The 72,089-nt window shown below is 36.4% G+C and overlaps 2 protein-coding genes across 4 annotated transcripts; one reads left to right on the top strand and one right to left on the bottom strand.

Annotated features, from left to right (window-relative positions):
- Positions 1 to 4,046: 4,046 nt before the first annotated feature.
- LOC121384712 (protein disulfide-isomerase A3-like) lies at positions 4,047 to 31,392 on the bottom strand. Its single transcript, XM_041515215.1, has 12 exons — positions 31,163 to 31,392; positions 30,473 to 30,560; positions 28,241 to 28,355; positions 27,687 to 27,794; positions 25,637 to 25,763; positions 25,137 to 25,250; positions 23,070 to 23,375; positions 19,603 to 19,705; positions 18,252 to 18,380; positions 7,748 to 7,827; positions 6,520 to 6,577; positions 4,047 to 5,702 (listed from the first exon to the last, which is right to left on the bottom strand). The coding sequence occupies exons 1-12, from the start codon at positions 31,294 to 31,296 to the stop codon at positions 5,586 to 5,588; spliced, it is 1,479 nt and encodes a 492-aa protein (XP_041371149.1). The 5' UTR covers positions 31,297 to 31,392; the 3' UTR covers positions 4,047 to 5,585.
- A 2,068-nt stretch (positions 31,393 to 33,460) lies between these two features.
- Positions 33,461 to 60,049, top strand: LOC121384716 (F-box/WD repeat-containing protein 5-like). 3 transcript variants are annotated; one of them, XM_041515230.1, is made up of 7 exons: positions 33,461 to 33,516; positions 40,414 to 41,403; positions 42,300 to 42,480; positions 47,412 to 47,551; positions 49,830 to 51,556; positions 55,921 to 56,133; positions 59,288 to 60,049. In XM_041515230.1, exons 2-7 carry the CDS (start codon positions 40,930 to 40,932, stop codon positions 59,478 to 59,480), a joined length of 2,928 nt encoding a protein of 975 aa, XP_041371164.1. In that variant the 5' UTR covers positions 33,461 to 33,516; positions 40,414 to 40,929; the 3' UTR covers positions 59,481 to 60,049. The 3 variants fall into 3 exon arrangements, with proteins under 3 accessions (XP_041371164.1, XP_041371173.1, XP_041371181.1); XM_041515239.1 differs by lacking the exon at positions 33,461 to 33,516 and adding an exon at positions 33,564 to 33,624; XM_041515247.1 differs by lacking the exon at positions 33,461 to 33,516 and having other exon boundaries at positions 40,414 to 40,482; positions 40,609 to 41,403.
- The last annotated feature ends 12,040 nt before the right edge of the window (positions 60,050 to 72,089 follow it).

A 72,089-nucleotide genomic window follows, 5' to 3' on the forward strand; every position in this document is an offset into this window, starting at 1 on the left:
GGTCTCCGACGGGGATCGATCCTAGACCGACCGCGCATCAGTGAGCGTTTTACCACTGGGGTATGTCCCGTAGACCTACACATAATAAAATTATAACCTATCCCGTATCTAGAATTTTCTTATTTGAATTCCTAAATGTATTACTAACAGTTTTATATAATTTTTAAGATTTAAAAATGATATACTGGTTTGTCTTAATTTATTATTATTATTATTATTATTATTATTTAGATAGGGCCTGTACCCCCTATTTTTGGTCAAACAATATATACCGTATTACAGAATACACCCCCAAAAATGCAAACTTATCCCGCCCACCTGTCAAGGACCTTCATTATCCCGCAAAAATCCGGTACTCGCTTGATGCGCGGTCGGTCTGGGATCGATTCCCGTCGGTGGGCCCATTGGGCTATTTCTCGTTCCAGCCAGTGCACTACAACTGGTATATCAAATGCCGTGGTATGTGTTATCCTATCTGTGGGATGATGCATATAAAAGATCCCTTGCTGCTAATCGAAAATAGTAGCCCATGAAGTGGCAACAGCGGGTTTTCTATCTCAGTCTCTGTGTGGTCCTTAACCATATGTCTGACGCCATATAACAGTAAAATAAAATGTGTTGAGTGCGTCGTTAAATAAAACATTTCCTTCCATTACGTTCGTTTCTTCAATTCTAAAACTAATTCCCGACGTGACGTGTTAAGTACTACGTAACCACCGGCTCCCTGGGATAGAACAAAATGGCTGCGCCCGTAAAATACAATAGCCGTCACATTTAACAGTTTTATTAATTAAATGTACCAATATACTTGTCGATATTAAGCAATATTGTGGCATTAAATATGGTGAAATATGCATACCAGTCCAAAAGTCTCTCTTAAGTAATCCTTTAATTACGATTTTGCGTTGGATACAGGGCCGTAGCTAGGATTTTTTGTTTGGGGGCGGGGTGGGGGGGGGGGGGGCAACGGAGTAGTTAAGTCTAAAACTCCTTAAACAGTCAAGAATAAAATTTTCTTTTAGTTTCTATAATGCTTGCCCCCCCCCCCCCCCCCCCCCACACACACACTTTTTTATTTTTTTTGTTAACATTTTATAGCCAATTAAGGTCCAAGCAAGCTGCCATGGGCACAGTGTCGGTTTTGGACAGTGGATTAATGGTTGTTTATGAGAGTTGTATGTAAACCCAGCTTAACCATTACACCACCAAGACCAGGGTTCGAAATACTGCTGGCCCAACTTTTTTTTCCACCTCAGGGTGGAGATTTTGGATCCTGTTGGGACAATCAGACCGGCGATTACTTTACTTTTATATTCACAAGTCAAACGTATATTCACATCAAAATATTGTATAATTTCATGTCTCCTGTTTTATTAGTCCTTACCAGTCCAACGGGAGGGGGGCTAATGGTTTCATCTCAGTGGTTATGTCTGTCCAACATAGTGTGTGTGTGTATATATATATACACACATATAATATATATACTCTTCAAAAGAAGAAACGCAAAACCACATTGTCGTAACATTTGGAGAATTGATTTAATTATTGAATGGTGAGTCCGATAATTACCAAATGTTGCAGGATTGTTCACAATTCACTCTAGTCCATTGTGAGTAAGTGATAGGACACACCACCAAGGTCAAGGTCATCTGGAGTCAATACCGGGTGTGGCCTCCGCGTGTGTTGACAACTGCCTGACACCGCCTGCCCATTGAAGCAACCAGAGTACGGATGACGTCCCGGGGGATGGTGGCCCACTCGGTCTGCAAGGCTGCTGCCAGCTCGGGCAGGGTCTGAGGCTGTGGTTGTCGCTGTCGGAGGCGTCGGTCCAACTCGTCCCATAGATGTTCAATTGGGTTCAAATCCGGTGATATCGATGGCCAAGGAAGGACATTAATGTTGTTCTGTAGGAAAGCCGTTGTGAGACGTGCTGTGTGAGGCCTGGCGTTGTCATGTTGGAACACTGCGTTGGCGTTGGCCATAACTGGAACGATGTGTGGCCGGAGGATCTGGTCAATGTAGCCCTGTGCATTCAGGTTGCCCTGCACGTGGACCAGGTCAGTTCTGCCAGTGTGTGAGATGGCTGCCCACACCATGACACTACCCCCCCGAATCTGTCCACTTCCTGCACGCAGTTTGCCGCATAACGTTCACCACGACGCCTATACACGCGACATCTTCCATCATGACGTCGGAGCAGAAATCGGGACTCGTCACTGAACCACACCTGTCTCCATCGCAGTTGAGGCCATTGTCGATGAATCTGGCACCACTGCAGTCGGAGTCGACGGTGTTGTGGTGTTAAGATGACACCTCGAACTGGACGTCTGGCACGAATTCCTACCTCACGTAGGCGGTTCCGTACGGTCTGGTCGGATATCCTGCGCAAACCTGGTATTGCTGCGGCTGTGGATGTGGCAGTAGTCAATCGTTCCCGAAGGTGGCGTACCCGGATGTAGCGGTCCTGCCCGGGGGTAGTGACCCGTGGTCGACCGGATCTAGTGAGGTCACGTGTTGATCCATGTTGCTGGTAACGGTCCCACAGTCTGGAGATGGTGCTTGGGGACACATGGAATGCCCTGGCAACGGCCGTTCTGGATTCGCCTGCGTCTAGTCGGCCGATGGCATTGTTTCTCTGCGGTTCACTGAAACGTGGCATGTCCTGGATTGTCAACTGTCGGCCAGATACAGAGGCCAGGCAAGCGAACACCCTGCACTTTTATACTGTCGGTGTTCATGTTGCATGTGCAGACAACGCACGTGCAGTGGTGACATGGTTTGCACGTGGCTGCGTTTTTGCGAATATTCACATTTTGGAACTTTATTGTACAGTAGCTGCGTTTTATCGAATGTAACCGTGGGAATGTGTTTGGGACATGCAATGACCTTATATTCACAAAGCATGAACCGGTAGGAAACATAAAATCGGAGTTATAACCCATTTGTACCCTTTTGCGTTTCTTTTTTTGAAGAGTATATATATATATATTTTTTTTTTTTTTACAATGCCTGAAGATACCGAGCTAACATTTTGTGTGTAGCTTGATCAGTTACATATTTAGTTGACTTTCATTGCAATTTACCAATTTTTTAGTTATGGCTCATAAACAGAAGATAAGAAATTTTGTTTTACTTTTTTTGTGCAATGCCTCAACATATTGAGTTGAAATTTTGTATATAGCGTTATAACGTTCCATTACAGATAAAGTTGGACTTTTACGGCAATTTACACCATTTTTTTTAAGTTATGCGATTTAGGATACGTATATGAAAATTAGTTTTTCCCATTTTTTTTCTGCACTGCCAAAAAATAATGAGATGAAATTTGGTAAATAGCTTTATCATGTACTGTTACAGACCAAATTTAAACTTATGGCGATTTACCCATTTTTCAGTTTTGACCACTGAACTTAGGTGACAAGACAATTTTTAGGGCCTGGTAGGGGACATGCATTGCTTAAGAACTACTCGGAATGCTTGTAAAAACATAGTTACATTATACTTATATTATTGGCATCATATGTTGATTTTTTTTTACTAGTATTTTATAAATATAACATAATCGTGTCTTGTCCAGCAAGTTTTGATTCGGGCTTAATTTGTAACTTGCCAGAGATCCTGCAGTAATTTCATCCAATTTCGACCCCTACTACTATTAATGAGGTTAGTAGTTCCAAAATCGATCACATCGACCCCAACTATTAATAACGAGGTTAGCAGTTCCAAAACCGATCACATCGACCCCTACTACTATTAATTAATTTAGCAGTTCCAAAATCGATCACATCGACCCCTACTACTATTAATGAATTTAGCAGTTCCAAAATTGATCACATCGACCCCTACTACTATTAACGAGGTTAGTAGTTCCAAAATTGATCACATGGGGAGACAAACAGCAGTCATTATGCCTGGTGGGTCAGCATGTATTAAATTATTTTATTTTGTAGGTGGTATAATAATAATAATAAACAAAAAAGTCTACCACCGCTCCTGTAGGATCATATCTGGAACAGCCTTTTAAAAAATGAGCACAAAAATCCAAGAAATATAATATTGTTTTATTTGAAAACAATGATGCTCATGTACACTGTATCATACTATATACCGTAACAAGTAAAATGTCTTTCATGCTTCAGTTGCACACAAACAAGAATGTTAAAGTAGGACTTCAAATCACACCAATAAACCGCATTGGAAGTAATGTTCATTGTTCATTTGTAACTAGGGTTTCTCATTCATGCAATAAAGTTATAAATAAATCTTTTATCTCTATGTATTTCTAATAAAAGAATGGACTGCAGCAAATAAAAATGCCCCCAATTAGACATAATCATGAAGTGTTTTTTTGTAATAATATTTAATAAAAAAAAAAAAAAAAAAAAACAGAAGAGAAAAGAAAAACAAAAGAAGTGTGTATATATGTGTGTGTGTATATATATATATATATATATATTATTATTTTTTTTTTTTTTTTTTAAAAGCGAACAGAACTGACATGAAAATTTAATATGTAGTTCAGGAGGTAAAATGCAGTATATTGAAAACCAATATAATCCCCAATTCTTTACTTTCATAAAAAAAAACCCACCATACATTTGAAAACACAGGATGAAATACACAATGAGCCGTCAAAAGACAAACATACCATTAAAAACATGGTATAAATAAGAATGGGTGAACGCAACATTTAATGGTCTCATAATCATTGTTTTGTGAATCTATTCTTACCCTCAATACTTGTTAAAACTCAACTGTTGTGGTATGTGTTAAACCTTCAACCAATAGAACCAATATCAATGTACTATCAAGATGTGTTTCCACCCCCAACCCCCATATAGAATGCATCTCACATGAACCAAATGTACATCATTCCTAAAAAGAACAAGTTTTTATTTATTTTTAAAAAGGGATCAGATTCAAATTTTTTCTTTGGTATTTTTAACCAATACGAGTTGTACTCTACAGCAAATTTTATTGGTTTTGTTTAAACAGACACGCACATAACAAAATATTCACCAACAACTTTTAAAACTAGCATCGATTGTTTATTGATTTGTTTCCTGGTATGTATAATATTAGTATCATGAAACAAACAAATGATAAGTACAAATTAATAAAATATACACCAGCAACATATGAAAATGATACGAAGCAAACAAGGATAAATGAATCTCTGACCACCACACCGTCAGATCTAACAAGTTACATTTGATATCACCTTGTCAAAACAGCACTCACAATTTAACTTCATCAACCGAGCACTAAATCTATAAAATAAATTAAGGCCAATGTTTGGTACGAATCTAGTATTCAAAAACAACAATTAAAATCTTATTTATTAATTAGTCTGTTGGACAAACATCTGCACTCTCTAAAATTACTAATCAGTCTTCCAACACCTACAATGAAACCAAAAATAATTAAAACTATATGTTTTGTTAAGTTCCTCTAGCAGTTGTGGAAATAAAATATTTAAACAGGTGTGCACAATGATTACGTATTCAATATTCTGTTTATCAAGAAGAGTTTTGGAAAATAAATTGTCAAAATGTTAACTTGATGTTGTAAAGATGAAATAATATCTAAAGCTCTTGTTTCTTCGTCGTCTTCTTCTTCTTTCCATTTCTGCTGAATCCCTGCAGTTCATCTGTGGCTTCTTTAGCAAGGTATTTCAAGAAATCATCAACCTCTCGGCCACCCTGCCAATACATCAAATTTAGAACAATTACATTTCAGTTAATATTACACGTGTCAACAAGACATGAAATGATATTCTTTCTATTATTTATAATGTTTTAATTCTTTACCATACCTATATTTCTCAAACTAATGCAATGCAAATGAACCAAAATTGGTGCGTAATAAATTAACTCCTTACTAATTCCCACAGGATTCAGTAATGTTTACGAACTACAAAAAAACAATCCAAAAAACACCCAACTATACACACACAAACTGAAAAGTATCAGAACTCAACTGTTGTTTAATCAACATTATACTGTCAGTATTCATCGAAACAATTTATTTTGCTTTGATCAGCCAGTTAAATGTTTGCTTATTGAAATGACATTGCATACACCAACAAAATATGTTCGCCTATGATGCTCGTGTTATGAATGTAACACTCACTGAATGAGACCACACAACCGTATAATTTATGCAGTCTACTAACTGGCTGGTATTACACAAAGACAACATCAGAAACAATTGCTCTTTTGTTAGTGTAAATTATAAAACAGCAATTGTACAGTAAACATTACATACATGTATTTGTGTACATACATTTTTAGTGACAAATATGAATGTAACCACAATACAGGTTGCTGTTCAGTGCATCAAATATTCAAGCATACATGTAGTGTTATACCATTACAATACCATTACAATATATTTGACCAAGTCTTAGCAATCAACAAACATCATTCAGTAAAGCAGTAGCTTTTCGTTCCAGTTAATAAAATGCAAGAATATTAAGCTCATCTTCAAATCTTTACTAATGTCTGCTCAAATACTCACACTATATTTTTTTGGACTTCCTTTAGAGCCTTTTGGTGAAAAATAAATTGTTGGGAATCTGAAAGTAGCAAATAAAAAATTATGCACAGGAGATTAATGAATGCAAAAATCTATGTAGCTACATGCAATATACTGTTACCTAATTAATGGGACTTCATAATGCAGGAAAAAATAAACTCATTTGTTATTGGTTTTGGCACTAGTTGTTTGATATATTAGGTGTCATCAATTTAGTACGGACGCACAATTTTCCGATTTTTTTGCACCCCCTCCCCCCCCCCCCCCACCGTACGCCAGTGCCCATACCCCCCCTTGCGTACATACGCAAAAGATCGTCAGTCAGTACCAGTAAATGTAGACAATGCCACCGTAGATGTCATCATGGTATACTATAATTAATTAATACTGCTCATTGTACAAATGTATTAAACAACGCTTGACGACGAATAAAATGTTTCTAAATGTATTATAAACCGGAACGTCTGCTCTATTTTAATTACAAAAAAATTCAAATCATGTTTAATGATTTAATCACAAAACTATAAAACTGGAACTAACTCGGAACCATAAACCTAAAAGTTGGAACTTAGTACCAGTAGGTACAACTTTTTGGGGCACATGACAACAAAATATTGATAAATAGGACTGCCTAGATCAATGAGAAAATTTGTAGTGTTATTCAAATTAACTATATATATATATTTTAATTTTACCCTAATAACACCCCCCCCCCCCCCCCCCCTGCCGTACGCAAGGGTACGCAAAATGGCTCTTAAATTTTCAACCCCCCCCACCCCCCCAAAATGCGTACGTACTAAAAGTATGCCCCCTTATCAGAAAGAAAATCACAAATTTCCAAAGCATATTTTAACCATTTTAGACATCTAACCATCTTTAAGGTGAAAGAAAGAACTAGAACTATAATATCTTTGATAAGAACTCGTTATTCACCAATTATCAGAATACTTATGTTGGTAAACCTTTGGTTACAGCTATAATAGATATTTTTAAAAATCATTCATCTTAACTCAAGCTTCAAAATAGAAGAATACATACATATTCATATGTTTGATACTGGATACGTGAAATTTAATATATAGCTTATAAAATGAATGCCATATTTAATAAATAAAAATATCTTTTAAACCATACATTGTAACACAGAAGCTTTGAAACAAAGAATGTTTATCTTTGACATTTGGTATGAAATTTTAATATATAATCTTACCCTTGAACTTCATATGGCTTTGATACATCATTTGCTGTTGCATCCATTTTAGCTATTGTTATACTGGGTTCATCTTTAAGCTGAAAATAAAATAATAAACAATCTCATTTCAGTTTTCACAGATTTGTTTTAGTTTTTCCACATATCAGATGAATTTTTCACCTTCAATATGTAAGGCCATACACGTTGACATATTGGTTTTAAATGTGAAAACATTACTGCTAATGTTTTTTAGTAAAATGTGCAATCATGAGTTAAGTATTCAACACTGGTTTTATGAATTACATCCCATATCAAAAAGAGAATCATTTGACAGCACTGACCAGTTAATACACACATCTTTGTCACAATGCTTGCAACAAAAACAACTCATATACTACTCAAAAGAATTTAAGGGTCAGACGATATTTTCGACATTATTTTCTGAATGTCAATTATATTAGCTAGACCATAATGTCACGCATGGTATTGTTCCATTTTGACGAAAGTGGGTCTAAGCAACCCATAAATGAATTAAAATCCACTGTCATTGACACTGTCGACTAGTTCTAATGGCGAAAACATGCTTACATTTGCACGTAAATTAGGGCGAAAGCGAAAGGTCTGCTAAGTGCCCATAACTTGCTTTTTCACAAAGCGCTTCATTTGCACGCTTTGCACGTGTATTCCATGTTCCCAATGCTGAATTTCCGTATAATTGGAGCTTGCGTTCGTGTACGGTGCACACTCCAAATTGGACAATGGTACGACGTCAACTGACTATCGAAGATCGAGGAAGGGCTATTGCTTGGCTTCAGGATGGCAATACGCAAAGAAATGTTGCTCTGAGACTTGGTGTCAGTCAGAGTGTCGTTGGCCGACTGTGGCAACGGTACCAAGCAACGAATTCTGTTCGAAATCGTCCACGTTCGGGAAGACCCCGAAGCACTACAAATAGAGAGGACCGCTACATCACCAATATGGCTCTACGTCAACGCACAACCACTGCACGCCGATTACGTGACAATCTGTAGACTGCGACTGGAACTCGAGTGTCTGATCAAACCATACGCAATCGTCAGAGAGCCAATAATCTACGCTGCCGTCGCCAGGCTGTTCGACCACCACTCCCTACCACGTCACAGAACGGCCATACGTCACTAGTGCACACTTCATCTGCGGTGGCAACGTGTTCAGTGGGGTCGAGTGATGTTTACTGATGAGTCCAGGTTTAGTCGCCAGTTCAACGACGGTCGGGTTCGTGTCTACAGACGTCCTGGGGAGCGCTTCGCCGACGTTAACGTTAGACAACGTCACCGGTTCGGTGGTGGCAGCGTCATGGTGTGGGGCAGCATCTCTATCCACCACAGGACCCCCCTCTATGTGGTGGATGGCAATCTGAATAGAATCCGCTATCTGAATGAGATTATCCGGCCGTTGGTTCTCCCAGGCCTTCAGCAGATTGGCGGCGGGGCAGTTCTGCAGGATGACAATGCCAGACCCCACCGTGCCAGGGTGGTAACGGACTTTCTCAGACAACAAGGTATCGCCAGGATGGATTGGCCAGCATATTCGCCTGACTTGGCCCCAATAGAGCACGCCTGGGACGAATTAGGCAGGAGAGTTCGGGATAACCATGCCCCTCCGGCCAACCTTCATGATCTGGGTCAACTTCTTATGGCAGAGTGGCAGGCCATTCCCCAAGAGTTCTTCAGACGTCTGATCAACAGCATGAGGCAACGATGTGTCGAGTGTATTCGCGCCAGGGGTGGATTCACACACTATTAAACGAATGTTCTAATGTGTAAAATCCATGTTTGACAACCTTCAACTTTGACAGCATGTCATGTGACTTTCTTGTATACAGTGACGTTTATTTGTGGGTTTTTTGTAAATATGGAACAATAAATAAAAAATTTGGTGTAGTTTACATCATCAAACTAATACACCTAAACTTATTTGGTTATAAATTTTTGACCCTTAAATTCTTTCGAGTAGTATATAACATTACTTCAACATCTCAAATCGGCTTTCCATCAAAATGATTCAGGGCACAGAAATGTGCTTTTTGATATCTGCGTTTTCAGAAGAGCAATTCTATATAAAATTTGAAATAATAAAAATTTAAATTTAAACCTTAAGTAAATACTGCACGTTATGATGTCACCATGCTGAAAAACTTGAGCATGGAATCACATATATGAAAAAAGGCATTGTGTAAATAAACTTGTGTTACTGGAAAGCAGTCCTTGGTGATCTATCCCACACATTCTATAATGTAGTTATTATTCAACATCCTAGACAATGGCATCTCCCTTTGTCAACTGTTGTATTGAGCTAAATGTGTGTGCAATCCATCAGAGCAGTATTCAACATTATTTTTATGAATTACGTCCCATACTGAATCAGATCATCATTTGAGTGCACACTAGTTACTAGACCACAGGCAATTAACAAACAACTCATTTTATACTTTATCTGGCACAGTATGAAGTGGCAGTCAGTGTTGAATAATGACAAAATATTAATTTTTCTTGTCACTACAGTGTAACCTGCCTAAATTGGATCACCCTGGCACCTCTGGTTTTGTGAGGGATCCAGTAAATCGAGGGTCTACCGTATGGTCACCACTGCATAAATACTTTGGTCAAGAATTAATAAATATATAAATCAGAAATTGGAATCAGCCGAATCATTCCAATATATCCCTAATGTTACAGCAATCAGCTATTTATGATTATTTTATTGGGATATTAATCTAGGCTAGTTGGTAAAACATCTGATTTTAAAAGCAATAAACAATTTTAATTAATAATAATTCAATAAAGCATCACAAAATGTAGTCTTAAATACATAATGTGTGATTAGACCATCAATGTGATCCATTTATTTAGACATGCACTCGTCAGTTAAGTATTCAACATTTTCTTTTTCTTCTGAATTACGTCCCATACTAAAAAGGTCATCATTCGAGAGCAGAAATTACAATACATACCACTATCCAAAAAACCCCAACCCAAAATAATAATTTGACTATTTAACTCTGAAGATGAAACACAGTAGAGTTAACGAAAGTTGTAGCATGGAGGTTAAGAGCTCAATGTGTGCAATCCATCAGAGCAGTATTCAACATTATTTTTATGAATTACGTCCCATACTGAATCAGATCATCATTTGAGTGCACACTAGGTTACTAGACCACATGCAATTAACAAATAACTCATTTTATACTTTATTCAACATAGTATAAAGTGGCAGCCAGTGTGTTGCATCATGACCAAAATATAAATTTTTCTTGTCACAACAGTGGAACCTGCCTAAATTAGATCACACGGCATCTCAACAGTATCTGGTTTTGTAAGGGATCCAGTAAATCAAACATCTACTTTTCGTCACCATTTTATAAATATTTTGTTGTCAGAGAAAAAAGAAAAATCAGTACAATCCCCTATTAGAACACAATTGATAATTATTCAATAAAGCATTATAAAATGTCGTCTGAAATACTCTGGTAATGTAATGTGTGATTAGACCATCAATGTGACGTGTTTATTTAGCTGTAGTAAGAAATGTTTATCCTTTAAATATGCCCTCATCAGTCAAGTATTCAACATTGTTTTTTTTATGAATTACGTCCCATACTGAAAAGATCATCATTCAAGAGCACAATTTAAGAGATACACCTTTGTCCAAAAAAAAAAGAGAAAGAAAGAAAGAAAATCATTTGACTCCATAACTCAAAATAAAACACCATATCTATATTAATGAATATGTTACAGTAGTGTTTCTGCCAGAAAGAATTTTTTGGGTATGGCGCTATGAAATTGAATGCAGCCTCCCCAACAAAGAAAATGGGTTACATTTAGGGTTAGGATTAAGAAAATCATACAATAAATGATAAGAATCATTAATTTTGTCAAAATGTTAACTTAAAAAAATAATAATTTGGGTATAGCGCCATATCCGTTTTACCCTCTGGCAGATACCCTGTACAGGTATGATTAAAAGAAGGTCACAGTGACCTAGTAATAGTATACAACACCACCATCCCAAGTTGTTCAGGGACTACATGTGAGGATTGCTGGTCCTGTCTGCATCTGCATGCAAGATATGGTCCGGACAAGAAAAAGTTAACAGATGGACAGACAACTCCATACCATAATACAACCCATAGTTAGGAGTATAGAAAGTGAATCTCAAATTGCATATACAAACATTATGTTAATTGTTATGATTGTGGAAAATCCTCGTTGCATCTAATGACATGACTACATCCACACTAAATATCAATGATAAACGTGGGAATAAAAGTTGAGCTAAAACAACCTAGATTTTCCCGAATGTAGCCGTGTCCCAGCTTTAATGAACATCACGTCCATTTGTGTTCTGGCTTAAAAAAAACAAGCCCCCCCCCAAAAAAAAAACCCTGCTCAAAATGAAGCTAAACTTGATTTCAAAATCTTGATGGTGATATTTCTAATTAATTGAAAATTGATTAGCAACAACTGTGTAATGTTTTAAAATTGTATAGCGATCTCTGAAACTTGTGTAGCAAATCACAATGTGATACTAAATAAAATGTTCCCTGTATGGTATACCAGATAGTGTTTATTGTACATGTATACAACACAAATGTAGTTATCATTCAAGATCCAAGACAATGTTGTCTCCAGTTTTCAAACACATTCACATGGTAGTTAGTGGGCACTAAGACATTTCTAAGATAGAAGTTTGAGCTAAATGTGTGCAATCCATCAGAGCAGTATTCAACATTATTTTTATGAATTACGTCCCATACTGAATCAGATCATCATTTGAGTGCACAATAGTTACTAGACCTCATGCAATTAACAAACAACTCATTTTATACATTATCTAGCATACCGTATATTGCCGTGTATTAGCCGACTTTTGAAGTCTAGAAATACTTTCCAAAAGAAGAGTCGGCTTATACACGGATGCAACAAATTGGTTCATAAAATTCCGATCGAAAACACTCCCGACCCCGACTTACAAATTTTGATCAGACCCTTAGAGCCTTTCACAGCTTATTTAACAATAATTTGTGCACAATATAAATAATAAACCCCGTCATGCAATATTATGTAGTTTTTTGTTCTTGAATGCATTAATAGTTTGATGAATAATAATAAAAATTACTTGTTTTATTGTCATTTCAATGGTAAAAACGTGTTCCGCCATCTTTGTTTGACACCTCTGTCTATATCACTTTGTAAGCTCTTATTTGATTGGATTACACAATTTTGTGTAAACAACAGTCATGGACCACAGAATCGTTTTTCTGTGTGGAGAGAAAAACAGGGATTAAACATGCCTTAATGAGTTTATTATTTGCTGTCCAGTGAATAATTTAATTACTTAATTATGTGCAATGATATGTTGTTACAGCTTGAATTGTTTATTTTCCTGTTATGATTTATTAGTGCTAAATTATTTTTGCACGGCATGGAAGACGTTAGCATTGCGATGACGATTACCGTGTCTGTAATAATTAAAGGGGGAAAAAATACAGTGAAAAAGAAAAGCACAAGTCTATTTGTTGACAGTATTATTGAAACCAACACAATATACAATTGGACAAAAGATTACTTCGGCTTATACGAGGCCGATGATTTTGTACTTGATATTTAGGGTAAAACTAAGAGGTCGGCTTATACAAGGATTCGGCTAATACACGGCAATATATGGTAGTATAAAAGGGCAGCCACAGTCTTGCATAATGACACCACTGGAGCACATTGATTAATTAATCAATGGCTATTGGATGTCAAACATCTGGCATGTCTGACTCGTCATCAGAGAAAACCCGCTATATTTTTTCCATTAGCAATAAGCAGGGTTTCTGCCAGAGGGTAATATTTTTTACAGACTGTTTTTTAAAGTTAATTTTTTGACAAAATTAATTATTCTTTATCATTACTGTATAATTTTTTTAACCCTAACCCTAAACGTAACCCATTTTCTTTCTGAGGGAGGACCTCCATACTCCCTCCTGTTGACTGTGGTTGTATTTATTTCCATAGTGCATTACCCAAAAATTTCATTCTGGCAGAAATACTGGTAAGGGATCTTTTACATGTAGTTTCCCACAAACAGGAAAGCACATACCACAGTTTTCGACCAGCTGTGGTGTACTCATTGATAAGAGAAAAACCCAATAAATTGAATGGATCCACCTAGGTGGTTCAATCCTGCGATGTAAGTACTTGTACTTCAGACGAGCTCTTGATCAAATGAACTAAATCCCGCCCCTAGAGCTAAATGTGTGCAAACCATCAGAGCAGTATTCAACATTTTTTTTATGAATTACGTCCCATACTGAATCAGATCATCATTTGAGTGCACACTAGTTACTAGACCACAAGACTTTGCATTTTATTTCCAACAAAATATTTGGTTATTGCTAAGCAATATTGCAAACTGATATTCGGATACAAAATTAATGTTTAATCATACCTGAGGATATTGTTTAATTAGCAGATTATTGGATGTCACCCCCCCCCCTCCCCTCCCCCCTTCTGTTACACAGGATAGGATACGCCAGTCTTCACCAAGAGCGAAACAGGCCTCTGAGAATTGGCCCATTTATCGGTTACGCAGAAGTAACCCATTTCCTTTTTGCGTAACACGTTATATTCAAGTAAACTGTGCTCCAACCTTTGTGCGAACAAAAAATATGTTATACAAAATTAGATTTGCATGAACAAAACAATTGTGCTCGCAATTTTCAGAGATCTGCAAAATCAAGGTGAGCTGAAGATCACTCCTAAAATAGGTAGACAATCGCATCAAGGATCAAACAAAACTTTAAAAGTTTTTGCAAAGTGATCAATTTGCCACTCCTAAAACTTTCCTGGTGAATGCAAGTAATCGGTTTTTGTGGTAAATATTAGGTGTCAAACAAAGGTGGACATATATCAAACCCTTTGACACATTAGCAATGGATGGAATAGCAAATAAACACACTACGACCATCAGGATGGATCGATTCAATTATCAGATAACTAACCTCCATCACTCAGTACGTGTATTCAATGGTACATACTATTACTCAGTACGTGTATTCAATGGTACATACTATTACTGTGTGTTATCAACTTGACTGATCACAAAGTTAAAACCATGGGCCCCATGTATGTAATAAAAAGTAAAGTATTATTTTCAAAACTGTATGCAATGTTTCAGACAGTGAACTGTTAAAACATTATGTTTGATCAACATCTTGTTGAGACTTCTCAAGGTGACGCCACATGATGAAGTGCCTCATAGAGAATAACCGATTGTATAACAACCAACACATCCATGTTTGTTTTGTTAATCAGATATATTCTTGAATGAGGCACTCACATTCTGAGGTGTCGCCTTTAACTTAATAGCAAAATATTTTCCACTTGAAGTATTAGTCGCAAGGTTATTCTAGCAGTATCACACACCAAGTACGTAGTATTAGAATTCTGACAATAAGAAATCTTTACTTCACTATGCTCTTGTCAGTTAAGTATTCAACATTGTGTTTTTATGAATTACGTCCCATACTGTAAAGATCATCATTCAAGAGCACAAATTACAAATTAGCAAGGTGTCTTTTCAGTTTTGTTTTTTGTATTAACCTTCTGACTACTGCAGGCGAGATATCTCGCCCGACGTCACGTCAATCGATATACTATACACTGTATACAGTGCATTCCCCAATTCATATTTCCCGCCGTTTTGCACACGACACTCACCGGAAACGGAAATATAATTAAAGAAAAAAGTTTTTTTTTCAAAATGGTGGTTTTTGTTTTGATTTTTTCAATTGAAAATACCTTGAAATTTTGAGTTCAAAAACTGGTTTTCGGCAAGTATTTTCGCTTGACAACAATGGCGGCACGTCGCGGTAATTTTCAGGGATCGATAGCTGATTGTAACAGCTAATTTGATAATAAATTTGATCGTTTTACCAACAACAAAAATTACCAAATATTGCAATATGAATAGTAGTTCGGGTTTTAAAAAAAATTCTGGTCAGAAAACCACTGTTATCGGGAATAATGGACATAAATACTGGACAGCTGGCCACAAATGCCCGTAAGTAAACGCAACTTTTTCGATTTTTTGCCTAATTTTAATCACCATTAGCCGATCTAAAATAATAAAAATTAAAAAAAAAACACGAAAATAATACTTACCGATTCATATATGAACTTTATTTCATGTATTTATGAAACATTTAAGTGAATATATGTGAGTAAAAATTATAAACTTGTACCCACTCAACGTGGTTTTTGTTAAAAATTAATCCAGTAGTCTAAAGGTTAAAAGGGTCATGGGTAACATGGTTATGGGTTTCAAATTGTCTTGAAATTGAGACTATCTCCTGTACTTTGTCAAATTTTGAACAGCAGTTCTCTTAGGCCAAGTAAAAAAAATTGTTTGGTTCCTGTTACATGCCAAAAACAAATAGGGTAGGTAGTTGGGGAAAACTTTTTTTTTCCCCCCATTTTCGAGCTAATATTTCCTGAATAGTATAGCAGATTAATATATTAAAAGCTCTTTCTTTGTATTACAGTGCAACTGACAATACATACTCTAATGAGAATCATTAATTATTTTCTATATTGGGTACTACCAGTTCATTTCAAATGCCATGGATATCATCATATTTAATAATAAATACAGGGGTTATTTGTCAAACAAATGCAAAATATTGATAGAGTTGATGTCTAAATATTTAATTTAAGTAATCTTTTCAGCATAATCGGCTATTTTCATGTTTACTCTTTATGTTTAACATTGAATCGTAACTCGGTATTTCTAGAAGTTCGATTACATTTTAGGGAATAATCCTCTACCAAAATAGACTGGAAATTTGTATCATTCTGCTTTTTAACAGTAAACTAGCGTAACATTTTGAAGATTTGATTCACAAGTTCCGAGTAGTTCCGAATGAGTATGAGAACACGTCCGAGAGCATGTGGTGTCAATGGCGTCTTCCATTTACAGAGTAGAATGTCAAAAATGTGCTCATTCAAATCAAATAATATTACACATGTATTTAAATCAATTTCAAATGAAACGACATTCAAGGAATTGGAACACCTCGTCACATTCCGCTACGCTTATATTTTGTGGAAATGTACGAGGAGTTCCGAATGGCTCTCGGAAGCTTTTCATTTGGAACTCTTCGGAAGTGTTCCGGGTCTTCTGGTAACGAGATCTTTGACTGACAGAAAAAAAAAGGGGTGGGGGAAAAGGTTAAAAAAAGTATAGGGTTGGCACCAAAAATCTAGGGACAGTCGGGTAACCAGAACCAAACAATTTTTTTTACTACGCCTTACTATAATTGTTCTAAAAATATATGCATTATTTTCCAAGATATTAGGGTTCGTAATTTTACACTTCCTACCGTATGGCAGAAACCCAGCATATTAACTTGATATGGAAATTAGTATAAAGTAAAAATCATATTCTTTACTACCGTATATCTTCGCCTGTAAGTCGATCTCGGCTGTAAGTCGATCTCGGCTGTAAGTCGAGTCCCTAATTTCAAGTCCTGAAAACTTATTTTTTTAATTGACCCGTTTATAAGTCGACCCATGAAAAACAACTTATAAATATTGAAGTATTTCTTATTTTCAGCACATGAAAACAATAATGTACAATATTTGAACAAAAGAAATTTACAAACTTCGGTTTTCACGTTTTGTACATCGCAAACAATTAACTCATAGCATCAAAACGAAATATTCCCTTAGTAGATAGTGAAAGCTGTTTGGCTGTTACCGTATGGCACTGTACAGCATGGTTTTGTGCACAGACAACAACTTTATTTATAAACACTGACAACAGATCACTACAATAAAACTGAAAGTATACTATCAGTTAATCACATGTTTTGCCACCATATTAATACATGTAAGGAGGATAACTCTGGAAAGTACACTGGTTTTTATGTAAGTCCCTATTGCTCTAGTGAACTGCAGATATCAGTCTAAGCTGTTTTAAGGGAAGGCTCAGTAATATTCATGAAGTTAATCACCGACAAAACATTGTTTGAACAACCATTAATGCCAGTGACCAGATTTCAAAATAAACTCAGGCAACAGGTAGTTAGTATTGTTTATATTTTTGCTATTAGTGATAACTGTTATTTTAACTAAGTGGACTGTTCTCTTGGCATGTGAGTGAGAACTCACGCCTTTTTGCTTAACCAAAACCATTCTAATGCCAAAAAACACAAAAAGGTTATAAAAAATAAATGTGCCAAATTAACATATTTGAGTATAAAGACAGGGCATAGTTCAACAATAAAACTAGTAAAATAATACCCAAAACGGTAATATTTTTGGGTGAAATTTTTTAACCCTCTTATAAGTCGACCCCCTAAGTTATAAAAGAATTTTTGGGTGAAAAAAATTTGACTTATAGGCGAAGATATATGGTAGTTCCTGAATGTCAACTCCAAGAAGTCTTACAATGAGCTGATGGTTCAGTTATTGTGAAAATTGAGATCTATACTCACTTTTTCAGCTAATTCATCATACTTAGGAGCTAAAGATTTACAGTGACCACACCATGGTGCGTAAAACTCAATTAGAACATCTTTTTCTTCATCATTAACTATTTCATCAAAATTCTTTGCTACGACGACCTAAAAAAGAAAAAACATACAAGATGTAATTTAATTGCAAAAGATTAAAAAACTATATTACTTTGCAAAGTAAAACTCCAGAGTACTCTGTTCTATTAAAATTATATATAATAATAAATTTCACAATTTAATAAACTGCAGGGAAAGAAAAATATTTGTGTTAATAATGGATTATATTAATTAAAGAAAAATTGATAGGTTGACAACAGATTATAAATATCCATATAACCAATTATAAGTACAAAATCTTAGGTAACCAGAAGTATGTTCATATAATTACCTGGGTAACAATGTTCAGTTACGTAAATTGCAGGGCTTCAACGTAAAAAAATTTCTCCCCCCAAAACAATTTGCCACGGGTAAAACGGCCCACCAACGGCAATTTGGATCCTGCATATGGCATTTAACTGAAATGTTATTTTGCTGTATGTAGGCTTATTTCAAATGTACAAATGTTACAAAGTTTGTTTCATTTAACGACACCACTAGAGCTCATTGATTTTTTATCCTCAGCTATTCGATGTCAAACATTTGGTAATTTTGAGTCGAAGAAAGAAACATGCTACATTTTTCTATTAGTGTCAAGGGATCTTTTATATGCACCATCCGATAGACAGGATAGCACATACCATGACTTTGTACAAATGTTATATACTGGCAGATAAATGTACATCAAGTGTATACATTTTTCCATCATTAAGTAGCTTTACCGATGGCAATTTATATCTCAATGACGCCAATTGCCATCAGTAAGTTCGAGTCCTGGAATTGTATTTACGTAACTAGTGATTACAACCGGACTACCATCAATTGTCCAAGAATTGGTCTATGACATTAAAGAAATTTACATTAAAAAATATATATACATTAATAAAGTTCTGGTGAGACTTACGGTTTGCAACTTTTTATTTAAAAATGTAACGATTCACCACACTGGCAGTTCAGATGAATATGAATTTGCTTAACTGATAAGTTGAACAGAATGATGCTTCACTAGATTGTACAATCGAAAGTTGATCAGTTAGTGCACAATGATTATAATGGATAATCAACAAAGAAATTCCAACTGATTTCCAACTCTAGAAAATATATACAACTACAAGTATAGCTATGATCTAAGAATTACTGGTAAATAAGTAAACTTCTAAAGTATTGCCATTGTCGTCATAAAAAAGGTTACACTTGTATTTCACCTTCCAAGATGATGGAAACAAAAACATACCTTGACTGCATTGTCCGTGTTATCTGGGACAGGTTCAGATTTCAAATAAGGTTCCACTTTATCATCTAAAACATCCTTAACGAATTGTTCAAATGTATCCATACTGGAAAACAAGAGTTACTAATATTACATTTGAATAAATTAGGTATTTTGTCATGTTTAAATATTTATACACGACCATATGAATGATTGTACATATTTTTATGACAAAAACACATGTGGCTGAATTGAAGAAGCTGTTTTTCTTAACCTTCTGACTACTGTAAGCGAGATATCTCGCCCGACGTCACACCAGTCGACATTGTATACAGTGCATTCCCCAATTCATATTTCCTGCCGTTTTGCACACGACACTAACTGGAAACCATTTTTTTTTAACAGGAAAAAGTTTATTTGACAGCATGCTAGCTTTTGTTTGTTTGTTTTTCAATGAAAAATACTTTGGAATTTTTGAGTTTCAAAAAGTGGAAAATCACCAGATATTGGGATATGAATCGTAGGTGGGTTTTTTTTAAAAAAGAAAAATTCTGGTCAGGAAACCACTTATCGGGAATAATGGATATAAAGCTGGCCACAAATGCCTGTAAGTAAATAAGACTTTAAAAATTTTTTTGCCTAATTTTAATCAATATTAACTGATCTAAAATGTCATAAAAATTACAAAAACCCATGAAAATAATACTTACAGATTCAAATATATACTTTATTTTATGTATTTATAAAACATTTAAGTGAATATATGGGAGTAAAAATTATAAACATGGTTAATTAATTAATCCAGTAGTTTAAAGGTTAAATGCAGATGTGTTAGCAGTGTAAATGGTTTAACTACAATGAAGTTTTATTTTAACAATGGTGTCTGGCACAATATTTTGTACTTCATGCTATAAATAGAATTTAGATGTTCCCTAGATCAACCATGATAGTTTTTTTTCTTTCTGATTAAATGCACATCAGTTATTTAAAGCATCACCACAGAATGGTCTGTCCCGTCTTGAAACAAAGCATCATTTGTGCAACTCTGACCCCACTTCCATTATTTACACCATCTACACTTTAGTCTTAAGGTTATTATTTTCCACAGAATACCAAATAGTTTTATTTCTGAAATACCAAAACAATACAAGAAGTAATTTGCTTGTACCCAATTCAACCTGGGTTTTATCAAAATTAATCTACAGGGACAATAAAGCAGGCATGCTGCTTATGCAAATCTAGGTCGGCACAACCCATTATTTGTTCATGTATTAAATTTAGGACATCATTCACCCGGTCATGACGGGTTACATTTAAAAACAAAAGGGTAAAATATTCTAATAATTGATCAGTATATACAGTTAAGACTTCTTAAGCACACACTACAAAAATATGAATAGACGCAAGAATAACCTATTGCATAATAACAGGGTTAAATGCAGATGTGTTAGCAGTGTAAATGGTTGTAAACTACAATGAAGTTTTATTTTAACAATGGTGTCTGGCACAATATTTTGTACTTCATGCTATAAATAGAATTTAGATGTTCCCTAGATCAACCATGATAGTTTTTTTTCTTTCTGATTAAATGCACATCAGTTATTTAAAGCATCACCACAGAATGGTCTGTCCCGTCTTGAAACAAAGCATCATTTGTGCAACTCTCACCCCACTTCCATTATTTACACCATCTACACTTTAGTCTTAAGGTTATTATTTTCCATAGAATACCAAATAGTTTTACTTCTGAAATAACAAAACAATACAAGAAGTAATTTGCTTGTACCCAATTCAACCTGGGTTTTATCAAAATTAATCTACAGGGACAATAAAGCAGGCATGCTGCTTATGCAAATCTAGGTCGGCACAACCCATTATTTGTTCATGTATTAAATTTAGGACATCATTCACCCGGTCATGACGGGTTACATTTAAAAACAAAAGGGTAAAATATTCTAATAATTGATCAGTATATACAGTTAAGACTTCTTAAGCACACACTACAAAAATATGAATAGACGCAAGAATAACCTATTGCATAATAACAGGGTTAAATGCAGATGTGTTAGCAGTGTAAATGGTTGTAACTACAATGAAGTTTTATTTTAACAATGGTGTCTGGCACAATATTTTGTACTTCATGCTATAAATAGAATTTAGATGTTCCCTAGATCAACCATGATAGTTTTTTTTCTTTCTGATTAAATGCACATCAGTTATTTAAAGCATCACCACAGAATGGTCTGTCCCGTCTTGAAACAAAGCATCATTTGTGCAACTCTGACCCCACTTCCATTATTTACACCATCTACACTTTAGTCTTAAGGTTATTATTTTCCATAGAATACCAAATAGTTTTACTTCTGAAATACCAAAACAATACAAGAAGTAATTTGCTTGTACCCAATTCAACCTGGGTTTTATCAAAATTAATCTACAGGGACAATAAAGCAGGCATGCTGCTTATGCAAATCTAGGTCGGCACAACCCATTATTTGTTCATGTATTAAATTTAGGACATCATTCACCCGGTCATGACGGGTTACATTTAAAAACAAAAGGGTAAAATATTCTAATAATTGATCAGTATATACAGTTAAGACTTCTTAAGCGGACACTACAAAAATATGAATAGACGTAAGAATAACCTATTGCATAATAACAGATAAAAATCATCTTTGTTTTGTCAATCTGATATTCTTGAACGAAGCCCTCATATTTTCTGTGATGTCGCCATTACACTTAATAGTTATCTATTTACAGCAAAATTTGTTCCCCTTAAGTCAGGGTTTCTACCAGAGGGTAAAATGGGTGTGCATTTTACCCTGTAAGTATTAGTAGCATTAGCAATGCAGGGCTTCTACAAAAACAATAAAATACACTAGCCAAGGGATCAGTCATTTTAAAAATTTACTAGCCACTATTAAAAATTCACTAGCCCTACTTTACTTTTAGTTAATACAATTTTACTAAATAATAGTAATAATCAGATATGTTACCTAAAGAGGGAGACTAACATTGGGGGTTGGGTAGTCAGGATATTCATTTAACCAAAAACATTCATTAGCCGTCGGGCATTGCAATAGTAGCTATTTACTAGCTCAAAATTGAACATCACTAGCCATGGGAGTGGGGCTACCATAATGTAGAAGCCCTGTAATGTTATTCTAGCAGTATCGCACATCAAGTACATTAGGATTAGAATTCAGACCACAAATTTTTTTTATTTTAAAGTGCCCTCGTCAGTTAAGTATTCAACATTGTTTTTTATGAATTACGTCCCATACTGTGAAGATCATCATTCAAGAGCACAACTTATAAGTTAGCAAGGTTTTTTTTTTTTAAATTAATTTTTAATTCCTATAACCTTGGAAATTAATGGATATATTTTGATAACTTTTTACATGGTTTTGGGTAACCCCACAATGGTTTATTCAACTTTTTAATCATCAAAGGCCTGTAATGGGCAAAAGACCTGAAAATATACAAACCTGAACTCGTCAGTCATCTTAAATTTCCTATCTCTCGTGTCTCTGGCACACACAACAGGTTTCTCTCCGTTAGCATCCTCAATACCACACTCGGTAAGTTCAAAACTCATGTCACTGTGGTTGCTGATAGCAAAGTAAACTTTCTTTCCCTCCTTTTGCAATTTTGATCCAACCTTCATGATGCGGTTTCTCCAGTAATTGGTGCCTTTAACATTTTTAGTATAGTCTACATTATAGTAAGCTACAAACAAAGGCTTTTTCAACTTCTCTGCTAGATCTTGTGTACGTAGTGGACACAGGCCAATGCTGTGGGAAAACAAACAAGAGAAAATAAGTCTCAAACTAAGGAATGAAGTCAACATGCATACAAAAGGAGATTTGTTTAACTATAAATGATGCATGTTAAACAGATTTCTCAATTCAGATACTAAATGTGTATGAAAGTCAAGCCTCCTCCCCCAGCCCTGGAAATACATTTTTTTAGTGGTGCCTGTCAAAATTACCTAATTCAGTCAATTTGAGCCTGTCAAAAATAAAACTCTGCCTGTCAACCAAATATTGATACAACTGTCCTTTATTAATCATGTATGTTATTGGAATGATTCATGATGTAGTGAAACTGATCTATAGTCCTTCCCACAGAGATAGCCTTTTTTCATACTATGGAATTTACTACAAGATATTTATTTTTGAGCCAATTGTTTTCTAAATTGCATGCAAAAATAATATTTATTTGGTCTTATTTAGATGAGTATTCAGATTACTGGGGTTTGGATGGAGGTAAAAGTTTGTGCTGTATTTTGTTCACTATTAAATATAGAAAAAGTAATAAAATTGGCAAATAACTACAATCAATTATGGCGCTTGGATTGGGACATTTTGTTCATAATCAAACAAGTTGACGTTTCGCAAGACTTTGGAAATGAAATACAGTCCACAAAGCCAAGTTAAAAAATAATTTGGTTAAATAAACGTTTAAAAAATTACAACAGAAAAAAATATTTTCACAACTGTTCGTAAGAACCACAATACATGCTAAGGTACTGTTGATAAATATAGACTGACAGAGGTACAAGTTACATTAAATAAGCACAATGGGACTAGGTTATTCGTCCACTGTTCAGTTTAGATGGTTAAATTTTCGTGTAAAAATTATGCTTGGTCAATTTGGGTCTTTTGGAACACATCTGATCATGAGGCTTGCTCAGGTCTATTAATAGACATGGGGAAACACCATTTCCGGGCAAACGCCAAGGCATTCTAGCAACAGTTCCAAAATAAGTACATATACTGCATGATATGGTCAATAAACAATTTTAAATATGCATTTTAAAAAATAGTGCAAGGCATATGTTTCTAAGTTCATTTTGGACTACTTTAACACAGAAATACTTCATTTTGTGCCAGACAAAAAGACAGCTAATCTTAAATTTGTGACTGTCAAAACTTGACAAATAACAAATTTGTACCGGACAGTGTTTGTGACCAGCCACTTATTTCCAGGCTTGCTCGCCCCCACCCTTTTTATTATATACAAAAATGCTACGGCTCATTTTCATTCTAGCTTTATATATGGAAATATTTTTTTTTTAAATAGCTTGAACAAAACCTTTTTTTCCAGTCAGACTTTTCGCTCCACAAGAACCATTGATTTATTAATCTGCTATTGGATGTCTAACATTTGATAATTCAGTCTTAGACAGGAAACCTGCTACTTTTTTTTCCATTAGCAGCAGATCTTTTATATGCACCATTCCACACAGGATACCATATACCACAGCTTTTGATGTACAAGTTGTGATGCACTGGATAGAATGAGAAATAGCCCAATTTCTGATGGAGATCAATCTTAGACTGACCACTTTACCACTGGGATATGTCCTGCCCTATAAATACAAAATAATAATACCCCCCCCCCCCCCCCCCCCCCCCCCCCCATATAAAAATTCAAGTAGGTGCCATCGGGCTCCTAAATGGAAAAGTTAAGGTAGACGGCTGAAATAGCATGCCTATTATGTAACACTAAATAATTTTCTCAGACAGAAACTATACCTAATCAGTACTTACGAAGTTTCTTCTATCCAAGACTTGATTTTAGGAACTTTCATATCATCATTAAACTCGACAGTATTTTCTTCAAACTTGCTATGGAAGCGCTTGGGTCGATACAAAACAATTCCTCTGAAAGATTAATAATAATTTAGTGATTATTATAAAATGTACCTGTTTTATGTCCAGCCAGCGTTATGGTGCTTTCTCACACACAGCATTACAATAATTATTTTAGCCCGTTAATTTTGTCCATTCTTTTTTACAGATGTCCCGGTTTTTATTAACCTTCACAATATGGCAGTCTAGCAAATATTTCCTGTGATTTGGGACATGTCAATGGCCAAACAAAAAACTGTTAGGTGGGATTTTCATAAAAATGACTAAGTCACTTTTTAGCTTTACTATCATAATTTTGACCGATATGTCTGAACATCTCAATTATATCAACAAATCTGTAGGCTATTGTAACAGTTAATTCGATAATGAATTACTAACAATTATGCAAAATAACTTACTCCTTAACTTTAAGTTTGTCCTTAACACTTTTCTCATATGTGTGTGCAAATCTCATATCAGATGACATCGAGTCGGCTACTTTCTGGAATGTTTTAGCATCTGTATCCTCAGCAGACTCAAAGAAACCTGTCAAAACAAAGATTTGCATTTTATCTCTTGTTAAATAAGTCAGTTAACTTTTAACAGTATAATTCTTTTTGAAAGCAGAATGCTGGGAGAAAAGTTGACAGCTATATCTAATAGCAATGAAACAAAGGTGGCGGTGATGCCACCAGTAACCTTCAAAAATTGTCACCTGCAGCCTGCAGCCCACAGCATTCAACATTAATTTGTCAGTGCTGAATAGTACCGATTACTATGCACACCATTACTGCATACAATGGGAACCCATTCATCAATATTTAGAGTTTATTTGTTTATAGCTGGAGTGTTCTTTAGCCCTATTCTGTTTAATATATTATGAGAAAATAGGGATTATGTAAAAGATTGTACATTTTTGACAACCAAATGCTTGCCAAATACTGTGTCTAAAAATAAACATTTTCCTAAAACTGACACTATTAAAGTTGAATCCTTTTCCAGTTTATTCACAACATACATGCGAGTGATTAGCACAAACACAACAAGGAACCCAATGACCCTATCCGAAGCTGGCTGATCATTTCTGACAGGGCAGGGAACATTTTGTCCAGTATCGTGTAGCGATTTGCTATACAATATTAAAACTGTTAAACAGTAGTTGATATAATCAATTTTTAATTGATTAGAAATATTGCTAATCAAGATTTTGAAAACAAAATGTTCCCGGTAGGGCCTTGGGTGTCTTCTTGCAGCATCTGTACGAACTGGAAACACAAGTTTAATAATGAATGAACTCGAAATAATAAATAAAATTATTAGTCAATATAAACATCAGATTAAAAAATATATTTTACACACACGACTTAGAGCCACTTAAAACATAACCAAAAGAGCTAGAGGACACACTAGCTACATTTAATTTATGTGACTTACTACTAAACACCATTTCACCTACACAGGGTTTCTGCCAGAGGGTAAAATGGGTATGGTGCCATACTCAAATTTTTATTTTTTAAATTAACATTTTAACCAAATTAATGACTCTTATCATTACTGTATGATTTTCTTAACCATAACCCTAAAACGTAACCAATTTTCTTTCTGGGGGAGCCCCCCCCCCCCCCCCCCCATACCCCCTGTTGACTGTGGTTGCATTCAATTCCATAGCACCATACCCAAAAAAAAAATTCTGGCAGAAACACTGCTAAAGTACCATCATGATCATCTATTCTTGGCCTTTAAAAACAAGAACATATTCTCCACGGTACAATACTAGATTTTTTTTTTCAAGGCATATTTTTTTTGGTGTCTTGGACATTTACTTAATTGCAGAGGTTGAACTTTAATAATTTCTAACATCTGCAGACTTGAATATTTATTTTTTGACAACGTTCACTAATCACAATAGTCAAAGATTACAATGATTACTTTTAAAAGTTAAAACATAATGTAGGTCATGGCCTCAGATCAATATGCTTGTGAATCATGGAAACTCAGATGAGCAAGGAAATATTTTGTTATATAATCATCACAGGCACAATCTGACCCAATTTCATACCTCAGCATCTACTACATGTCTAATAACAGTAACAGTTAATTGGCCAGGAGAATGATATCGGCATTCACAAGAGGCTGTGTTTTTCATTTCACATGAACTGGTCTCAAAATCATACATACCAACACTTAGTGAAGGGGGTCAATCAAATAACATGTCAAATCTCAGCAAGATACCAACACAGCAATCAAGTTACATTCCCAACTTCACTAACTAAATCTTCTCTTAAAATTTTTTATTTTACAAGCTACACCAGTACAAAAAGCTCAATATAAATGATGTTAGAAAATTCTGAAATAAACTTTAAAATAACTTCACTTGGAATGTAAAGCAAAACAAAATTAATAAAAGTTTGCGTGTTCCATTTGCAATTAAGAAAATTGTGGACACAGTACACAGTAACAAACACTAACCAATGACACCATATTCAGCATTATCAAGGAATTTGTCTGCATCTTCAACAGAGGTCAGCTCCTTGGATGTTGGGCCTGCTTTTGATTTCATCATTTTTACAATTCCATCTATTGAAACAAAAAAGTAACTAGAACATTTTATTTGGGAGACGAAAGCATAAAATTTACACTTAAGAGATTCTTTCACTCCTATCTGTAATTTTTTTTCTCTTAAAATTCACAGTAAAAAAAAATTCAATTAACCTTTTGATTACTGGATTAAAAAAAATAAAAAATCATTTTATAAATAAATAAAACAATGTTCACGTGTGAATGGATAAGTATTATTTTTGTGGGATTTTCTAATTTTTAAATTTATTTTTGGGTGCAGTTAATGTTTAAAATTATGGAAAAATCATTTTCACAGAAATTTTAAGTCAAGTTATGTCGACACTTTCCTGTTACGGGTACCGTTGGCACATTTTAAACCCACCAAATAGTACCATCAATATTAAGTATATTTAAACATAGCACAAGAAAATGTAAATAAGTAAGTAATTTTTTTACAACTCAACCTGCTTCCCTAGGTCCATTAAAGTCTTCTGATATCCCATTGCGGAAAATCTTCAAGGTAGGATAGCCTGACACTCCATGTTTACCACAAGCTTTAGTGTTAACTGTACAATCAACCTGAACAAAAAATATCACAAATTTAGAAATCAATCAACTAATTTAGATGCATCAAAAATAGTTCACATGTAATGAAGAAATGTTTTATTTAACGACGCACTCAACACATTTTATTTACGGTTATATGGCGTCAGACATATGATTAAGGACCACACAGATTTTGAGAGGAAACCCGATGTCGCCACTACATGGGCTACTCTTTCCGATTAGCAGCAAGGGATCTTTTATTTGCGCTTCCCACCGGTCACATGTAATTGAACGGAAAGATATTTCATACAGAAGAATATAAGTACATATTCATGATTAAATGCAAAGTCCTATTAAAAATTCACAAAGGATAGGGTTTGTTATCCATCATCAACATTGTGACCAAGTCTAGCTCTGGGTAAGCAGAAAATGTCGCCAAATTATCCATTAAACTTCAAAAATTACAGAAAGTTTCTTTTTTTTTTAAACAAAATATTCATTCTGGCATAAATTATTTCTTTAATATGCACTTTCCCCAGACGGGAAAGCACATATCACGACCTTTGACCAGTTGTGGTGCACTGGTTGGAACAAGAAGAAAAAAACAATCAATTGAACGGATCCACTGAGGTGGTTCGATCCTGCGACTCAAGCACCTCAGGTGAGCGCTCAACTGACAGCTAAATATCACTCCAATACCATAATATGTTGACCAAAAAGCTCATTCAATTTTTTAAATATATTTAATCCTTTTAGGGAGTATCAAAATAAAAAATAAAAAATTCCAGTTACCTGACTGTGTAACCCATTTTTTATACGCACATCAAATTTATGACATCATTCACAAGTTCATGATGGGTTACCTGACTTTCTCTTTGCATGACCCATAAATGGCGTACGCATATTTTCAATTCTCAGAAGTCAGCAGAGAGGTTCAATCCTACAAGCTAAGCACCTCAAACGAGAACCCTAGGTTACTACCACAGACGAGAACCCTAGGCTGCTACCATACTGTGGCATACAAAATCATTTTTCAAAAAAAGGTTTTCCTATTTATATTTAATCAGGGCTAACTCTGCCACTTGCGAAAATTGCTAATTTTAAAAACTGGCAAATTATATCTTAATCTGGGGAAAACATTTAAGTTAATTATTGATATTTTGTTTGAAAATAAAGTGGATTTTTACCATTATTGAAGTTTCACAGATAATTTGGTGAAATTTTCTGCTCGCCCAGAGCTAGCTCTGTTTAATACATGCAGAACACTTTTTTTTCTTTCCATCTTACTTTGTTACATTTTCCCACATATTTTTAATTAACAAAATTTAAAAACTTTTTCTTAATATTTAATTTTACCTAACTTCAGTTCTACATACATGTATAAGGGCATGGCTCAAACAAAAGTTCTTCTTTCTCAATATATTTTTGGGTGTGTACGTGTATGACTCCACACCCACTCCATAAACTTTGCTCGCCAATCTAGATCCGCCTACTAAAATACCTGCACATGCACCTGCTTTAGAGCCACCGAAAATCCACATTTGACAGAGACAAATTCCGCGATTTTTTGTGCAGTAAGAAACCGGTAATTCCACAATGAACCCATCATCTGCATACAAACCGTCGTCAAAACAGCAATTTCTGTGACTTATATATTCAAGTGTGGACACAAACTATACTAAATAACAGTCTAGTATTTGATTGCATGTAAACAAATAATAAATAATGATACATTGCATTGCTAGTTATTATCGGAAACTGAAAAGTGACTGAACTTTATGATGCGCTACGTGCCATTGCGTTCAATGTATTTTAAAATATTGTCAGTTACCAGTCAAGTAAGAAAGCACGAGGTTATTTCAATGAATAAGAAGTCAAACGGTCTCCATTTATCGACAAAAGTACGATTTTGAAAAAAAAATTGGTAAAAATAACCGAAAAAAGGACGATTTTTCACAAAGAAACTTGTTTTCTGTGTCTTTCCGCGAAAAATGGGAATTCCGTTTTCAACAGCCGATTCTGTGATTTCTGCGGTCGCAGATTTTTAGTGGCTCTACTGCTACAATGTGAAAAAACCACCCCATTTTTTTGTTGCTGAAGATTATCATGTTTTTAAAACAAAGGATTTGAATACTGAAGAAAAAAATCACCTTGGCCAATGGGACGGGTGGATCGTTTCTTTTTAATGCAGTGGCAGCTTTCTCAAACTCTGGTGCAAGCTTTTTACAATGACCACACCTGCAAAAATAACAATTATTTATATTCCACATTATGTAAATTGGAAGTTGGAATCCAGATTCACAACCAAGGTTTTCATGCAAATGTTTGTTAATATTTCAACAAGATTCATAAAAATGAATTTTATCATTCACACACTATCCGAAACCCTTCCTCGACTCCATGAGTCCATGTGCCATGTGGTCTTACTCTTATTTCGAGCAGCTAAGCAGGCCACACTTAAAACAAAAAAGCAGCAGGTCACACCTTACTTCCTATTTCTAGCTGTGACTTCTGTAAGATCACTGAAATTAATGGTTAAAAGGTTTCGTGCTGGATCATTTTACCCAAATTCGAAGATTTTCTCCAGCATGGATGGCCGTTAGGGGTGTGGGGGGCATTTGACGCCTTCACCGTCAATGGAAGTTCACCCACTCTTCGACTTACTGCTCATTATAATGCTAATATTAGTGAATTAAAAAAAAATCTACAATAAATAAGCTTATTACAACACCCATGACATGATATGTCCAGATCTTTCGTTACACAGTAGTCAGAAGAAAATAAAATCTTATCTTACGATTAAATCTACCGGTAGGCTATCGCGACAAAATAAAACTTACCATGGAGCAAAAAACTCCACCAAAATCAAACTCTCTTGTTCAACCTTGTCATCAAAGTCATCATCTGTAAACTCTAAAACGTCACTAGATGATGCTAAAGACAAAAATGCCAATAACAATAGTACCGACTTCATTTTGACAAAAGTTTCTATATTAACACTGCCCAGTGGCCTTATGCCTTTCTTGCTTGCTTCTCTTTTCTACCTTGAACGTGGACTAGCATCTGTGCTGTCCACAGCTGATTGGTCCACGCCACCTATCCGGAAGTAGATTACTAAATCCACAATTTCTCGTCGTTAACGAGATAACACGAGAAGGCGTGGTAGTCTCGTTTAATACTAAAATTGTCCCTGAAATCTTTCGTCCAGGCTTACAAATTTAGTTTTATAGTAACACAAATACGATTATTTTGTTATTTATTAGAAGAAAAACATTTTAAAATGAAAATGCCCTCTGTTACCAAGTCGCCACGTCGAGAATGTTAGTAAAAAAAAAAAATGTTTTATTTAACGACGCACTCAACACATTGTATTTACGGTTATATGACGTGAGACGTATGGTTAAGGACCACACAGATATTGAGAGAGGAAACCCGCTGTCGCCACTTCATGGGCTACTCTTTTCGATTAGCAGCAAGGGATATTTTATATGCACCATCCCACAGACAGAGTAGTACATACCACGGCCTTTGATATAGCAGTCGTGGTGCACTGGCTGGAACGAGAAATAGTCCAATGGGCCCACCGACGGGGATCGATCCCACACCGACCGCGCCTGTACCACTGGGCTACGTCTCGCCCCCGTTAGCAAAATGTTAGCTGGCTTAACTTGGGGCTGTTTTGTTGTTGTTGTTGTTTTGGAGTTTGATCTAATCTGTTTTGACTGGCTCCCAAAACAGCGAACGACGCTAGTTAGCGTTAACGTTCCCAGAGTGGAAATTTAGATTAACGTATTTATAAACCAGTTTAGCAAACTTTTTTGTGCGTAGTCTGGCTAACTCTGCTTGAACCTGCTGAATCAGGCGCATGTGCAGGGGGAGCTAGTTTCCAGAGCCGAAACCCCTCCCTTCTAAAGCACATTTTCTTTTTTTCTCTCGATACATTTTCAGGGAAGAGCTTAACTCGACCCCCCATAAACTTCGGAAGCCACATACTAGACTCCCCTGCTAACATTCCTGCACGCGCGCCTGTGAATGTAAACTGATGAACTCTGGTCCTCTTGGTTATTCACGGGCAACATGCATTTGCATAAAATGTATGTAATATATTCACTCAGGCGCGTTTGCAAGGGGGTTTGTGGCGGTGGGTCGAATATTTTGTCCATTGTACTTTTCGGTGAGCACGATTTGACCTCTTTAAATACAAATTTGTTCGCCATTGTCTAGACCCCACCCCTGCACAATTTCCTGCATAGGCGTCTGTCACTTTACATGATCAATAATTTGTTAAAGATTTTTTGTTTTACTCAATATCCATGTGGTCCTAACTGTAAATTTTATTTCCAAACAAATGAGAAAATTATAACCGTTATTTACGACTTAGGCATATATATATATCGACCCCTCCCCACGCCTGCTGATATCTGATAGGCAAATTATAGCCACATATATGCCTATCAGGCTTAGCTCTTGACACACGGTACAAGTAATATATATATATATATATATATATATATATAGGCCTACGTCATAAATAACGGTTATATATAAACTTGTACCCGCGCCTTATATAAAAGTTGCAGTCAACTATTCATTAATTGCAGCGACATGCGAATTTCCTTGTTAAAGTTCCACACCAAAGATATCTCGTAGAGACGCTATTACTTGTACCGTGTGTCAAGAGCTAAGCCTGATAGGCATATATGTGGCTATAATTTGCCTATCAGATATCAGCAGGCGTGGGGAGGGGTCGATATCTAAACTGGCCAACAAAGTTTTTAGGGGGTCGCGTCATGCTCCTCCGTAAATTATAGTTAAACAAGATAAATTTGCATGGAGCGGGAGTAGGGGTAGTCAGTGGCGGATCCAGAAAATTCATTTAAGGGGCCCAATGACATGAGGTGGAATGCCAATGGAACTTTGGAGTTAGTTTGGAGGGGATCGTAAAAAAGAAATAAATTAATATATAATAAAATAAAATTATAACTGTCGCAAAATGTAGGGGGGGCGGGCCCCTGACCCCCTAGATCCGCCTCTGGTGGTGTTGACCCTCAACTCCCCCTCCGTTCATACGCCTGCTCTGCATATTTCTAGTTTAGTATGTTAATATGATCTCAAATGGGAATTGATTTGGTCTAATGGAACCTTCCAGGTCATATGCAATGGACTGAATCCCTGACATATTACAGCGAGATCCGTGAGTTTACTCAGGTTACTGTTGATATTATTTTGCTCCGTTAGAAGTTTACCTCCTGGCATTAAAAAGGTGCCTCTAATACCCGATAATACGAGTAACATAACAAAGGTTTGTTGGCAAATTGTTCGATTTTCAGAACACCATCGTGTAATGCCTAATGGTCGTCAGGGACTGGTGGTGAGTCGTGTACTAAAAACGTCGTCGACTCGTTGGTGTCAAGTTACGATTCAATTGTCCATGTTAGTGATAGTGGTGTTAAACTTACACGTAATTAAATACACAAACTGACATTTCAAAACGAAAGTGAAATGGTATTCTCCTCCGGATACATTCAGTGTTAACAACAATGCCCACACAGCTTTCACAAAGTCGTGTGTTATGACAGATATTGAAATAATAATATTGTCACCTGCCTGTAGCTGGAGTCACCTGACACCTCCAGCCCTCCACTTAAAAGGGCCTTATTGATATTGATATGTAGGGAAATATCAATATCAGTAAGGGAAGGCTGGAGGTGACTCAAGCTACCTGCCTGGTACGACATGACAAACGTAAAATGCGTAATTATTATAATTAATAACACATAGAAACTCTTTGAACAACATGGTCATACTATGATACTGCTACCAGGCAACCAAAATAGAACAATGTCCTGTATGGAAGGACTTCTTTATTTCCCCACCCACCTCAACTCATGCTTTTGTTTAAAGGCATACTGTCACGGATTTAAGGACCTTATTTCTCTAAAAATGGATAATAAATAAATATTACATTAATTGTTGGAAACCAAATCTAGCTATTGCATCACCTTAACTGAACCATGATGGAGTGAAATCCATGTCATCTCTATCAGCAATTTTAGTTTTTGAATTATGGACCATTGCCATAATTCAAGTATTTTTACAAAATGTCACGAATAAATGAAGTATGGTGGTTATGAAGATGGTTGAATAAAGTACATTTTGGGACAAATCAAATTATTATTGTTCAGGAGATACTTTGTTAGACCATTAAATAGGTCAGTGGTCTGTGACAATATACCTTTAAATGCCCAGGTTTGGAAAGACTTCCAAAGGTCCTAGTTTTTATGCTAATACGTACTATCCCTAAACCTAAACCTATAAGCCTGAATGAACTGAATGCCTGAACGTTCAGAAGTCTTGCTTTGTAGAATATATTGTATAGTTATCAATAAATAGACTGGTGCTTTTTTATCACAATCATGACCCTACAACTGGTTTATATCAAAGGCTTGTGTAAAAGAACCGTTGGTACTATGGATTATACCTAGTCTATAAATGAATGTATTGTTGGTGTTTTCCCAATCGGGCCATGTTATTTCAGTTGTTACATTTAGAAATCAATTTTGCACATTCTTTGAACATGACATTGTATATAATGTTCATGTATAGCAGCGCATCTGTACAAACAAAATATAAATACAAGAGAAAGGGGCTTTGATAAACAAGTTTCTTACACACCCGTTGGTGATAACATCATGCATTATTTTTGATAACACATGAGTTGTTTACACACGTACGTGCAGACCTTGCCTTTTAAGTGTGCGCCGGTGCGATTGCGCTCGTACAGCGCACGTAATTTCAATCTGGCGAATGTGAAAAATAATGCACGTTACATTGAACAAACAGTGCACATAAAATAATTTTGTATATTGATTGTCGCTATTTACCTTATGTAGCTGATAGAAAGATCCGTTTCGAAAAAAACATGTTACGCGAACGGTAGCGTCCATTTTTATGTATGACTGGTACTTATCTTTGCTATACAAATCGGAAAACACAGGTTTAATAGACATCTTTGAAGACGTACCAATCCGATCAAAACTTGTTTGCCTATTTAATTTATTATTAATTAAAATCAGTCCACTTTTGTAAGGTAATAGATCACAATGTCTGATAAGGAAAACTAATTTATACTGTTCATATAGTTATGACAAAAAAGGAAAAGTGATTGAATTAAATAGTGGCTTCTGTAGCCTACACAAATGAACTCGTTACGGAAATGACCGAAGTCGGTAAAATTGTCTCGATTAGTTCATAACTGTTAGCCTACAAAGCTTATGTGAGGTCCCGAAAATGGCGATCGTGTAATTTTATACTTTCTTAAAAAAAAAAAAAAAAAAAAAAAAAAAATATATATATATATTTAGATGGAATAATAAAAAGAAGGAAAAGAAATGATAATAAGTATGTAGGAATAAGCCTAGGTATTTTTGTATGTCTATTATTTTTCTTTTTTATGTTTAAAAGAATCAAATAAAATTTCATTTAAATATTTGTATTTCAGCCAGAGGTTAACGAGTGTGCATATCTTATTTATATATGTATATATGTACACACTATAGTAACAGTAATCAATGATCATTTCCGACTATTTAGTTTTTGTTTCGTTTGTTAGAAAGTCACAGACCATGTGACTGGAACATGACTTGATGCGCAGTACTCTGTGGCATATTGGCCGTTCTAGATCAATGACGTAATGCTGTCAGAGCCGTTCATAACTTGTACGGTAGGTCAAATGGCGTGTTACAAAATGTTGAGGGAGGGAGACTGGTTGCGTAATTGTTGAATTAAAAATGCCACGTGAATGTCAATGTCCCAACCAACACTATCAATTGAAGTAATTGTAGGCCTGTTTCACAAGTTATTTAAAAAAAAAAGTTTTAATAATACAAGTCGGTAGTGCACATCTGAGATGCTTGGGTCGTAGTTCATGAACCAGCTTCTCGGAACCAGAGGGTTTTTCCCATCCCAACTATCCTAATTATATTCGTTGTACATAATAAAATAATGAAATTCAAGACAAGTTGATTCCTATATATGTTTAGCTGCACGTTCATCGAACCATCTAACACTGAAAAGGTATACAGTCGAACCTGGTCTAACGGTCACCTGTACATAATGGTCACCTGCCTATAACAACCACTACAAATCCCCCCAATGCATTTCCTTCCTTATTTGACCTGTACATAATGGTCACCTGTCCATAACGGCCAGCGGTCACTATTTTTCACTCAAAATCACAGGTTGAACCTGCTATAACGGTCACAAGATGATCGTCATAAAGACGTTTTTTGGTTTATGTTTTGACCCTGATTATGTCTTGACTTTTTCAATCATCTTAAAAATTAAATGTGTTTATATGGCCATGTCTGTAGCTTTGGGTTTATTTTCTGTCAAAGTAAAGTTCCATTGTAATTCTCTGATCGTAATTGAAAAACAAACGGACACTCAGTAACTTCCGTGACACGCAGTTACTGGTGGTGTAATTCGATTGGTTCTCAGCATCCTCACTGGATAGTAGACGACTTCCCATTGGCTATACATAATGTAATCTGTATGTATGGTCACTCTATTAAGTCTCTAGAAACTAAACAAATGAAGTATTATGTTAGGTGTTTCATTGTTTCTAGCCAGACATGATTGGTAAATAAACATGAATTGCTGAAGGCGGCGGTCATTGCAGATGTCAGATTATTTAAGCGACTCCTGATCTTATTCAGCTATAATCAACGGTCATACTCCACTGAAGGATTAGAAGTGACATGAAACAAATAAATGAGTCAAACATACCACATGGGCAATGACCTTCAATTACACAAAATATCTTCTGCAAGTCAGTGTTAGCGTTTGCGAAATATATTAACGAATACATTTGTATGTAAAATGCCACCGAAAAAAATAGTACTGCTTTAACGTTAGAACAGAGAATCGACGTTATTAACAAATCTGAGAAAGGCAATTTAAGTGCACGAAAGATCGCTGATCATTTTGGTGTAGGAAGTTTTCAGATTAATTCTATTTTAAAAAGGAAAGCTGATGTTCTGGCCGATTTTGACAATAATGTTTCGGCCGAAAGAAAAAGGCAGAAGAAAGCAACAGGCAATGATGACATAAACAAGCTAGTTTTGTAATGGTTTAAAAATGCGACATCTTTTTTATGACAGTTGTGATATTCTTTAATATATGGGTTCTAATTTTGAACTTGTATATAAGGGTCACCTCTCTATAACGGCCACTTTAGTCAGGTCCCTTGGGTGGCCGTTATATACAGGTTTGACTATATAAAATTGTGTGCATCAAATTATCTGAATAGTACATATTGTAATTAAAAAATCAAATTGCATCAGTGTGTACACATCATAATTCTATAGTACTACTCCTGAAACTTTTTAATAAATTATAATTCCATTCCTAAAAGGGAAAAGAAGTCAGACCACTAATGAACCAAACATAAAAAATTAGAAGAAAACATTATTGGTTTATTGGTTCATTTTTGCAACATATGTCTGCATTTACATGTACCAATTATTTAAAGCTGCATGCCCTAGTTCCATCCAGCGAAAATAAATTATAATTTGGTTAATCTACAAACCTGTAACACACTTAGATCATGTTTTTATCAAATGGAGTGAAAAAGCAGGTTTTATATCGATAAATACCATGGGAATCCCCATGTCCCAATTGCTTGAAACAATTTTGAAAGTTAGTATTCTGATGTCACCGGTAGATGTCGCTCGAAGCACAACAATGCCTACGTCACGACAAATTTTACAGAGTGCGCACAGACTTGGGGTGTGTTCCTTTCACCTCTCCTGGACATGTTCCAACTGTTCTGTCCTGGTTGTATCCCCTCTCCAGATATCGTAAGACTTAGCAAAATTATTGGTTTTAAGGGTTTGTAACGTTTTGTATTGAGATACTTACTTGTCTGAACTTTATTGTTACTGAAAATGTTCACGAACTGTGAAGAAAAATCTCACAAATGAACAACAAGCAAACGACAACAAATCTGATGTTGATTGCGCGAACCGTGCATGAGAAAACAAACCGAACCAAAATGATAATGGTCACGTGGTATACCAACGTCTGTGACACTGAAATGGGAATATCCCCTCTAAAAATAGATTAGACCTTGTCTGCTCAACGTTTTTTTCTCAGAGGCCCGTGGCATTTTATGAAATACGAAAAATGCATTTTGTGGTATTACAAACACCAGGATTACCAGGATTACCTAAAAACACTTCAGGTGAATGGAAATGTATATTCTAACTAATAAAAGGTAAGTAAAGTGCAATTTTATTTGTGAAAAAATGGGTTTAATAGCGAAAAACAACAGCGTAATGGTTAACAACTAGGGCGTGTCCCTTTAATAAATTAATAATGCTTGGTTTTCACTCGCCTTAGCATTTTGATGAGTGCGATTTTTCACTTGCCTAAGCGTTTTGAGGTGTGCAATTTTTCACTCGCCTTTGTTTTTCAAAAGCCAAGGACTGCGTATGTGTGCTAACAATTTCAAGACATATGACTGGCTGCTCCTAGGTGATAACCAGGTCACAAGTACCATGCATCCAATGAAAAACAACATGGTGGAAATAGATTACACTGTGACATAGTTAACCTGACAATCATGTGTCTGTGACATGTAAGTTAGCTACAAATGCAACAGTGTAAATAACTTTTAGTTAAAAAAGATGTTAAAATTTGCTTAAAACCTTGTTTTTGAGGATATGTAAGAAATAGAATAATACATTCGTGTGTGTTAAGATACCATTTATCTCGCAACTCGTTTAAAAACATATCAAACTCTGTTTCGCTCATTAGATACATTTTAAAACAACTTGTTGTGAGATAAATGGTATCTAACGGCCACTCATGTACTATTCTTTATGAATATATATACAATGTAGGGTGTATACTACCAAAACAAATCCCATATATGACAATAGTAACACATGTGGTTAAAACTCCTACCTGCAGCGTATCTATCGAGATAAAGACCACAGATATAAATACTACCACCCCTCACCCTTAAAGTGAATCAGAAAAAATAAGGTCAAGCTGCTCATTTCAGATATAACGGGTAGCGTCTATGTCTACCCTAGTTCTGCACAAAATTTGAGTACTTCTTTTTACAGGTATCCCATACATTTTTTGCGCAGATGAAACTAATTTTTTTTACAACCAACACACTCACATTTATCACCATTAATAGAACTTGTGGTGTTAACTTCTCTATCAAAAGTTCGGTGCACCTCGAACTTTGACCCAACCGGAAGTTATTTTGTTTAGTACTACCTGCAGTAAACATACATAACGGTAATTATAACTATCAAATGAAAATGCCTTATAAAATTTCAGTATGGTCCATGAGATTGGTCTGGTCTTGCCTTTAACTTACGTTATTTTTTGGCGAGATGTAGCTTGATCACTTGTAAAGTGCCTGATGTGCAGTCGGTCTTGGATCGATTCCCTTCATTGAGCCTATTGAGCTATTTCTCGTTCCAACCAGTTCACCACAAGTGGTATATCAATGGATGTGGTATGCGCTTTCCTGTCTGTTGGATGAGCATATAAAAGATCCCTTGCTGCTAATGGAAAAATATAGCGGGCTTCCTCTCTAAGACTATATGTTAAAATTACCAAATGTTTGACAACCAAGTCAAGCAATCAAAAAGCATCTGCAGTGGCGCAGGTGACACAGACATGTCTCACTGCAGCAAGCTTCAGACTGGCCTTTTAATTAGCACTAATGTGTGAAGTCAGTTAATTACTCTTACTTTTGACAGAAGTGCCAGAAGTAAAGACACATCCTTTTGATTCTGCAGTTTCAAAATGATCAGGATTAAAGAAATGTTATTGCTTCAATTAATCCAAAATACAATTTGTTAAAATAGGCATAACATTTTGAATGGCTTGGCATATCTAAGAACTACAAAAAGTTTTGGAAGCTGGATATAAACAGCATTCCTATCATACCACACAAGTTACAAAATTCTGAAATGATTTATTTTCTCAGTTATGGCATTTTGCCCATTTGTATGATGTTACAAAATACATGCATTTGTAATAATTGTATGGTTTTTGTACTTTATAGGATTATCTTCTGACAACAGTTTTAGTCTGATAGAAAAACATGCTAGCTGTAGCACAGGTGAGACTGCAGGTGTTAATCAGGTGTGTGATCCTCAGCTACACAGGATTGCAGGTGTGAATCAGGTGTGTAATCCTCAGCTACACAGGATTGCAGGTGTTAATCAGGTGTGTGATTCTCAGCTACACAGGATTGCAGGTGTGAATCGGGTGTGTAATCCTCAGCTACACAGGATTGCATGTGTGAATCGGGTGTGTGATTCTCAGCTACACAGGATTGCATGTGTGAATCAGGTGTTTGATCCTCAGCTACACAGGATTGCAGGTGTGAATCAGGTGTGATCCTCAGCTACACAGAATTGCATGTGTGAATCAGGTGTTTGATCCTCAGCTACACAGGATTGCAGGTGTGAATCAGGTGTGTGATCCTCAGCTACATAGGATTTCAGGTGTGAATCAGGTGTGAGATCCTCAAATAGATGAGATTCCAGGTGTCAACAATCAGGTGTGTGATCCAGGTATGAATCAGATGTGTGATCCACAGATACACAAGATTGCATGTGTCAATCAGGAGTGTGAATCAGGCGTTAATCAGGTATGTGATCCAGGTGTTAATCAGGTGTGTGATCCAGATGTTTCTCAGGTGTGTGATCCTCAGATACACATGTGTAGTCTTCCGGACTCGTTGCTCCTGGAGATTTTCTCATTCCTGGAGGCTCACGACATCACACTTGCAGCCCAAGTCTGTTGCCGGTGGCAAACAGTCTCATATGATGAAAGTCTCTGGCGCCAACTTATCTACAGAAGGTGGAGTCTAAAGGAGAAACCTGCACGACACCCGTTTCAGTGGCGGTCTGAGTACCAGCGACTGTGTGACAACGTCCCCAACGTCCTGAGTGAGACGTTGACAGACCACACTGACGAAGTTCTGCACGTCAGCTTTTCACATGATGGCCGTTTATTTTCTACAACGTCCAAAGACTGCACAATCAAGGTATTGTTTGTGTGTAATGTTTTTGTTCCCCACCTCTCCTTACGCATGCAGTGCTCGAAATTAATGATGGCACCGACGGTAATTGATGTCGTTGAGATATAAATGTAAATTACCGTGGGTTAGAAAATCACTGACAGCACTTGTGTGCCGCTAGATAAAAATTATTGCCATTGGTAAAACTCAACAACAGAAAAATAACACATCTGGTGTACCTGTATATTATCTGCTAATATTCAACATTTGTACATTTGAAATATGTCTACATGCAACAAAATAAATTTTCAGTCATGTTTATTTCCTGCAAAAGTAAAAAAAAAAAAATTGCCTTGGCCAGACTCAAAATTGCTGTCAATGGGCTATTGCACCCACAGCAAATTGTTTTTAAAAATGCTGTGAGTGACAAATTCTTAAATTTGAGCCCTGTTTACATATACTTTATGAGTACACATTTCATCGTGAATAACTAGGCCTCTGAAAATTGAAAGTATATATTTCCAACTTATGGGTTATGAAAAAATATTCAGGTACGGTACCCATTTCATTTTGCATAGAAATCAAGACCCTCACCCACAAAGAGAATAATCAAGGTTACATAGTTCTATTTACAGGGGAAAACCCCAGAAAGGAATGTTTGTTTAATGACATCTCAACACATTCCAGTCAGGACGTACCAGCCGTAGGGCACTGTTTGGGATGTGAATAAACTGAATCCATTGAGGGCAAACCTTGTACCATGCACTGAGCTACATCTGGCGACACCTATTTATACAGTCAGTTGCAAATTATCAATAATAATCATTGATGTCTACGTGGATATTGATTAATGCAGTTATGCAATTATGCTTTTTCCTAATACACATGTACCTCTAAATATATATACATTTTTTTCTTCCCAGGTATGGGAGGTTGGTTTCCCGACCACTCTGAAGTACAGTCAGGACTTCCGCTCTCAGTTTCACTGGGACTTCACGCAGTTCTCGTGCTTCAATGCTACTGATACCATGCTGCTTGTATCCAGTGTGAAAACAGCAGAACTTGACCGGAGAGGATATGTCGCCATTCTCTCTCTCATTCATGGTAGGCACAGGTTGGGTGGAACATCTAAGGGGGGAGGTGAACATAAACTCTCACTCCAATGTAACATTAATTACGATAATGTGAATGTAACAAAATATTTATAATCATGTGTGTAGAATACTTATATTATGATTTATAATCAGTCCAATGTGAATGTGATGTATTATTTGTCAGAAGTTGAATGTGTGCATCGATATAGAAAATGTTAAATTGCTGATAACATGAATACCGTAGTTGGTAGTTTTACTAAGAAACGGATATATATATATATATATATTATATACTCTTCAAAAAAAGTAAGGGAACTCTAATAAGAATTTACAATTGCTAAAATTGTATATTAGCTGTGGGGAATGGTTATATGATAATAAATAAAGAAAGAAATGTTTTATTTAATGATGCACTCAACACATTTTATTTACGGTTATATGGCATTAGACATATGGTTAAGGACCACACAGATTTTGAGAGGAAACCCGCTATCGCCACTACATGGGCTACTCTTTCCGATTAGCAGCAAGGGATCTTTTATTTGCGCTTCCCACAGGCAGGATAACACAAACCATGGCCTTTGTTGAACCAGTTATGGATCACTGGTCAGTGCAAGTGGTTTACACCTACCCATTGAGCCTTGCGGAGCACTCACTCAGGGTTTGGAGTCGGTATCTGGATTAAAAATCCCATGCCTCGACTGGGATCCGAACCCAGTACCTACCAGCCTGTAGACCGATGGCCTAATCATGACGCCACCGAGGCTGGTGGTTATATGATAATAGTGAATTAATTGGACAATCATTAAAGTATTAAAGTAGGTTTTATGACCACCAAAGATCTTGAAGGACGATTGGGGTCAGAAGTGAAATTTGAAAGTTGACGTTTTTTTATCAGTAAATCACAAATTCAAACAATAAAAATTACTAAAAACAAAACAATAACAACTGTATGATCAACAGAATGAAAAAGATTGACAGAAATAATGTTCCACAGTGATTAATCAACCTTCTTGGAAATTGTCAAAATCGAGAATGATACCCCACGCATGTGTACGGGGCAACTGCGTGATGCATGTGCAAACTATGGAATGTGTTTTGGTGTGTTGATAAACAGACCTGAATGTTCTTTACAGGGATGTCTGTGGTCAAACCAATATGTTCTGTCCTAACATTAATATTTCAGGTTCCCCTACTTTTTTTGAAGAGTATATATACATTGTATATATCTGGGGAGAGGGAGAGAGAGATGGAGACAGAGTGTGAGAGAGAGAGATCTAGGAAGAGAGAGAGAGAAAGATTTAGGGATAGGGAGGGAGGCAGGGAGAGAGAAGGGTGGAGAAATAGAGAGAAAAAAAGATACAGATAGATAGACTGATGATGAAAGACTGTAAAGGATATATATATATATATATATATATATATATATATATATATATATATATATATATATATATATATATATATATATCCTTTACAGTCATCATCAGTTTCTCTAGTATAACTAACAGTATATATATATTATATATACTGTTAGTTGTACTAGAGAAACTGATGATGAGACTGCAAAGGATATATATATATATATATATATATACTGTTGTACTAGAGAAACTGATGATGACTGTAAAGGATATATATATATATATACTGTTAGTTGTACTAGAGAAACTGATGATGAGACTGCAAAGGATATATATATATATATATATATATATATATATATATATATATATATATATATATATATATATATATATATATATATATACTGTTGTACTAGAGAAACTGATGATGACTGTAAAGGATATATATATATATATACTGTTAGTTGTACTAGAGAAACTGATGATGAGACTGCAAAGGATATATATATATATATACTGTTAGTTGTACTAGAGAAACTGATGATGAGACTGTAAAAGATATATATGTATATATATATATATATATATATATATATATACTGTTAGTTGTACTAGAGAAACTGATGATGAGACTGCAAAGGATATATATATACTGTTAGTTGTACTAGAGAAACTGATGATGAGACTGCAAAGGATATATATATATATATACTGTTAGTTGTACTAGAGAAACTGATGATGAGACTGTAAAAGATATATATGTATATATATATATATATACTGTTAGTTGTACTAGAGAAACTGATGATGAGACTGCAAAGGATATATATATACTGTTAGTTGTACTAGAGAAACTGATGATGAGACTGCAAAGGATATATATATATATACTGTTAGTTGTACTAGAGAAACTGATGATGACACTGCAAAGGATATATATATATACTGTTAGTTGTACTAGAGAAACTGATGATGACACTGCAAAGGATATATATATATATATATATATATATATATATATATATATATATATATATATATATATATATATACATATATACACACTGATAGTTGTACTAGAGAAAGTGATGATGAGACTGTAAAGGATATATATATATATATATATATATATATATATATATATATATATATACTGTTAGTTGTACTAGAGAAACTGATGATGAGACTGCAAAGGATATATATATACTGTTAGTTGTACTAGAGAAACTGATGATGACACCGCAAAGGATATATATATATATATATACTGTTAGTTGTACTAGAGAAACTGATGATGACACTGCAAAGGATATATATATATATACTGTTAGTTGTACTAGAGAAACTGATGATGACACTGCAAAGGATATATATATATATATATATATACACTGTAATTGTACTAGAGAAACTGATGATGAGACTGCAAAGGATATATATATACTGTTAGTTGTACTAGAGAAACTGATGATGACACTGCAAAGGATATATATATATATATATACTGTTAGTTGTACTAGAGAAACTGATGATGACACTGCAAAGGATATATATATATATATACTGTTAGTTGTACTAGAGAAACTGATGATGACACTGCAAAGGATATATATATATATATATATATATATATATACTGTTGTACTAGAGAAACTGATGATGACACTGCAAAGGATATATATATATATATATATATATATATATATATATATATATACACACACTGATAGTTGTACTAGAGAAAGTGATGATGAGACTGTAAAGGATATATATATATATATATATATATATATATATATATATATATATATATATATACTGTTAGTTGTACTAGAGAAACTGATGATGAGACTGCAAAGGATATATATATATATATATATACAGTAGAATCTCATTGGCTCGAACGCCCAACGGTCGAACCTACCGGTATTCTCGAACCAAGAACAATGTCCCGATTTTTTCTCTCTATTAAACCCTTTTATTTTGGTGCTGATTGGTCGAATAGAACCTTTCCCTCGAACCAGTTTATTGGTCCGAACTGTAAAATTAAACATATTTAGCTCGAACGACTAAGTCTATGCGAAGAAATACAATTTTTGTTTTATGTACGAATTTTTCATCGACCCTTTCACGTCAGTCACAAAGTAAGTTATTATAAATTCGGAAGTGGAACGAATTAATCCTAGATCATATGCTGGCTTAACATGTTCTTTATTTAGCACCTATCGGTAATTATCTTTCTAGTACAGACAATTGTACTACGATAATCGTTAGCTGAATGAATCTTGCATGTAATACATGTAACACAGTTGGTGAGCCTAGGCAGGCCTCGCCGGTTTACTTTAATCATTTTAATTGCTACTCTACGCATGAGCGGCGGCATATTTTGTGTTAACTTGAAATACAGGAGAGATCAATGTAATGTAGTGATTGCAACAATAACAGGTAAAGGGCCTCCGCCTGTGCTTCATGCACTTTCATTTTTTCTTAACGTTGTGAATATGTCGCAAAAGATTCTACAACAGCATAATAAAGAACGATTTTTTAAATTAATAAATATTTATAAATACAGACTACCAGTGTGTTTGTTAATTGTTTATTTAACGGTGATAAACAATTGTTACAAATATATATCTCAACCGACATTTGACGGCGACTTCGTCACTTATGTGTAAATCGGACCATCTCACCTAAGCCAGTTTTACGGAAATATGCGAGGTGTTCCGATTGGTTTTTGTGTTACAGAAACACTCGACAACGGCCGAATGCATGGTTCGAACTACCCAATGGGTCGAACAGACTTTGATGCACCGACAGTGTTCGAGCCAATGAGATTCTACTGTATATATATATATATATATATATATATATATATATATATATATATATATATGTATATATATATATATATACACATACTGTTAGGTGTACTAGAGAAACTGATGAGGAGACTGCAAAAGATATATATATATATATACTGTTAGTTGTACTAGAGAAACTGATGATGAGACTGCAAAGGATATATATATATACTGTTAGTTGTACTAGAGAAACTGATGATGACTCTGCAAAGGATATTTATAGGATATATATATACTGTTAGTTTTACTAGATAAACTGATGATGAGACTGTAAAGGATATATGTATATATATATATATATATATATATATATATATATATATATATATATATATATATATATATATATATATATATATATACTGTTAGTTGTACTAGAGAAACTGATGATGAGACTGCAAAGGATATATATAGGATATATATATATATATATATACTGTTAGTTTTACTAGAGAAACTGATGATGAGACTGCAAAGGATATATACTGTTATCATTTTCACTAAAGAGAGATTGACAGACATCCAGAGGAAGGGGGATCTTTCTTTATGTGTATTTACAAAAAATAAGCATGACACATTAATACTTTTGAGTTGGATAAAAAACAAAAGGTCGATACATGTGTTCTTCCTTTAATTAAGCACATCATAGGCAGTTCTTTATAAAGTAGTTCTGAGTAGGTTGTTCTATAGATTGTAAATATTTTCTGTTTCAGATTTCCGTTTGTTACAAGTATTGTCAATGGACCCGAGTCAGCTGTTTGGTACGTGGTTGAATCCCACCACGTTCCTGGGCGGATCCCTTGAAATCAGTCTCGACAGGTTTATAACTACAGTGCAGATAAAGGCATTCAAGGTGAGATTCCATATTGAGTGTGTACACTTTCTGTTGAGTAAGGGGGCGGGACGTAACCCAGTGGTAAAGCATTCGCTTGATGTACAGTTGGTCTGGGATCGATCCCCATTGGTGGGCCCCTTGTGCTATTTCTCGTTCCAGCCAGTGCACCACGACTGGTATATCAAATGCTGTGGTATGTACTACCCTGTCTGTGGGATGTTGTAATATAAAAGATCCCTTGCTGCTAATTGAAAAGAGTAGCCCATGAAGTGGCGACAGTGGGTTTCCTCTCTCAATATCTGTGTGGTCCTTAACCATATGTCTGATGCCATATAACCGTAAATAAAATGTGTTGAGTGCATTTGTTAAATAAAACATTTATTTCTTTCTCTATTGAGTGTACAAATTGTCTATTGAGTATACAAACAATCGATGTTTCTCGTCCCAACCAATGCTTCATGACAGGCATATTAAAGGCCATGGTATATGCTGTCCTGTCTGAGAAGTTCATTTAAAAGATCCCTTGCTGCTAATGAAAAAAAAAGATGTAGCGGGTTTACTCTAAGACTATGTGTAGAAAATTACCAAATGTTTGACATGCAATAGCAGATAATTAATATTTTGTTTTTTTCTAGTGATGTCATTAAACAAAACAGACTTTTTAACTTTGTCACCACATTTTAATCTGTCACACTACTGTTGTATTGTTTGATACTATACACATTTTTATTTTGTATAAATTGTTAAATCTGAAAACAACAAACCCAACAAAAAAATTAATTGAAAATCACTACAAACATGTAACACAGAGACAAAGACATTTTTGTTAGAACATCATAAACGTAATAATGAGATGAATGGTGAAGCCACAGTATTCCACAAGGGTTTTAACGGCCTCGGTGACGACGTGGTTAGGTCATCGGTCTACAGGCTGGTAGGTACTGGGTTCGGATCCCAGTCGAGGCATGGGATTTTTAATCCAGATACCGACTCCAAACCCTGAGTGAGTGCTCCGCAAGGCTCAATGGGTAGGTGTAAACCATTTGCACCGACCAGTGATCCATAACTGGTTCAACAAAGGCCATGGATTGTGCTATCCTGCCTGTGGGAAGCGCAAATAAAAGATCCCTTGCTGCTAATCGGAAAGAGTAGCCCATGAAGTGATGACAGCGGGTTTCCTCTCAAAATCTGTGTGGTCCTTAACCATATGTCTAATGCCATATAACCGTAAACAAAATGTGTTGAGTGCGTCGTTAAATAAAACATTTCTTTCCACAAGGGTTTTGGTTTGGGACTACTTGCTATAGTCCATGCTTGTTGTTGGCTAAGCTATTTCGATTTTATCCTGGGAGTTTTAATGACTCAGTGGGTAGGTGTAAGACCACTACGCCCTCTTCTCTTTCACTGACAGACAGCCCAGATAGCTGAAGTGTGCCCACGACAGCGTACTTGAACCTTAATTGGATATAAGCACAAACATAAGTTGAAATGAATGAACTGTACACTCATTGTGGGTTTACAGTACCTACTAGCATAAATACTGCCACTTTGCCTTAGTTGGGACATGAAGTTATCTCCCTTTCTGTTTTAGGTTACAAAAATCTGCTTGACATGGCTTCAACCATTAAACTGATTAAACTGTGATTACATGTTAATTTGTAATAATTCCCTTAAGTTGATTGGCATTATACTGTCCACATCGGTCCAAACTGAGTTTAACAGTTCGGTGGGAAGGTATGGGCCACCAAACTAACGTCCCTCTTACTAATAAGTAACTACCGGTATATAATGGTTAATCCCTCTTCTGGACAGATAGTCCATATAATGACTGTATCTAGTTTCACGTGTTTCATGATATCATTTTTGTCTTTTGCTCTTCATAAAAATGACTGGTCATAATGATTAATTATTATATCAGCATGCCCATTTTTGGCAGTATTCTAAAAAAATTAAATATAAACCTCTGTATATAGATGTGTATTGGTAATAGTCATCAGTTTTCTTGTGTGCTTTCCTGACTGGGAAAGTGCATATAAAAGATCCCTTGTTGCATTGTGAAAAATGTAGCGGGTTTCCCCTGATGACTACGTGTCAAAATTACCAAATGTTTGACATCCAATAGCCAATGATTAATTAATGAGTGTGTTCTAGTGGTGTTGTTAAACAAAACAAACTTCAACTGTTTTCTTGTTGCAAAAATATCTTAAAAGTTGAATCAGGATGATTAATATAGAAAGTAGTATTTGTTGTGATTGAAAGTAACATTAAGGTGTTCTTTTTCATTGATTTGTTATAGATTGAGAACACACCTTTTTCCTTGGATAATGCTGTTGCTATGGCAACACAGTCTGGAGAGACTCTATTTACTTTCTGCAGTGAAAATGCCAGTCTAATCAAGTTCCTTACTGTTGTAAATAATCCATGTGTCAGCCATTCACATACAGGACATGAAGCTTTCTCCTCTGGTGATTCAGCTGATGTAAATCCTTCAAGTACCAGTCAGTCACATAGAGGACACAAAGCTACCTCCTCTGGTGACACGGTTAATGTATATCCATCATTTTCCAGCCATTCACACACAGGACATAAAACATCCTCTGGTGATATAGCTAATGGAAATCCACCAAATACCAGTGATTCACATACAACACACCAAAGGACTTCAGGTAGTACAGCCATTACAAATAGTTCAGGTGCCAGTGGTTCAAATACAGGATGTCACTGGACCGTGTGTGATGTAGCTGATGTAAATCTTTCAATTACCAATAACTCAAATACAGGAGACAAAATGTTCTTGAGTGATAGTGCTGTTTTAAATAGTTCAGGTTCTAATACTTCACACACAGGATATCATTCCATCTTGAGTGACACTGTTAAAGTAAATTCTTCAAGAGCCAGTAATTCACATGAAGAACAGCAAAATACCTGTAGTGGTACATCTGGTGTAAATGCACTATGTACCAGTCGTACACGCACAGAATTTGAAGCTACCTCAAGTGGTTTACACAGAGAACACCAGACCGTGTCCAATAATGCAAAACCACTCCCTGACAATAGCTGTTTGGATAACAGCATATGTTTTTCTGATCACTGTAGACCTGGTGAACCTACTTGCAGCAGGAGCAATTTGCCTAGGAAAACTGGTGTTCGTGTTGATACAGGTAATGTTAAAGTGTACAGAGAGGAGAGCACAGCATGTAGCAAGTTGTGTCTCTGTTGTCGCAGAGTAAAAACTAACCATATGATAGGACAAAGTAGTGATTGTGATATTACAGACCTTGAAGTGGATGGCGATGAGACACTTCCATTAAGCAGAGAATGCGATTGGTTGGATTTGTCAAGTAGACGGTCTGGAGACCTTGATATGACAGGTTCTAACAAGGATAGGCTTTTATTGAGCTCAGAATGTAATGATGTGTTGGATGGAACATGTAGAGACGATGAACCAGATTGTTTTAAAGATAGAACTACTCAGTTCAGAAACTATGATATAGCAGATTCTGTGTTAACTTCAGGATGTGATGTGTTGGATACTTCACAAGCAGACCCTGAAATAGATCATTTTGGAGATAGGACTAGACTATCTGAAAACTACAACATGGTAGATACTGTGTTAACTTCAGGATATGATGAGGATGAACAACAACAATTTAGAGATGGATCTGGAGAGCGTGACATTACAGATTCTGGTGAAGAGAGACCAGTAGAGGACAGTTGTGATACAGCAGATGTATGGTCATCAGGCCAGCAAGGACACTGTCTCATCTATGTGACGGGGGAGTTTGCCGTTGCTCTACATCAGCTCGGATTCAAAGCCTTGTCCACTGAGAACAAGTCGAGCAGCATGACCAACCAAGAGTCTTCAGCACCGCAGTTTGACCCTGAAACTACCGAAAGTCACATGGTGGTCAACTACAGTAACCAGCTGATTGAAATGCAGCAGGTGCGGAAGCCAGACCCGTTTGACCACCTGATAGACCTGAATGGACACATCACTGGTCTGTGCTTGTCCCGGGATCACAGGTAACATTCTAGTTTTAGGACAAAATTATGAGGCTGTCTGTGACAGTTATTAGTCTCCTATAGGTTTCATCTCCATCCGTCTGTCTGTCTGTCCATCTGTCCCACATATGTTTTCCAGATGTTTTTTGCAATAGGCTTTGAGATATTGAACTGAAATTTTGTGTATAGCTTTTATCATGTACTGTTACAGATCAAGCTTGACTTTCATGGTGATTTACCCATTTTTGAAAGAGTTATAGCCCTTGAAATTAGGAGTTTTGCAATACCTGAAAATACTGAGGTGAAATTTTGTGTAGAGCTTTATCATGTACTGTTACTGATAAAGTTTAACTTTCATGATGATTTACCCACTTTTCACAGATGTTTGGCCCTTGAATTTAGGAGATACGAAAAATTATTGGATCAGGTAGGGGACATGTATTGCTTTAGCAGTACTCTCAGAATGATTGTTAATCAGTAACTTTTTCAACAAATAACACAAAACCAAAAATCTGCCATCAATGAAGGCAATGAATTAAGCAATTCATATTGTATAAATAGACATTGCTGTCAATTCCGATGCCATCATTCAGTTCAAGCACTGGACCCTGTTTTGCGAAGCAATGTTAGTACTAAGATCACATTACGTCGATAAGGTAGCTATGCATTTAAGGTGATCTGAGAGCTAAGATCAGTTCATAAAATGGGGCCTTGACGTGTCAAATAATCATGTGCTATTAATAGAGCTTGTAGTTTACAATGTGCTGGAGTTGCATTGATTATATTTTCTTCACTTGAGGTAGGAAGGGTTGCAGGTTCGACCACCTTCAAAAAATTTTAGGTCTTTTTTTCATCCCAGCCATTACCCCAAGACTGGTACAAAGGCCTTGGTATACGATGTCCGATCTATGGGGACGTGCATACACAAGATCCCTTGTTGCTTATTTGGTGGCAGCATGTTTCCTTTCATTCTCTCTACTGACCAAATTTCAGATTATAACTTATTTTAGACACAAGGGCCCTGTTCCACGAAGCGATCTTAGCCCTAAGATTACCTTAGGTGCATAGCTACCCTATGCACTTAAGTTGATCTTAGGGCTAAGATTGCTTCATGGAACGGTGCCCAGGGACCTAATTCACTAAATGCTCACAACTTTGTGATCTCGCAGTGCAGTGCAAAAGGACTTACAAAGACGGTGTGGTCTTGCTTAAGAAAACCTTAGACTAACAGAGCTTTGTGATTTAGGCCCCAGATATCTGTAGTTACACTTGAACACTCCAAGTAGGAGGATAGTCCTTTTTATGTCCTTTTGATATAGTCAAACTTCGATAACTCCACCTTCGATCTCTCAAACATTTTGATTTCTTGACCTGGAGTGATGGTCCCAGCTGAATTGCTATATAAACTAGTAATAACGGCCTTCAAAAACGCAAACTTTGAACACTCGATAAACTTAATCTCTCGACCTAATTCTTTGGTCCCACCATAAAGAATTAAGAGATTATGCACTATTAAAACTCGATGCATGTGGGTTGATCAAACTGTCCTTGCTGATAGTATTTTAAAGATGAATGAATTGTCAGTCAGGTCAATTAGACAAAGCGCGCCTGTCTCAGGTGGTTTGGGTTGTCAAGGATTAAGATGATAATTACAGAATAATAGATCGCTGACTAAGTGGAACGATCTGATCCTGGGTTTGATTGTCGATGTTCATACTTGGTGGAGAGCCTCGCTACGTAATACATAATTACAGACACAGTCTGATTAACTTCAAAGAGCACTTGTAATAATTGTTAGCGCTGTTTCTTTTTTTTTCTTTTTTTATAAATGTTAGTTCCTGATTTGCATTAGTGCTTTTTAATGATTTTTCTTATTTGAAATAATTAAAAATAATTTTGTACTGAGTGTTATTTGGCATTCAGTGTTTTATTTGTTAGTTATGTTCAGCCATGTTTTGACATCTGCAAAATCAGGGCTCGAAACTCGTCAAAAAATATGGTGGCCCAAAAACAAATATCTGGGCCACTAAAATTTCATTTTCAGTGGCCCAAACTTGCTTTAGGTAGCCCAAACATGAAATATTCATATTTCAGGTTTTAAGCCAAATATTTAAGTAAGCATTTGAAATGTGCTTCAATAAAATAATATTGATTTGAAGAACCCTTTCTACATAGCAAAGATACCAACATACATAGTATTGAAATGAAAAATTAAAAGAAAACACGACTTGAGCAAATTATTTACTTATTTAGTACAATTTTACAAAATGTCTAAAACTTAATAATTTTTTTTTTACATCGTTAACACAAAATTGCATGGCGTGACTCGTCTCCCAGGGGTAGCTCACATATAATACAAAAACATAATGTACAACCAACTGGGCTACATAATTGTTCACATGTTAGCAAAGTGTTGTTCACGTGTTCAGTGTTTGATAGTATAAGTATTTGTAAGAAATAGATACAAACCAAGTGGGGTAAAGTTCTCCTTATCCTAACATAACCTACCTTCATTTGTGCTAGACAGAACTGAAAACAAAGTAAACTTCCTTGGTATGCTTGTTTTTTCCCTTTGGTTCTTGATGTGTGTTTAAGAAAATTCCATCTGGCGGATGACATCATAATTGTGATTTTACTTGTAATCATATCTTTAGTCAATTTAATTGGCACCAAATTGACTGGCCAATCAAAACCCCAATTAAAACAAGATTTTAAAAAAACAGAACTCCGAACACCATGAAGTATAGATGACAAAAACTAAGACAGCATTTGGGAATGTTCTACCCGAGATTTTCTGAATGGTTATGAACTGGATCCGAATGTCTTTGTTTTATAAAAATTACACCTAGCTGCATTCGGTCTACAACATATAAATGAATGTTGGCAAATTACGGTAAGCCGATATACGTTCAGTTTTGTGAACCAAAATGCCATACAATTATTAATAGTGGCTCATATATTACAGAGAAAAGATCGCCCAAATAATATTATTTGGGCGACTAACGCCATTATTTTTTAATATTTAAGTCGCCTAAACGGGACTTTGGTCGCATTTGGCGACCTGGCCACAGGCCGTTTCGAGCTCTGAAAATACATCAATGTTCATTATATCATTTACTTCCTGTTTCAAATTTGAACTCTTATATATTAATTTAGAAAACTTGTACTCCCTGAAACTCAAAGTATTTCCTCGTCCTCTTCAAGATCGAGTTATTGAAGTTTGACTATAGGTATCAGAATTTTAAAAATATCTTTTTAATGAATTAATGTATACAGGGCTAGAAATGAAAAAAAAAAATCTACATGCACCAGGTGCATGCTGAAAAAAAAAAGTTACATGCACCATTAAAATTCTGCATGCACCAAAAATAAGGTAAATCGGAATTATTCGGCAATACCTATATTTATTTATTAACAGTACCGGAACGTTATACAACTGCGTTTATTACTGATTCTTGATCAAATTTGAAAATTTCACCCAACGTAAACGCCTTACAGAAATCTATAATAGGCCTATTACAAAAACGTACGAATATTTGTGTTTTGTATTAAGCAAGTTATCAACTTTTTTAACTCGATAAGATCTGTTGGTATAATATAAATTAGCCTACGGAATTCGACGAGAAGTTGCGATTGAAATAATCACTGGCTGACTTCGAGTCAACTACACGAGTAACACACCTGCACGTTCGCAATCATCTGATCAAGTGCCCATATCTGAGGTCAAAAATGTTCAAGGCAGTTACGGTACTTTGTATTGATCACAGATCTGGCGGAGTTCAATTTGTCAGTGACGACAACAACTGTGTTATGCGCGTGGATACCCCAAAGTCGGTCTCGACCACCTTCCCTAACACCGTTTACGGACATAACCGAGATATTGCCGGCAATTTTCACAAATATATTTCACGGAAATGACCGAAAGGGCGCCATTGTTGTGAGTAGTATTATGGGATACAAAATGGATGCGCCCATAAGATAAAAGTTATCGTTTTCATGTGGCGAACAGATTACGAAATGCATTCAACAACTTGAGTCTGAATCTGGTAGACAACAGGATACTAGTATACGCAATACACAGTACTTGAAAAATATTAGCATGCACCGTGTGCACCCAGTTTTAAAAGTTACATGCACACGCAAAAATCAGCATGCACCGGTGCATGTACTAACACTGCATTTCGAGCCCTGTAGTATAATAATTATAAATTTTATGATATTTTTAGCACTCCAAAAGGATTTTAGACATAATTTTTTACTTCTATTAATGTATAATAATTGTAAATGTTATAATGATTTGTTTAGCACTGCAAAAGGATGATTACATAATTTTTTTACTTCTAAGCAGAAATATTCCTTTCCTTTCCTTTTGTTCGTGTTTCCAGGTACCTGTTTGTGAACTGCAGACCGTGGGTGGGGACAGTTGACCGCAGTGACCCGTGGGCTACGCCGGAGCTATCGACGGAGATAGAGGTGCGCGTGATCGACCTGAGCACGATGGAGATAAGCTCTGCGCTGTACACCGGCCACAAGGGCCTCTCGCCATCCACCATGTGCTGCTTCATCTTCCTCGACACCAGCCACAACTTCGTCGGCAGGTGAGGCTCACAGCTGGAAGCAGATCAGTTTCTAGTTCAATCAACCAGTAGAAAGGTGCTAGAAAAACTGTTTAGATGGTAATGCATCCGCAAGATGGTAATGCATTCGCTAGATGGTAAAGCATCTGCTAGATGGTAATGCATCTGCTAGATGTTAATGCACCCTTTTCAGTGGTTATTTGGTCTCGTCGTTTTGGAGGTAGACGGCTGTTGCTACCTGTTCATTACTCTTTCCATAATCAAAGGTAGTATGTGATGTCATGTAGTAATATTATGTATATACCACTGCATGCATTCCTTCTAGTGACATAATATAATATATATAACAGCTGTGAGCAGGGTCTTGATATCACAGTACAAAATTAAAATGCAGTTAACTTTATAATAATTATATTAAAATTATAAGTATGATTGAACTAGAAAATATTTCTGGCACTCGTCCTTTTGTAAGTGGTTTTTCTGACACTTGTCTCGAGAAAACCAATCCTTGGAGCTCGCTAAAGCTCACTCTGATTGATTTTCTTGAGACTATTATTCTTACACCCCCATGTAAGGTCTCACTACACAGATGTCATCAGCCATTGAAATCCATATTAAATTGCTCAACTTCAGATGAAGATATCTAATAGAATAGGTTCTCGTTGGCACAAACAATATACACCAGTGTGAACATACATTATATAAGCATTTATTTTCACTCCAAAATTGAGAGCATTTGCATCTCAGTTTGTTTGCTATATGACGGCATCTGGCTTTAGTACTGATCCGAATAGGTGGTTCAGCAACTGATTCACACCGGCAGCCTGTTCTGCTATACACCTATGTTCCAAAGAGTCAATGCACAGAATTACAAAATGACATAGGCAAAATCCAACCTGAAGGCTTACCATTGAAAATTACAAATTGTTATATTTCTTCCCCATTTACTAGAAGTGAATATGTGAACCACAACACATAATCAGCGTCACTATTGAAGGGTCACTCATATTGTTAGTACTACACATGTTAACAATGCCCGTCCAACACACTAATTATGAAAGAAAGAATGTATGGCCTTCGTGGATTGGGCCCAGAGTGAGGTTTCCGAAGTAGCATTTGGATTTCAATATGAGTAATGGTACTTCCGTTATAGGCCACAACAAAATGGTAAAAGTTATGCAAACACATGTACCTACTATCACCCCAATAAATGGGTTGTCTCAGCACATTCATGTCTGAAATTCTGTGTGTTCTGTGTGTGCAATGCATTCTCACCATAAGTATAAAAGTGTGCATGATTGCCATCCACATATTCACGCACACTTCAGTTGAAAATGCGTTGTGTTTTTGCTATGCTTAATGCTGCCTGGGTCTTTGTGCATAGGAAATGGATCCAGTCATTTGAAGTTGGTGCCTCATCCACCCAATCACACTTGGACTGACATTAAAGTGCCTTGCAACTTCTCGTTGACTGTGTTCAACCTGTATCCAACCTACTCCATTGCCCTTCTCAACATTAGTACTAACAATATGAGTGACCCTTCAATAGTGACGCTGAGTATGTGTCACAATTAGGAACTGTAGTGAACCGTAATGACTGAACTCTCACCCGAAAGTGAACTGTGTAGGTAGATCTAAGAGATGACCTGATTGTAGATCAGTTGTTAGAGGTCACTTCTGAAGCTTGTGATTAGCTATTCCAAGGTCATGACCCAAGTGTCCCCAGTGATCATAAATAGATGACGTCATCTTAGTTTCATTAACATATACGTTCAACCTAATGTTCAGTGTTTTTGTTTAATGTTTGTCCATTATTATTAAATATTTACTTTTCCATGACGTTTGGAAACGACGAGTTGTGCACAAATAAGACATTCATGTTCATGGGAGACAATTTATCTTACATTTCATGGTTTTGATTTGTTAGGTACTTTTGCCAACCACTCATTGTAAGATAAAGCAAGCCAAAACACAAGCATATGTTTTCTCAATCCAAAACACAAGCCTATTTTCTCAAGTGAATATACAAGCCTATTTTCCTAAAGCGAAAATACAAACCTCTGTCTATTTTTTCAAACCAAAACATAAGCTTATCATTGGTGGATCCAGAAAATCCATATATGGGGGTGGGAATGGTAGGGGGGGTGGGGGGGGTGGGGTGGCAATGAAATGAGGCGGAATGCCAAGGGAACTTTGTGGGAGATTTCGAGGGGGATTGTAAAAAAAATAAAAATAATATATAATAAAATTATAACTGTCGCAAAATTTAGGGGTGGGGGGGGGGGTAGGCCCCTGGGGTCCCCCCTATATCCGCATCTGCTTATGGTTTCACTTTGTGTCAGTTATTAGTCTCCTACTGGTCCAACGAGAGGGAACTGATCCTTCTGTCTGTGCAACCACTTTTCTCACACCCATTGGACTATTTCTCGCTCTAGCCAGTGCACCATGACTGGTATTTCAAAGGCTGTGGTATGTACTATCCTGTCTGTGGGATGGTGCATATAAAAGATCCCTTGCTGCTAATTGAAAAGAGTAGACCATTAAGTGGTGACAGCAGGTTTTCTCTCTCAATATCTGTGTGGTCCTAAACCATATAACCCTAAATAAAAATGTGCGAGTGCGTCGTTAAATAAAATATTTCCTTCCTTCCTTCTTCTTTTTCCACAATGCCTCAAGATATTGAGCTCAAATTTTGTGTATAGCTTTATCAAGTACTGTGTCAGATCAAGTTTAAATTTAATGGTGATTAACTCATCTTTGTCAGATCAAGTTTGAAATTCATGGCAAGTTACCCACTTTTGGCAGTTATAGCCCTTGAACTTTGGAGATAAGAAAATGTGTACAATCATAATCAGTAGGTAAGTTGGCAAACTTGTACCCAATACTTGCAATATGCAATAAAATATGTTTTCAATCAATCTATGAGTCGCATTTTTAGGTGACATGCAAATATAAAATGTGATGGGGGATAAAAAAAACAGAGGTGTGATTCGGGGACATGGTCCTCAATCACCATACTCCTCATGGCTCTCACCTGGCTATGTCATTGATTTTATTTTGCTTAATTTTTCAAAACATTTGTGTGTTGTGTCTGTTTGGTAACATTTTATTTTTTGTCTCTATGGTAAATGCTTGTTTTATTTCATTGGTAATATTTTGTGTGTTTCGTTTCCAGTGGAAGTGAAGACTGTAAAGCGTACGTCTGGGAACGTCGCTATGGCTGTCTTGTTGGAGAACTGCCTCACGGACCAGGTGTTGTCAATGCCGTCGCGTTCTGTCCTAGCAACCAGGAATACCTTGTGACAGTGAGTGACGATAACACCATCAGGATATGGAGATCAAGGCATGACATGAGATTGTTATCATAGATAAAACCATCAGGATATGGAGATCACGTCATGACATGGGATTGTTATCACATGCATAACACCATCAGGATATGGAGATGACATCATAACATAAGATTGTTATCATAAATAACACCATCAGAATATGGAGATGACATCATGACATCAGATTATCATAGGTAACATCAGAATATGGAAATGACATCATGACATAAGATTGTTATCATCGATAACACCATCACAATATGGATATTATGTCATGTGACGGTTTAGGGTTATGAGGAACGTTCTAAATATCTACAGGTAGCGTTGTGTGTTTTTCTCCCCGTCAAACCACCCAAGCACAGTTTATCAATAATTCTGAGTGGATAGAATAAGACACTTGCTATTTATAATTAAATTACATTTATTGCTTATAATGATTAATATCTCTACGGTATAAAGTAGGCTAACTCGCAAACTAGTATAAAAACATAGTCTACGGAGAAATAAAACTACTGTAGGCCTAAATTGTAAATGATAATTATTAATTTCTTCATGTCTCGCCTGGACAATGTATTGTTTCTTAATAAAATCGCTGCTTACATTTATATGAATTAATTCACGGACAAGTTTTAAATTTTAAAAGGGGGGGGGGGGGGATATTTAGGAGATAACCATATGGAGTTTTTAGATTGCGAGTGTTATTATCTATTTGATCCCGCAAGTGTCATTTATGAAACATTTCCGTGCATTAAATAGTAGACAGTAACACCCGTAAACCTAAAAACTCAACTTCTCGTGTGGTGGGGAATCACCTGAGCAGAGGTGACCTACAGCACCTCGCTAGCACAACATACAAAACCAGTGTTGCAGCAGACCATGTACTCCGTCTGATTCTCCACAGACAACATCTTGATTAATGATGATGACCTCCTTTGCAGCCAGCACTTGTCTAAGGTTATTGATTATCAATTGTAGTTCTTCAACACTGTCGTCATGTTGCAAAATTTAGGTAACTGGAATGAGATTTTCCCAGTTGAATTATCTCCTCTTGGATGGCATCTTTCATGGGAGTCAATCCTTGGTGCGAGATCAAGTATGATGCTGGACAATTGTGACACTAGACCAATTAGATTTTGGTCCGACCTCACCATTAGAGGGAGGTTCTAAATATCTACAGGTAGCGTTGTGGGTTTCTTTCCCCGTCAAACCACCCATCAGCACAGTTTATCAATAATTCTGAGTGGATAGAATAACACACTCGCTGTTTATAATTAAATTACATTTATTGGTTATAATGATAAAGTAGGCTAACTCGCAGACTAGTATAAAAACATAGTCTACAGAGAAATAAAAATAAACTACTGTAGGCCTAAATTGTAACTGATAATAATTAATTTCATCAGGTCTGACCTGGACAGTGTATCGTTTCTTAATAAAATCATTGCTTACATTTATATGAATTGATTCACGGACGAGTTTTAAATTTTAAAACGGTGGATATTTAGGAGATAACCATATGGAGTTTTTAGATTGCAGGTGTTATTGTCTATTTGATCTTGCAAATGTCATTTATGAAACATTTGCTGGCATCAAATAGACAATAACACCCACAAATATAAAAAGTAACTTCTTGTGTGGTGGGGAATCAGCTGAGCATACAAAACCAGTGGTGCAGTAGGCGATGTACTCGGTCTGATTCCCCACAGAGCAGCAACACATCTCGATTCATGATGATGGCCTCCTCCTTTGCAGCCAGCTCTTGTCTAAGTTTGTTGATTATCAACTGTAGTTCTTCAACACTGTCGTCGTCTTGCAATTTCTGAATCTCCAACAACTGCCTAAATCGCACCCTTCTCCCACTGCAGATGCCAGTTTAAATGCTGTTTTATTGATGGTAAATTCTCTGTGTCAATTTTTTCTTGTAACCTTTTCAGAAACACTTTTTTATGCAATATGGGTCAGAACTGGCAAGTTTCTGTCTCTTTTGGACTGATACTGCAGATCTTCCCACTGCTAATGTCATGTAGTTTTGCTTCAAGCACTCTCTGAGCATCATTACATTGCAAACGAGAAACAGTACTAGTAGTACCTTCTTGAGAGTTGTCCTGTGGATGAACTTTGTCCGAAAAGGCAATGTCAGTGGATAATGGAACAGCGTGATCGTCTGAAGTAGTTGAAGAAGTTGTCACTTCCGTCTGACATATAGTAACGATGATTATTTAACTGTGATAAAATTAAATACCTATAGATCTATATAGTCCTAAAACATTTTGTCAGTACTTGCATGTATATATACTTACATTAGATCCATGAAACTGGTTCAACAAAGGCCATGGTTTGTGCTTTCCTGTGTGTGAAGTGCAAATAAAAGATCCCTTGCTGCTAATCGGAAAGAGTAGCCCATGAAGTGGCGACAGCAGGTTTCCTCTCAAAATTTGTGTGGTCCTGAACCATATGTCTGACGCCATATAACCGTAAATAAAATGTGTTGAGTGCGTCGTTAAATAAAACATTTCTTTCTTTCTTCCAAAATGTACTGTTCGTCTCATTATTCTCAGTGGATCTTCCTCTACTTGGGTGACTGTGTGAATGAGATAATCGAAACGGCATAGATGTCATCTTCTCCACAGTGTTTTGAAGATCAGACAGCTGATTGGTCAAAGTACAGAGTCTCTGAACCAAAATGTACTCTCTTTCCTTGAGAAGGATGAGGGCTCAAAACGCGCACATATCTCTGCTGAGCAGGTTTTCCGACAACTGATTCATAAAGTTGAGCCACATTAACTGCCTCCTGAAGAGTGCTTACATCTCCGTCCGTAAACGGGAGTTGTAAGTCTTTACCTACGGCCCTCTTCAATGTGTCCAGAGCCAACCTCTCCTTAAGTTCATAGGGAAGATCAGGATAAACACCTTGAGCGAGAAACCATATATCATCCCGCAAGTCAGCAATGCTTTCACCAGAATTAGGGTTTCACCCCATCAGCTCCTTCCATTTGACATCTGGAAGACTGGTTCCATATTGCCTGCGTAGGCTGTGTGAAAGCCTCTGGTGGTCCAGTCCTCATGCTCACGTAGACCTGCGTAAAAACGCTGAGCTACACCCTCCAGTGTAGACCCCAACATTTGGGCTGCCTGGGTATCTTCCTAACGTGAATGTGTGGCCAGATTTGCAAACTGTGCTTCAAAAGGACATGTCACCCTTTCCATTAAATTTGGGTAACTGGAGTGAGATTTTCCCAGTTGAATTATCTCCTCTTAGATGGCATCTTTTTTTTTCTTCTTTTTTTTAAATTTATTTTCCCCAGAAACGAGAGCAGTGTCAAGGTTGGGGGCCTCGAATCATTACTGTACAATTGTATGCTGTATACAATTTTTTACAAAAATTATTATTTACAATTGTTTGTATTAGGCCAAGTAAAAAAAATTTTTTGGTTCCTGTTACATGCCAAAAACAAATAGGGTAGGTAGGTAGGGAAATGTTCCCCCCCCCCCGTCCCCCCCCCCCCCCCCCCCCCCCCCCCCCCCCCCCCCCCCCCCCATTTTCGAGCTAATATTTCCTGAATAGTATAGCAGATTAATATATTAAAAGCTCTTTCTTTGTGTTACAGTGCAACTGACAATACATACTCTAATGAGAATCATTAATTATTTTCTATAAAAAAAAAACCATATCGTAACCTAGTCAAACTACAATCGGTATTAATGTAAACACCACCCAAGTCTAATACTACACGGTAAGGTTATAAACTACGATAACACTAAAATAACACTATAATTTGTTCATTGGAAAAAAGTTTTAATATCAAAGGTCTGATCCACAACATGGTTACACCCACTCACAACTACAGCAACAACACTGATCTTCCCGGCCTATTTCATTGCCAGTATTGCAGTAACAAAATGTACATCATGAACACAACGAAGATGTCAATAAAAATTAACAAAATAAGTTAACAAAAAGATCTCCATACTAACTATCCTCATAGCAGAGATATCAAAAGAAAACAACTATTTTCAGGAAAACCGTTTCCCTTTTGGTCGTCCATAAGGACACTGTACAGTATCTTTGCACTGTTGACAAAGAGGTAAAACAGGTTTGTATTTTTGCTTTTAAAGGTCTGATCGACAACATGGTTACACCCCCTCACAACTACAGCACTGCATACGCTATTAAATGTGAAAAGAGTTGTCATTTCTTAAGGTTTTGGGTACTACCAGTTCATTTCAAATGCCATGGATATCATCATATTTAATAATAAATACAGGGGTTATTTGTCAAACAAATGCAAAATATTGATAGAGTTGATGTCTAAATATTTAATTTAAGTAATCTTTTCAGCATAATCGGCTATTTTCATGTTTACTCTTTATGTTTAACATTGAATCGTAACTCGGTATTTCTAGAAGTTCGATTACGTTTTAGGGAATTCCCCTACCAAAATAGACTGGAAATTTGTATCATTCTGCTTTTTAACAGTAAACTAGCGTAACATTTTGAAGATTGGATTCACAAGTTCCGAGTAGTTCCGAATGAGTACGAGAACACGTCCGAGAGCATGTGGTGTCAATGGCGTCTTCCATTTACAGAGTAGAATGTCAAAAATGTGCTCATTCAAATCAAATAATATTACACATGTATTTAAATCAATTTCAAATGAAACGACATTCAAGGAATCGGAACACCTCTTCACATTCCGATACGCTTATATTTCGTGGAAATGTACGAGGAGTTCCGAATCGCTCTCGGAAGTTTTTCATTTGGAACTCTTCGGAAGTAAAATTGCGCGAAGTGTTCCGGGTCTTCTGGTAACGAGATCTTGGACTGACAGATCTCGTGGCATCTCTCTGCAGTTATTGTTTTTAGAGTCGACGAAAATTAGGATTGATATTGATGGATTATTAAATAAAACAGGTGGGAAAAAAAGGGTGGGGAAAAGGTTAAAAAAAAGTTTAGGGTCGGCACCAAAAATTTAGGGACGGTCGGGTAACCGGAACCAAACAATTTGTTTTTCTACGCCTTATAGGAATTATAATTAACCTGTTTTTGTGTAATATAAAAATAACACACTTTTTTGAAAATACATAGATAAATCAAATTCGAAACACCCCCCCCCCCAAAAAAAAAAAAAAAAAATAAAAATAAAAATAAATTAATAAATAAAACAAATTAATTAATTAATTAAAAAGAAAAGAAAAAAAGATAATATATAAATATATAAAATTAAAAAACCAAAAAACCGCAAATAAAACCAAAACAAAAACCCAACCCCCCCCCCTCCCCCGAAAAAACAAAAACAAATATCATTGTGGGGATCAGAAAGAAGAGGAAGAATAAAGAAAGGAAGTGAAGAAAAAGAAGAAGAGAGGAAGGGGAAGGATGAGTTTGTATTCTCCAACTCTGCAGTATGAGCATAACTAAAATCATCCACTTCTAAAATACCTTTTCATGATATAAGATTTGTTTTCTTCTTTTATTTTCTCTTTAAAAAAATTCAACCATGGTGTCCAATTTTCGGTGAATTCTTTATAATCACAGTTTTTAAAACAAAATGTATTTTTCTATTGCAAATTGTTCTTGTAGAGTATTTTTACTTGCTAATATATTTAAATTCTGGTTCACATTCTGTATATATAATATTTTATGTTAATTGTAAGCCGTTTAGAAATCTTTTTTTTTTATTGTCTGTCATACCAAATATTAATTTAGATGGCATCTTTCTTGGGAGTCCATCCTCCATGAGAGATCCAGTACGATGCTGAACAATTGTGACACTTGACCAATTAGATTTTGGTCCGAACTCAGCATTGGAGGTGATACAGAATACAGGTTACCTGATCTGTCCAGTGTATGGGTAATTGTAACCACTATGCGAATGCATGGGCTAATTCTCAGGATACACTTCAGTATCAAGTAACTGTCATTGTGTGACCTGGAAGGTAAGTAGTCACTGACCATAGAGTTAGGATATTCTGGCCGTGTTGGCATCTGCACAACATTTGCTATACTACTTACTGACCTAGCAGCAGGTGAATGGACCGGAAGCTATGGTTGGCTTCCATTATTGTTCATGAGCTCAAACAGTCTATGACTGAATGGTTGACGGTAAACATCTGGACACAAAGGACTAGTGTACTGGTACTTGCTAGGAACCGATTCCAACATGTGGGATGCTTGGCGAGAACGTACTTTTCCAGCCAGACTATCAACATGATCCACTCTAAATTTGATTTTAAAAGTAAGATTTATGGGTTATTAAAATATATCCCATCGCTGCCACTATGTCACACCACCTACCAGCACAGTTTACCAATAATTCTGAGTGGATAGAATAACACACTCGCTGTTTATAATTAAGTTACATTTATTGGTTATAATGATTAATATCTCTACAGTAGAATTATAAAGTAGGCTAACTCGCAGACCAGTATAAAAATATAGTCTGCAGAGAAATAAAACTAAACTACTGTAGGCCTAAATAGTAACTGATAATAATTAATTTCTTCAGGTCTTGCCTGGACAATGTATCATTTCTTAATAAAATCAATGCTTACATTTATATAAATTGATTCATGGACAAATTTTAAATTTTAAAAGGGGGGATATTTAGGAGGTAACCATATGGAGTTTTTAAATTGCGGGTGTTATTGTCTATTTGATCCCGCAAATGTCCTTTATGACCGAAGGCGTTAGCTTGAGGTCAAAAATGTTAATTGTAAGCCGTTTAGAAATCTTTTTTTTTTATTGTCTGTCATACCAAATATTAATTTAGATGGCATCTTTCATGGGAGTCCATCCTCAATGAGAGATCCAGTACGATGCTGAACAATTGTGACACTTGACCAATTAGATTTTGGTCCGAACTCAGCATTGGAGGTGATACAGAATACAGGTTACCTGATCTGTCCAGTGTATGGGTAATTGTAACCACTATGCGAATGCATGGGCTAATTCTCAGGATACACTTCAGTATCAAGTAACTGTCATTGTGTGACCTGGAAGGTAAGTAGTCACTGACCATAGAGTTAGGATATTCTGGCCGTGTTGGCATCTGCACAACATTTGCTATACTACTTACTGACCTAGCAGCAGGTGAATGGACCGGAAGCTATGGTTGGCTTCCATTATTGTTCATGAGCTCAAACAGTCTATGACTGAATGGTTGACGGTAAACATCTGGACACAAAGGACTAGTGTACTGGTACTTGCTAGGAACCGATTCCAACATGTGGGATGCTTGGCGAGAACGTACTTTTCCAGCCAGACTATCAACATGATCCACTCTAAATTTGATTTTAAAAGTAAGATTTATGGGTTATTAAAATATATCCCATCGCTGCCACTATGTCACACCACCTACCAGCACAGTTTACCAATAATTCTGAGTGGATAGAATAACACACTCGCTGTTTATAATTAAGTTACATTTATTGGTTATAATGATTAATATCTCTACAGTAGAATTATAAAGTAGGCTAACTCGCAGACCAGTATAAAAATATAGTCTGCAGAGAAATAAAACTAAACTACTGTAGGCCTAAATAGTAACTGATAATAATTAATTTCTTCAGGTCTTGCCTGGACAATGTATCATTTCTTAATAAAATCAATGCTTACATTTATATAAATTGATTCATGGACAAATTTTAAATTTTAAAAGGGGGGATATTTAGGAGATAACCATATGGAGTTTTTAGTTTGCGGGTGTTATTGTCTATTTGATCCCGCAAATGTCCTTTATGACCGAAGGCGTTAGCTTGAGGTCAAAAATTAAACATCCGGCATCAAATAGTAGACAATAACACCCGAAAATCTAAAAACTCAACTTCTCGTGTGGTGGGGAATCACTTGAGCAGAGGTGACCTACAGCACCTCGCTAGCACAACATACAAAACCAGTGTTGCAGCAGGCCATGTACTTAGTCTGATTCCCCAAAGACAGCAACATATCTTGATTCATGATGAGGGCCGCCTCCTTTGCAGGCAGCTCTTGTCTAAGTTTGTTGATTATCAACTGTAGTTCTTCAACACTGTCGTCATGTTGCAATTACTGAATTTCCAATAACTGCCTACAGTGTTTAATGCTAGGTCTACCCTGCTCTCATTGCAGATGCTAGTTTAAATGCTGTTTTATTGATGTTAAATTCTCTCTGTCAATTTTGTCTTGTAACCTTTTCAAGAGCACTTGTTTATGCTATGTTGTGTCAGAACTGGCAAGTTTCTGTCCCTCTTTTGGACTGATACTGCAGATCTTCCCACTGCTAATGTCATATAGTTTTGCTTCAAGAACTCTCTTAGCCTCATAACACTGCAAACGTGAAACAGTACTACTAGTACCTTCTTGAAAGTTGTCCTGAGGACGAGTTTGTCTGAAAAGGCAATGTCAGTGGACAATGGAATAGTGTGATCGTCTGAAGTAGTTAATGAAGTTTTCACTTTCGTCTGATGATTATGTATGTTTGCTTCAGACACTGCCTCCGCGTCAGATGAGTATAAATGAGAAACAGTGGATGAGCTTCGTCTTATTTTGCGTTGCATTGTGTGAGACCATATTTACTTTTGCATTTTTGTTGAAATTTACTCTTGTTGCTGTACTCAAGGAAATCAAGCTGACGTCATAACACATATTCCCCCTTTTAAAATTTAAAACTCGTTCGCGAATTAATCAACAATAGCATTGGTTTAAGAATGAACATTATCAATTAACAATACATTTGCACAATGTTATTAATGTACAACAAAATTATTTTACCATGGAAGTGAGCACATATAGTAACGGTAATTATTTAACTGTGATAAAGTTGAAATACCTATAGATTTAATATGCTCCTAAAATATTTTGTCAGTACTTACATGTATACATACCTACATTAGATCCATGAAATAAACACATTAACATTTCAAAAGAATAGCACAACTGACATTCATGTCACATGTCCAATAATCACAAATGTACACCATATAAGTTGCACAACAACAAAAACAAAAACGAATGTTCTAAATGAATAGTCCTCTTTGTTCTTCCCATTATTTGTTTTGCATCGTCATGATATTTCTTACTCATGATATTTCTTACTCGGCTCTGAGGTCGGAACGGATGTAGCTGGACGTGGTACAGCTGAAACAGTGGAGCTGGAACCAGGTTTAACGCTGATGCTGACCGGCCTCTCGTTTTCTTTATCTCCCTTCCTAGGGGTCTTTATAGTAGCAGCCTTAGGGCGAATCACCAGGTGTCCCGGGTCAACAAAACACAGCTTCTCCACTACTCTGGTTCTGGCTCTCCTGCAAACTTGTATGGGATTTATAGGGTTGCCTCGGCGGCCAGCATGCACTATTGTATAGTGATGCGTCAAGCCCACAAAACGGTTATATGTTTAATTGCACTCCCTTACGGGGCAGAAGAAGGTGGTCACTTTCTGAATATACCACATTATTCAATGTCTTTCTAAAGCATGGAACTTGAGGAGTATCCCCTCCTCAGGGCAGGACGTGCAATCCATGCCACTGCTGAAGGTGACCTCCTTCTGGGTTGGCATTGGCTTAGACGAGTCGTTCCGGTCCCCTTGATCCTCCTCCAAACTCATCTTCTCGTCTTGCAGATCTAGGATATCTTCTTTCTTCCAAAATGTACTGTTCTTCTGATTGTTCTCGATGGGTCTTCCTCTATGTGGGTGACTGTGTGAATGAAATGACCAAAACGGCATAGATGCCATCTTCTCCACAGTGTTTTGAAGATCAGACAGCTGATTTGGTCAAAGTACCGAGTCTCTGAACCAAAATGTACTCTCTTTCCTTGAGAAGGATGATGGCTCAAAGTATGCACCTATCTCTGCTGAGCAGGTTTGCTGACAACTGATTCATAAACTTGAGCCACATCAAATGCCTCCTGAAGAGTGCATACATCTCGGTCCATAAAACAGTCGTAAGTCTTTATCTATGACCCTCTTCAGTGCATCCAGAGCCAGACTTACGGTTTCACCCCATCAGCTCCTCCCATTTAACATCTGGAAGACTGGTTCCATATTGCCTGCATAGGCCTCTGGTAGTCCAGTCAGTCATGCTCAGGTAGACCTGCATAGAAACGCTGAGCTACACCCTCCAGTGCACACCGCAACATTTTTGCTGCCTGGGTATGTTGCCAACGTTAATGTGTGGCTAGATTCCTAAACTGTGCTTCAAAAGCACGGTAATCACCCTTCGCATTAAATTTAGGTGCCTAGAGTGAGATTTACCCAATTAAATTATCTTCTCTTAGATGGCATCTTTCATGGTAGTCGATCCTCAGTGCTAGATCAAGTACGATGCTGGACAATTGTGACACTAGACCAATTAGATTTTGGTTCGAACTCACCACTGGAGGTGGTGCAGAATGCGGGCACCTGGTCTGTCCAGTGTATGGGTAATTGTAACCACCATGGGCCGATTCTCAGGATACACTAAAGTATATTTGGGCAAGAAACCCTCACTGTGTGACCTGGAAGGTAAGTAGTCACTGACCATAGGGTCAGGATATTCTGTCCATGTTGGTATCTGCACAACATTTGCTATACTACTTTATGTCATTTATGACCGAAGGCGTTAACTTGAGGTAAAAAATGAAACGTTTGCAGGCATCAAATAGGAGACAATAACACCTGTAAATCTGAAAACTCGACTTCTTGTGTGGTGGGGAATCACCTGAGCAAAGGTGACCTACAGCACCTCGCTAGCACAACATACAAACCCAGTGGTGCAGCAGGCCATGTACTCAGTCTGATTCCCCACAGAGAGCAACACATTTCGATTCATGATGATGACCTCCTCCTTTGGAGCCAGCTCTTGTCTAATGTTGTTGATTACTTCTTCAACACTGTCGTCATGTTGCAATTTCTGAATCTCCAACAACTGCCTACGGTGTTTAACTCTGGGTCTACTGGCCACGAAACCTTGGGCGGTCGATAAATCACACCCTGCTCCCATTGCAGATGCCGGTTTAAATGCTGTTTTATTGATGTTAAATTCTCTCTGTCATTTGTGTCTTGTAACCTTTTCAAGAGCACTTGTTTATGCAATGTTGTGTCAGAACCGGCAAGTTTCTGGCTCTCTTTTGGGCTGATACTGCAGATCTTCCCACTGCTAATGTCATGTAGTTTTGCTTCAAGCACTTTCTCAGCGTCATAAGATTACAAACGAGAAACAGTACAATTTCATTTTCAGTGGCCCAAACACGAAATATTCATATTTCAGGTTTTAAACCAAATTTTTAAGTAAGCATAAGTAATATGCATTTCTTATGTTTCAATAAAATAATATTGATTTGTATAGCAAAGATACCAACATACATGATATTGACATGAAAACTTAAAAGAAAACATTGACTTGATTTGAAAACAGCTTTTTTAATGTCCACTTTTACATTATACACTGGTAATAAGTCCTTCCTTTCTCATTGTTGTTTGAAACATATTTTCATCCATTTCATCCCCCCAATCATCATCGGATTCAGATTCAATTTCCTCAACATCAAAGAAACGCCAGTGTCTTGTAGACTTCCGGGGTCGTGTAGACTTCCTGGTTGACCAGCCTGTTGTCACTAGCTTGGTCACTGTCTCCAAATGTTGCTCTTTGGCTAGCATAATTTTGATTTGTGTATCACTGTCAAAAAAGATTGGCCACCTTTTATCACTCCGATTCCACAGATGAATAACAGGCAATGGGTCGAATTGTTCAATGCAAGCAGAATGAAGCTTTGTTATGAGTTGGTCTGACAAGGCATCTTCTCCTAAGCTTGATCTGATATCTGTTTTGACAGACTTCATTTGACTAAACCCTCTTTCACACTCTGCAGATGATCCAGATACTGTCATAATAAGGTCCATGACGGACAGTATGTTACTGTATCTTCCATCATCGTATGTTCGATTAATCTTTTCTCATGAGCAAGACTTTACTTCATTTGGACGGTTGGAGTAGATTGAGTGCTTTAGTGCAGACCACTCTACCGAAGCTTGGACAGTGTCAACCCCTGCATTCCCAAGCATCTTTTCGTAGTTTTGAATTGGCACTGTCAATGCATCATCACCATACGGTGTCACTCTCTTTAGCATCTTCAGGTAGAGGCCATACACTGAAGTTGGCTATTTTCATTGCCTTGATTACCTCTGCCATTTCAAATCTTCCTTTCAGGTTGCTAAGGAGTGCAGTAATGAAAGCTCGTCTAACTGCTGGAAAGGTGTCACCCATGTCACTGTGCCGAGACAACTCTGATTCCTGGAGGACCATGGACTTGCTGTTACTTAAAAATGGCCCATCTTTTGTCAAGTATTGTTCAAGCAATTGTAACCACTATGCGAGTGCATGGGCTGATTCTCAGGATACACTAAAGTTTCTTTGGGCAAGAAACCCTCAGTGTGTGACCTGGAAGGTAAGTAGTCACTGACCATGGGGTCAGGATATTCTGGCCATGTTGGTATCTGCGCAACATTTGCTATACTACGTACTGAACTAGCAGCTGGTGAATGGGCCGAAAGCTGTGGTTGGCTTCCATTATTGTTCATGAGCTCGGACAGTTCATGTCAGGATGGTTGGCGGTAAAGATCTAGACACAAAGCACTAGTGTACTGGTACTCACTTGGAACCGATTCCAACATGTGGGATGCTTGGCGAGAA

Source organism: Gigantopelta aegis, chromosome 2, assembly GCF_016097555.1.
Source record: "Gigantopelta aegis isolate Gae_Host chromosome 2, Gae_host_genome, whole genome shotgun sequence".
Classification (NCBI taxonomy): Eukaryota; Metazoa; Mollusca; class Gastropoda; order Neomphalida; family Peltospiridae; genus Gigantopelta; species Gigantopelta aegis.

What these genes read in the sequence shown, in the direction of transcription:
- LOC121384712 (XM_041515215.1), bottom strand. Translation starts at nt 31,296, where the DNA reads ATGAAGTCGGTACTATTGTTATTGGCATTTTTGTCTTTAGCATCATCT. An exon ending in TCTTGGATAGAAGAAACTTC is followed by an intron (nt 23,376 to 25,136) that starts GTAAGTACTGAT and finishes GTTTTCCCACAG; the next exon opens with CATTGGCCTGTGTCCACTAC. An exon ending in GAAGTCCAAAAAAATATAGT is followed by an intron (nt 5,703 to 6,519) that starts GTGAGTATTTGA and finishes ATGTATTGGCAG; the next exon opens with GGTGGCCGAGAGGTTGATGA.
- LOC121384716 (XM_041515230.1), top strand. Translation starts at nt 40,930, where the DNA reads ATGAATCAGATGTGTGATCCACAGATACACAAGATTGCATGTGTCAAT. An exon ending in CCAAAGACTGCACAATCAAG is followed by an intron (nt 41,404 to 42,299) that starts GTATTGTTTGTG and finishes TTTTCTTCCCAG; the next exon opens with GTATGGGAGGTTGGTTTCCC. An exon ending in TGCAGATAAAGGCATTCAAG is followed by an intron (nt 47,552 to 49,829) that starts GTGAGATTCCAT and finishes GATTTGTTATAG; the next exon opens with ATTGAGAACACACCTTTTTC.